Below are 70,335 nucleotides of genomic sequence, written 5' to 3' on the forward strand. Positions count from 1 at the left end.
GATAATTTATGAAAGTATTAAAATTCAACTCATTATGAAATGTTATTCCAGTTTTTGGATATCATTTTTATTTCATTATAGACACAGTCTTATTCAAAACTGTTTTTATTTCACAATGGCATTACCCCAGTGACACTTTTATTTCAGGTCAAGTTTTATTTTATAGACATTTTATTTCATGCAGTCATTTTTCATAATAATAAATTGAATTTTTAATTTTTTCATGACAGTGGTGTTGTCAGCCCTGTCACCTCTCAAACCAATCTCAAGCAAGCAAGCTCAACAACTGCTACTAAATTTAGCCAGTTAGCACCTGTTACCTAGAACAACAACAACTCCAAAGTTGTCAAGATGGCTAATGCTAACTGCCTAACTAGCTAGGCTGGCTTGTGAGCTTGGATTATTACGCAGTGTCAAAGTGAAGAGCCAGTGTTAGCAGTGGTAGCTAGCTCCTTTTGGCTTGAGCGATAACAGAATAAGGCTCCCTGTCTATTTGCTCTTCAGAGTTTAGCAGTTGTTGAGCTTGCTAGCTTAAGAGAGGCAGCGGGAAATGGATTGGCTGAAAGGTGAGAGGGTGGTGACAACACCAGTCACTGTCGTGAAATGTGGCATGAAATAAAAAGTTACAGGACAAAGTGTCATTGGGAGAAAAAAATGCCATCAACGAAGAAAAAAATCATTTTTGAAAAATGGAACTTAATAAAAAAATAAAACTAAATGTCTACTGTGAAATAAATATTAACCCTTAAGCAAAACATTGAAAATAAGTTTTAATTATTTCCTAAATTACTTCACAGATTGCAATTTCATTTATATATTTTACACAATTTATTCCTGTGATTATTTATTTCACAATTCTTTATTTATTTAACACTTTAAATCAACAGAAACACTTATTTGATCTAAGGGCCATTTAACAGTCCTGCCAAATGTTCTATATATATTTTCTAGAATTAATGAAGTTCAATAAAAGTTCAGTTAATCACGGATATGGTCCAAAGCTGCTATGCATCTCCTGCTCAGGTACTATGAATGTGTTATGAACCAGAATTCTAAATAAGGTGATACTTTATAACAACTGCACCACACTTCATATAGAAACGTAGCTTTACAATTTGAGATAAACTTCCTCTATCCTGATTACTTCTATGTAGGGCTGGGTACCGAAACGCGGTGCCAATAGGGCACCGGTTCCGACGTAAACGGTAGTAACAAGACCGAATAAGAACAAAATTTCGGTGCCTGACTTTTTTTTTTTCAGAAGCATCGCTGCTCGGGATGCTACGTTACCGTTAGCTAGTAGCTGGATTAAACAAAATGGTTAAAATGCTGACAGCTTACGTTAAGCGGTGTAAAGTGTGACTGTATTTCCCTGTAGAGGATTCCAACACCGGGACGTAACAGTCTGACTGCAGCTGCTGGAAAAACAACACACAGACGGTGCGTTTACTTGAAACTCGTTTACCAGCAATTTACTGGTGAAATAAGTCATTGTTATAAGTTATTGTTATTACATTATTAATCAAACATTTAATTTTGACCATATGGCCTTAGCAATAAACAAGCCGTTCTTTAACGTCGCCAACTGTCGTTTTGTGCTCCTTTTTTATATTTTATATTATATACATTATAAATATATTACATATATTTCGGTTCAGGCACCGGTTCCATTTTAAAAGTATCGTTTTAGCACCGGTATCGGAAAAAACCCAAACGATACCCAACCCTACTTCTATGTCATCTTAGTGATGTCAAATCTGATATCCCACCCGAGAAATAAAAAAAAAAAAAAAAAAAAAAAAAAAAACTCCTGAGGGCAGATATTGCACATGCAGCAACACTAAACATGTGCCTATCTTTGCAATCTATCCTTGCAATCAAAAACTTTATTTCCCTTATCATATCACTTTTGAAATATTTTATAAGATGAACTGCCTAATGGCATGACCTCAGTTTTGTAACAATGACGGCGGCAAGTTGTTGTGGATCTGTTAAGTGAGGATTCTTCTCCATTACTGAGTGGACTACGTAAGCAGGAAAGATGTTACAAAGGTTCCGATATGTTTGATACTGGTGGTCTGGGATGACATACCGCTCCTGGTGTTCAGCTGCAGATGGCATCTCCCATGGTGAGTTCCAGATTTGCTCCATTTTGTCTGGCATGCTGCGGACCATCACCCGCTCGCAACACGGCATCAGGCTGTTACTCAAAGGATATGAATGATAGCCATAGGACTCATTACCACATGGCAGAGGGTCCCAGCTTGCATGCTGCTCACGGCACAGTGGAGGTCGCCTCTGTCTCATTGGGTTGCTATCATATAGCCTTGAATCTGATATGCTGTCCATACGAGTCATACCAAGAGACCGTGTGGGCTGTGAGGACAAAGGTGGGAGGACATTCTGAGTGAGGGGATAGTCTCCAGGACAGCTGGACCTGGCTCCCACTGCCACATGCTGGATACGTGGTGCCAGATGAGATCCAGACTGCTTACGGGGGCCTTGCTTGGGTTCCTCAGGTCCATAACTCTGTACTCTGGTCAGTGCTTCATGACGAAACCCATGGGAGAAAGCTTGCATCCTACCCTGTGCAGAAGACTGCTGCTGCCCCTTCATGCTCTCCTCTAAGCTACTATCCATGGAGCTCGGGTACAGGTCCCCATAAGAGGAGAAGGAGTCACTGTTTGAATGGCTGAGGCAGGATTCAGGGCAGTGGCTGGGATTTCTCTGATACACACCATGCTCGTGCTCCATGCTACAGAAACTGTCGACATTATGCATGCTGCTCATGCTCATGTTTGAAAAATCACTGTGCAGTGAATAATAACCATGGTCACTAACCGAGTCATACTTTGGGAACTGTTCACCGTATGTAATCGAGGCGCCATGACTATTAGTAACTAAAATAGGAGGGTACTGTACACTAGACATGTGCTCCAGGGAACTGTGTGCAAACTGCAAAGAACCTGGCACTGGGCTGCTGGCTGATCGTGTGTTCAAGGCCCCAGCTGCGTGGCTCTTGACAGGCTGCATGGTGGGCACGCTGAGAGCAGACACAAGGGAAGGCACTGAATTTGTCTCAGACTTCCTAGCAACAGACAGTGCCTCGGGAGGTTCACAGGCCACTGAGCGAATACTGGGGTCAGATTGACGTTTTGGTGCCACATGTTTGACCTCAGAGTTGCTGTCCCCCTTTACAGTTGCTGGACCAGTACCGTATTTAGCTAAAGCCCCCTCACTCATTGTCTTCACCGCAGACAATTTGGCAAAAGCCCGTAGTTCATCAGCCACTGACCGCTGTGGCTGGTTGACACGCTCTGGATGATAGTACTTGCACTTATGTCCATATGTGCACTTTTTCCCTTGTGTAAAGAAAGAGTAGACCATGTCAAGAAAAGCACACACTTACATTATTCAAAAATGCAAAATGCAACAGACATTGATTTGAAAAGACATTTAGTTCATATGTTCCTTACCATAGGGGCATGGTTGTTTTTTGTGCTCTGGAACAACAGGACGCTTGCGGAGGAAATTTTCTAAACTTGGACCGTGTCTTCCCAATGGATCATCAGGTGGCATAAACCTATTCAAAATAGCCATTCAGAAAATGTTATTATTAAATGTCAGCTTTTTTATTTCCAGCATTAAGCCACACAACAAAATATAATAACTGGTCTCCCCATTTTTTTCCAATTAGCAAAAGGTCATAATACAATCACTAAATAGATTTTGCAAACCGTATTAGTGTATAATATCACACCTAAATAGTCTTAAAATGTATTGAATAAATAACCATTTATACTACGAACTTTGACGTAAAGTTTGTTTGTATTGTAGTGGGGGAGATATCTTATCTTTTTTTAACAATCCTCAAAATCTGACTATACTCAGGGGCTGAAAGAGTCCTAGAGTGCATTCTTACATAATTATGCTGCCGTAAGAATGAATCACGCTTTCTTACTTGTCATTGACAAATGAGTACATTAGGAGACGCTCTTCTATGAACTTCTTCCACTCCGGCTTCTCATTTTGCAAGTCCCTGTAGTTGTCATTTGACACAATAATTCCATCAGAATCATAAGACAGCTTCACTATGAAGCGATCATCATAGCACACCACTCTCCTGCCTTGAACCCTCCGAGATGGGGTGAAAACCAGGATCTTCTCTTTCTCCAGTTTGCGTAATATTTCTTGATCTGAAAGAGAAATTTCAAGGAATTGTAATGTTTGTTAACAGCTGGTCATAATTCCATCAAAAACAACCACAATCTATTATCACAATGTATTTTGGATGGCAATGTATGTATTATAGGTTATTTTATAGTATTTTATAATTAATAAAAACATGTGAAGTGTCCAAGCACCCCTTTCTTGTGGACCATGACCACACCACAAGGTCTACAACAAACTACAACTTACCAACAACTAAGTATAACTTCAAAAAGCATTACTACCTGTGATGAGGGCGTCCGGCCTCGACTGTTCCTTTCTCCAGGCTGGGACAAACACAGTGATGTCTTTGTGTCCTTTCTCCAAGAACCATTCAACAGCAAGTTGGATACCACGACAAGAGAATACCTCTTTGTTTCCATGGCTAGAAAACAAAACAATGTAGTCTAAGGGCTACTTTTACCTCTAATGAAATGGACCTCCATAAGAGGCAAATGTTTCAGGGACTAAGTACATTCTGCATGAAGCAAAGACCAATTAAATGTGAGTGTATGTTGTTTAGTGTCTTACCTCATTGCCACATTTGAGCCATCAATGACGATGGGCCTGAGGTTATCAAAGGTATCCGCAGAGTCGTCTTCCACTGACACCTCTGGACTAACCGTCTCCTTCACACAGGGGGGCCGTGATATTGATGTGGCCGTACTGATGCAGGGTTGAATTTCAGGCTCTACTTTGTTTCCAAGCCTTACTAACTCGGCAAGAAGGTCGTTAATAAGCGCAGCAGATCCAAGCTTGTTGAGCACTGTCTCCACCTGCTCTCCCGAATAGCCTAACTTCAATGCAAATTCCATCTTAGTCTGGTACTCTCTGCCACTGGCAGGCTTGATCCCTGGTCCCGCGCTGGTGACATCCTCACGACAATCTTGCGCAGTGCTACTCTGGGAAAAACTGGGCCGGTCAAGGCATGGAGAGCGACAGAGCTGTCGGTGGGGTTTTGCGACAGCCAAGGGCTCCCTCTTCTTACACCTGCTGTTGTTCACCTGAACCCTCTGGTGTTGCTGCTCTTCTGATTCGCTTTCTGAGCTGCTTCCATCCTCAGAATCATCACTGGCATGCTGGGCCTTGCTTGAGTCAATGTTCTCCTCCCTGCATGGGCGTTTTTCCATTTTGAGCTTCTCCACCATCGACCATACTGTCATCACGTTCGTCTTGACACCTCAGATTTCCACCCCATGTTTCCTCACCTCCACCGCAACCAGGGAATCATACTGAATGCTGGACTTTAGCGCTACAGGCTCTTTGCAGAGCAAAAGTAACACGTTCTCCCTTATGTAGGCAGGCAAAATCAAACTATTAAATCCTGAAAGAGAGCACAATGATAGGCTTCAATTAGTAATGTGTGTTTAACATTAACCTTAAAATTATTTTGAAAATAAATTGTTTCCCACTGTTCCAGTAAATACACTTTATTTTGTTGGCCCACTGAAAAGGATTATTTTGTAATTCCATTTCCTACATTCAAGTCTGCTTGGAAAAGCGATTGATAGTGTAGCTAGCTGTAGCTGTAGCTGCTAGATAGATAGCTTTTAAAGAAAATTATAAAGCTTTTTACACATTCACCGCCGATTTTATCATCACCGCTTGGGAATGACTGCTGATTAACATATAATGTTTATGGGCCACAATTAAACAACTATTTAATACAACAAAAAAACAGAGTAATTTGAAATGAGAACAACCAGGCTATATTGTGCATTTGATGCTAATGTATGGACGCAAATCAGCTTAATGTAGACTTAGTCTTACTGTCTTCAGCTACCTCATCTCCCCAACCTCCACCCCACTTGTGGTAGACCAATACATTCTCCAACCGTGGGAAACACTGCTATCTGGGGCAAGTGATAGCATTAGTCATATTAGTCACCTGCCCAAATAAACAAGTTACCAAAAGAACCACAGCAGCTCAGGAAAAGGATCTGAATTGGGACATATGTTCTCTGTTTCTGACAGTTCAAAAACACCAAGTTTGATCTTTTTTGGTGAAACTGGTTGGTTAAATAGTCTGCAATGTCTGCAGGCCATTCGTTTGGTCTGACTAACACTCCTCTTCTCAGTGAAATGTTATGTCTCACCTACAAACTCATTGATTCTTACAAATTGCTACAAAGTGTAAGTGTTTGTGTATTTATTGCACATTTGCCCTACAGCTATATAGTTTGTGTGTGCACCCTTAGAGTGGTTGCTTTAGAAATGAAAATGATGTGAGGGACTGGGTTTTCAGCATAGGACACTAGAGGTGTGAATCTTCACTGATCTCCCAATTCGATTACGATTATCATGTCAGAGATTCGATTCAATTCGATATCTCAATGCATCACGATGCGACAAATACATTTTTCTATTAAAGCCATACAGGATATTCAATTCATAGCTTTTCAAGCTTCAAAAATAAATTGGATACATAACAATACAGCACTGAGCACATGGCACTTCCTGAATGTGCAAAACATAACAGAATATGTAAACAGAAATGTTGTTAGGCATACATTAAATTGTAAACAGAAATTATCGATTATGGCCCGGTCGATTATTGATGGAGCATCGTCCATGTCCACGATTCGATGCATCGATTATTTGATTAATTTTAACACCTCTATAGGACACAACATCCCATCAGGTGTGTTCATCAGCCAGCTATTGGCTTCCGGCCATGCTGGGTCAAAGCCACTTGCTCTGTACTTCCTGTGCTGACTGTTAAATATGAAAAATAACTAAAACAAAAGTACATTTTTACTTGTTAGACTATTCCTCAATATTTCAGTAACTTGTATCATCGCTTACCCTTCTCTGGTTTGAGTCCCAGACTGACCCTGAACTGTCTCATCTGGTTGGCTGGTTTATTTAGAAAGCGTTAGACCGTAGTTAGTCTCGCTTTGCCAGACTCTCCTCCAAAGCGCGCTGGAGGAGAGTCTGGCTACTCCACACAGCATTTCGGGATGGGAGGAAAATGTGCTCTGGTTTATTGGCATTTCTTTAAACCAATCACAATCGTCTTGGGCGGTGCTAAGCGCTGGAGAAAAGCTGCGGTGCCGCTGCAAAATAGGCTCGGAAGGAACTTGTTTTGGTGGAACATGTGAACGTTTAAAAGTTGTTTTAGTCGTGCAACAAAAAGCTTAGTTTAGCTAGCTGTCTGGATTTACCCTGCAGAGATCTGTGAAAAGGTTAACCATAGTCCTCATGAATCGACCGGCGTTTAAAATGCCAACACTAAGGAAGCCCAAGGCAACGGATATCCGACCTAAATGCGTGAAATCCGGCGGATTTTCCGGCGGCAAGGGTGCCATCCCAGAAGTGGAATGTCAAGGATATAGACTAGACCGTAGAAGACATTGACAGTGAATTAAACTTCCCTATACTGAGTTACTGTCCTAGTCTAAATACGTTAAAATAGCCTAATTATAACCCGTCACCTCTCTCTTTCCTCCTCTGTCCCAGGCTTTTTTATTAAAGAACACTTAGCTTAATTTTAATTCTGTAAATAAAAATGTAAAGTTATTGCATAGCCTAATTTTAGCCATCAGTGACAAACAACTATTTATTTTTTAAGGGTGGTTGTCATTTGAAATGTTTCGATACTACTAGGACAGGCAGGTATGCCTTTCGTCCAGGCCCGGTCCGCCTTGAGTTAGATAGGCAGGCAAAACCCTCAAAGGTGTAAGCTGTAGCCAACTGCGCATTTAAACTATAGCAAAGCATCTACAGCAGTGATGCATTTGTGAAACGTGTCTGCCCTAGTTGTAGTAGGTATGCAGCGGGAAAGTTGTGTGGCAATAGCATCAGCATCTGAATATTACGGAAATTCACTTTGCTACTTTTGAACAATACATACAAAAAAGGAACTGTCACTGATGCCCTGCTTGTAGGTGCAATATGGAGAAAAAAAAATATAGATGAAACAGACAGCAAAGTCTCCGCCTAACTTCCCTGGTCCCTGGCTAACTGGTGTTAAACTGAAAACCACAGTCATCCTGCACAAAATGTGTTAATGTGCTGCAGAACAACCCTCGCTTCTATGTGCACAAAAGCCTTACTGGTCTAGCAAGCAACATTCGAGCCAGACACACATGGGGTGAGCACATGAGTTAACATAACCTGAGACAAAGTGTGGGCTGAACAGTGTATCCCTGCGCCTCCAACCCTCTAACAGACACATCTGAATTGAACAGAAGTCCCTAGGGAACAAAGCCGTTTTATGGTAAAGCAGAATAGGACTTCAGGGGAGCCTGAAGTATAATCATGCCACACTGTTAACAGCTCCAATTGTACATTTTTGCATATGGGTATTGGTCATCAAATAATCTTTACAACAAGTGCATTAATTAACAGAAACACTAGACTACACTTTCTCCCAGTCTTGCAGAGAGTAGAATACAGCCAGCTTCGAGCTTCAAGAGGCACAGCCCATGATGTGCGTTGCTTAGCAACACAGCCTTGTCATCAGCTAACTCCTTTTTACCAGTCACGACTAACACAAACACAGCTCATCATCTCTCTTCAGGCAGTCAGTAAACGCAGAACACAGCTACACTACAACTCTACACTAAAACTCTTGAGGCAGCATATTTTGAAATAAAAAGTGACATTACATAGCAAATACTATGTCACTGACAGCCCCATCATAAGGTAATACACAAGACTGATATTTATGGAAGACCCTGAAGGTTGATAAGATATTTTGAGGGTCAAACTATGGCTACAAATGTATACCTTTTAATGGCAGTGGTCTGTGTAGCAGCATCAGTTGTCTGTTGTCAGACACTGTCTCACTGCTGATCACAACTTGTTATGACATGGATTGATAACATACTAAGGTTTGAACTTTTTAAACAACTAGCTGAAAAAGGAGGGATGTTGAGGCACTTTTGTGGAAGTCACACATCCCACTGCCATTTACGACACGTATGACCACATCAATACATGTTTAGGGGAGCAGAGCTCTTCCAATCGTTTCCCTTCCACCTCCAGATACACAGGCTTAGACTCAGCAAGGCCTCCAGACTCTCTCTGCACATGCACAGGCTCGTGTGGTTATGTTTCATAGCAACAAGTGAAACAGGTCCCTGAAGCCATCGTTTACATTGCTGACCCTATATAGTATCCAGTATGAAGCAGTGTTATACTGCACTATAGTCAGTGTTGGATACATGCATCACTTGGTTAGACAGATATTTTGATAGCAATTATAATTAATACAAATGTAAGGTTATGTGCAGCCACCACTGTACAGAAGCCAGCATTTATTTTATGAAACTGATGGAAATGACAGAATGCAAATAAGTGTTACTGTGATAGCACAAAAATGGAAAACAAGATCAGTTTCCAGTTCTCTGCATGAAGACAGTTCTTCTGACATACTATCAAAACTACAAAACAGAGATGCTCTTGATCAGTGGCTACTGCAACACCTTATCACTGTTCTGTCATTAACGCATTTGAAGATTTTCTGAGCTTAAAAGCACAATCACACACACAAACATAATTAAGAGTGTAAGTTTCTGGTCATGAGTCACAGTAAACTCTCACCCAGGGCATGGAACCAAGAAAAACTAATATAATCTTATTCCTTATTTACATTGATCAGATGATGGCACTATGATCGCATCTCATTTTAGACTCATTCTGTCTCTCACTGTCTGTCATATCATAAATATAACTCTGGGCAACAACTTGCTTCATACTTTCCCATTCTTTAAAGTGTATTATATGTAATGTTAAATGTCTATTGATGTGAGCTTCTACTTAACCAATTTAAGGTTTTTCTTCTCCTTAATTTGTTTATATTTTTAAACATAATTTCGACTTTTGGAGACTTATCCAATTAATAATGTGTTTAAATACGTTGGAAAGTATAATTATTTTAAAGTAAAAACTATCCCTTTAGCAGGGGGGTATTAACAGTAGGCAAAAAGAAAGTGAGAATTGAACGGAATTCTCATATTCAACCAGTTTTGACTTTACAGCACACTACATGAATGTGCAACCAAACCAAATTCAAACACCGCATTGATCCCAATGACAGTGACCACACATAAAAACTCCCGAACTGGTGAATTAACCTAGGTGGACTACATTTTCGCATTCATTAGCTAACTAACCTTAGTTGACACGTCAATAGAAAAACTTAAGTGCTTGATATCATTGGCAACAGCATCGTGAGTTGAGAGGGATGCAAGGGAGGAACAATATGACAGCAAGAAAGATCTTATACTTACAATACACAGCGTTACAACATTACTACTGCACACGACGTCACCTCTGTGATTGAATTTGATTAGAGATAACTGGTTTGACATCCTTAGCTAGGCCCCGAGTTACGGTTAGCAGACGATAGCATGCTAGTTTACCGTTACTTGGCCAGCTGGAGAGTCAACATTTTAGCTAAATAAACTAACCGGCCTACTTCGGTTTATCTTGTTGGTCAATGGCCAGAGAGCGATTAGATGGCTATTATTGCAAGCTAACGCTAACTACCAAGCTTGTCAGGCAACCCGGTCTCCGTTTAGTTAGCTAACGTACAGCGGCTCCACAGGCTAACTTAAACGTCGGGTTGCTAACATTAGCTTTAGCTGCCTGGCGTGTGCAAACATTTTTGCCGGAATACTACTATAACTCGAGATAAAGTTGAAGATCATTTAACATTTTCAACAGGGGTAAAACCACAGCAACACAGCACTATAATCTATATAATCTGCACATATATCACTGCTATCGTTGACTTCAGGCGGTGCTCATTTTACCTTGTTGCTGTCATCCTCCTCGCCTGTACAGTTATGTTTTGCTGCCATTGGCGCTGTCGCAGTTTGGTCAGGGTTGCCAGATAACGCAAGGGAAACAAGTAATCTAAGCGATGAAAAGACACCGGGGTCATTCCACCGCTACAAACATGATTTCTGCCCCATGCTAACTAATCAGACGTTTCATCAAGGCAGGGCTTTTGTGATACTTTGTGGCTTTTGTAGGGACATTTACCAGAACACTGAGCATTGCAAACAAGCAAGGACAGATTTGTCTTAGATTCCAACTTGGGGTAGTTGAAATGGGAATAACTTTATCATGAACTCAAATCGGAATTTACATTCTAATAAAATGTACTACTGTTTGTTTGATTCCACAATAGCTAAACCTACTCTGTTCTAGTTTTTTTTAATGATTTTTTTTTTTTTTTAAAAGGGACAACGCACATTAATCAACATAAGCACAGAGTCCAACATGAAAATGTGCAAGATTTAGCCATGCAGGCTAATTTTCATTGGCAGTCCCTAGCAGGTTGATGGTTTGAATACAGAAGTGTGATCTAGCACAGTGGTTCTTCAATACTGCTTTCAATAACGTACCCCCTTTGAAATATGTTTTTAGCCAAGTTCCCCTTGACGAGCACAGAACAATTTTGGGAGAAAAAAAGCTTTAATAAACAGGTACATTCCAGCACTGCGCCATCAGTGTCTGATTTACTGAAGAACAACCTTGTAACTAAAAAACTCTTAAATGCTAAATGTCAAATGTTTAGAATGTATCACTAAATTAATTAATGTCGTATAATTATATTAGGAATTAGGCATTCATATGCACAAATATTTTTTAAATTTACATTTTTTTTTTTTTTTTTTTTTTTAAATCACACACCGACCTGCAGTACTCTGAAGTACACCCATTTGAGAAACACTGATCTAGCAGATCATAGTAGTCATGTATGTTTTTAAATGAATTATGTATATGGTGTACATGCATACTCAAGACAGGGGCGCTTTGGCGTACACGTTCTACTCAGGTGTTTAGGTGAACTTGAAACAAACTGCTTATAGGTGTCCACGTGAATGTGTTTGCCAATGTGTAAACAATACAAAAGATCTGCCAAGGTTTCCCTGCCTTTGGCTCCATGGATGCTGGAATAAACTTCAGCTCCTGCATGACCCTGAATATGGTCAAGTGACAGAAAATAAAAATGGAAAAATGTATGTCTTGTTGTGTTTATTTTAGTGTAAGGCAGTGTTCTACTCTGACAAAAAACAGTAACAGATTTTCAAGAAGAATCCCCTTATGTAACATGGGTGTAATTTGACAAACAAAATCCAAAATTACAAAAGAAAACTCAAACAAAAAGAATAGTGCCAATTTGCAATAACCATTCTGAATACAATGTTACAGTGTACAAATAGTTGAGAATATAAATACAAATTTGACATTTGTTCAATATTACACTATAAAAAAACTACATCATCTGACAGTTTAGCCTGACCTATCAAACACAAAACGCACAAGAAAATGATAAAGTAAAAAAGGTTTATCTTTTGACATATTTTAAAATCCAACTACATTTTCATTCCACACGCTTACAGTAATGCAATAATGGAGTGCATCATTTCAGTAAGATTTTTAAAACTTCACAGGTGGTCAAGCTGTTAGAAAATGGGAACAACAAAAAAACAGCCACAGTAAGGCCAAATCTTTGAGACCAGTAGGTACTACTAGTTTTTTTTTCTTCGATTTGTTTTTCTCCACCATTTTATATATATTTTACTCTGGCGGTTTCTTCAACATCTTATCTAAAGTACTTTCACACACAGGGTAACTGCATGTAAAATGTGCTATAGTTAAGAACAAGTAGATAGGCCTTGCATAGCTATCTACAGTATGTAAATGAAGTGGCAGCTGAAGTTAAGTTGCAAAAACTATCACTCCATCTGACATTTCGTCAGTTTATCCTGTTGCTGGGTTGAGGGGAAGAACTAGCTGATGTTTTGAGATAAAGCCAAATACAATAACAGCATAACAAGAGACAGGTTTTATATTGTGGATTGAGCAATTCCTCTCTGCGAATTGAGATATTCTGTTGTTTGTTTCCTAAACCCAATCTGACCTGAAATGAGGTAAACCCTAAAAACAGCTAAAAACAGTCAATTTGAGCATCATGACAGGCAAACATAAAGCTTACTAGAGTAAAGAGAGGCTGTGAAAAAGCATCAAACACAAACATAAGCTGGCAGTTAAAGCATAAGCCTACAAATGTTTCGGGGCAATTGGCAAGGTAAGCAAGACTTGGTAAGCCCTGCTTGGCTGTGCTATGGAGACCAGGCTAATATATACCCATTAAACAGTGTGACATTACTACTGAGACCTGGACACTGAGGCTACATATGGGTATATTCATTCTAGTGAAATGCAATAGCTTAATGAGATGAATATGTCAGCATTTGCAATGCAAATGCTATAAACTATAACTTGCTCAAACACCTTGAATAGACTGACGTGTGTGGCCTGTGTGAAACAAACAGCTGTTACTGTGCAAATGCAGAAAAATCCCTTTTTACTTCCCAATGAGACAGCCATGTACTTGACGCAGCATGTTGGCACAGACTCCACATTTCAGAATTTTAAAATTTCAATTCATGTCCTGTCTCTCACAGTGTACATCATGTTTTCAAATCAATATGTTGTGCAAGTAAAAAATTAAGCAACAATTACTCCTTTGGATGTAACATAAAAGCACTCTTTAGCACATATACATGTGATCTCAATGCCAAGAGCGTTTTAATTAAAGGTTGCATCGGGGAGTGTGTTGCAGGCCACATCCCTGGGTGTTCTTGTTTCACGGAGGATGGCCATTTTATCTTTAGACACACCTGCATTCAGGGGACTCCCAGTATGAGATATTCCTTCTCTACCTGCCACTAGTCTGCTTTTACCACACTGATTATAGGACTGCAAATTAGTGGCAGCTTTACAAAAAACATCCTCATCAACATCATCTGATTCATCATCCATCATTCCAGAATAAACAAAGGTGCTATGAGGTAAACAAGAATCAGACTGCGAAGGAAGGCGATACTGCCTGTTGTACAGCTCTGTGTCCTGTGACATTAAATCACAGGACGCTCTGTCGGACACCTCAGAGCAAAGTTGTAGTGTGCTGTTAGGACAATCACTGCTGGATGAACTAGAAAATATTTTGCGTTTTACTTGAGTTTGACTGAGACTCTGTACTTTCTCAGTGAATTGCCCATCTGTCAGAGGAAGGCTTAAAGCCATTTCTGACCTTGTTTGCCACGATAAGGCCATAATGCTGCTACTGTCTCTAACCTCCGACACAGACACGAGTACATTCTTTTTGTAATACGGTGAGGAATCTCTTTCAGAGTCCTTTTCAGTTTGAGGACAAGAAACGATAGCAGCTCTGTTCTCTCTGTATGCGTCAGGCATCTTCAACTCAAGGCTTTTTGTGTCCAGAGACCTACTTCTCCTGTCTAGAGACAACGGATTAGGCATGGACTGACTGACTCTTGTAAGGCCTAGGTGCCGCGGGAGACTAGCAATTGCCCATGTGTTACTGATCAGGTTCTGTTCATAGAGGTCTAACATTTGATAGTCACATTCAGCAAATGCATCTTTTTGTAGGTAGCTTTCTTCAAATTCCTGATAGGGCGATGAGATGTCCTCCTCCAGTTCCATGTGAATCTGCTCATCGTATTCACCCTCATTATGCATATCCACTACATCAAATGTGACTATGGTAGGTAAGGCCTGCATATTTGGAGTGAAGGCAGAGTTTGTCTCCAAATCATCCACATTGTTGTGCAGGTTACTTAGCATCTGAGAGTGTTTTGTGTAGTCCACAAGTGCTTGAGAGAAACACACAGTTTGTCCATCATCCAAGTCATTGTTATCATCTGGAGACTGAGAATTGATATTTTTGTATGGTAAAGCTATGGGCTTGTTTTCCTCGAGATGTTGCTCTTTGGGTTCACAAAATGTTTCAAAATCTGGGTCAGATGTGCTTCCGAATGACACGCTGCTGTGCCTTTTCTCAGAGTCAGCATTCAGGGATTTTGTTCTTTTTTCAGTTGAAGCAGGCGCAATTCCCTTTTTATCAAATACATCTGGTTCTATATCATTCTTGTTGACTGATGCATGGGCTTTTGAATTCAAATTACGGTTTTTATTCATACCGATTTCCTGACGACCAACCATGTTTTGTACCAACTCCGAGGACTTACTGCTGCATGTGCTCGGCATCTCTCGGCCATCGTGAACTTTATACAGTTCAGCACTTAGTTTTAACCGATTCATGTCTGGAACAAAGGCGGAATCTGTCACATCAACTGGCTCGCTTAAATACTCACACTGTTTTGAACTGGGCAGCTTTGATTTGTTTTCATAATGTGGACTGATGAGACTCTCATCAGGTGCAAAAAGCTCATAGAGGGCATCACCGCTGTAACTGTCCCTGGGTAATCTCTCTGCCCTTAGTCGGTCAGTTTTTTCTTGTCCGTCATCTGGCCCCGGGGTAGTTGAATCATAGTAGCCCTCGTCACTATTTGGAACTGATTCTTGATGCTCACTTTGAGGAGTTAACACATCAGCAATTGAAGAAACGTCCATGCCACTGGCTTGCTGTGCACTGTTGCTGTTCAGTAAGTCCATATTGTTAGAACTTGTCAGGTCAGCGGTCAAATCAGTGTGATCTTGGCTGCAAGTACAGCAAATTTCCTCTGACGCATTATTTCCCCAGAAGTCATGTAGACACTCCTCATCCAAATCTTCGGGTGAGGCCATTTCTTCACCGCCACCCTGATAAGTAAGATAACAAGAGGCCCTCTTTCCTCCATTTCTGCTCCTTTCTCCAGACACTGTGCTCTCTGTGATGCTTTCGTCTTCTTGATCTGCAATGATGTCCCCACAGCCAGTGAGTGAATCAAAGCTCTTTAATGATGCAACGTCTCCGTAAATCAGGTTTAGCTGATCCGATGAGCCAGCAGGTGTTTCGGGCTTCAATATGGGCTCAGGCATCATCTCGAGTTTCAGACAAGGCTCGCTCCGCCCTCTAGAACTCTCCTTCAATTCACTGGAAACTACGGCCATCAATTTCATTTCCTCCATTTCTTCATCACATGTCTCATCATTGAGCTCAGACTTTGGGCTGTCTTGCTCCACACTCTTCTCAGATGGCACGTCATCAGCATCAATACATTCAGGACCAATGGAAATATCACATATAACATCTGCAAAATCAGGCACATCAGGTTCAGATCCCAGGCACTCTGTGACATACTGAATGGTGTTGTCCTGGACAACAGGCACCTCTTCCTTGCAGCGAGGAGAGGACATTGCAATCATTTCAGTTTTATCCAACCCAACATTTCTATGGTTTCTGTGATACTTAAAACTTTGAAAAAGACTCCTAAAACCCCTTTTCTGCCGGGTAAGAGTCAGTGATTTCTGGTCAGTGGTGTGGTGACTACATTCATTGTGACAGCTGCTGTGGAGCTCTCCAGCAGAGTCCCTCTGGCCGTGGTACTCAAAATCTCCGGCTGAGGTGTACCCACTTCTCAGATTGTCATCATGACTAACCTTACTTAGCCCATCATGTGTTCTGCTTTTGTGGATTCCTTTCTTAGAAGACCACTTGCTCAGATTTTTACTCCTTCCTCCAAAGAAGCTAGGTAAAATACAGATACCTTTCCGAACTCCAAAAAATGTCAGGGCAGTCCTCCTAAATTTTCCAGATTTCTGGGATTTCACCGTAGCATTCATGGCATCTGGCTGAGGCTCCTCCGTGATGTCGTCGTGGCCGCGCCGGAAAGTCTGCGCTGAGACTGAAGCCAAATCCTCGGTGTCACTTGGTAGCTCGTCTACTTTACGAGAAGCCATGGTGACCACGTTTACAAAAGCAGTCCAACGGAAGGCATAGCAGCTGAATGTTCTAAATCAGCCGATAGGATCACTGCAGTGAATGTGTCCTTCATCTGGTATGAGCCCTGTATTGAGATAGTTGAGACCAAAATCAATGTTCAATTCAAATTTCTGCCACACTGATATGAAGCATTCACATTGCAGACTTTGAACATCACCTCCATTAGACGCTTAGAATTTCTAATACTCACCAGTGTCCTCTATATCACTGTGGCCATCAGCCTTTTTTTTTTTTTTTTTTTTTTTAACTTTTGCCATCTACTAGTGTATTATGACAAACCAAGATGCGAGAAGACAAGTTTTTGCCTGAGGTGTGTGCAATTGGTTTGGCCTACCGGGGATGAGTCACTTTTTTGTCAGTTAAAATTACTCAACCCTATATACAAAAAAAATTAAATCTTTACTTATACTATATTTACTTTACTATATATTTATATTATTTCCTATATTTTTTAACATGTTCTCAGATTTAGTGTGGATTTGCTTGAGCCAGAGTCTTTGCCCCTGTATTCTCTCTATGTGAACTCGACGTCTGTATGGCTCGTTCCAGTGTGTGGGTTTTGGCTTTGTATGGCCATGTGTGCCTGTCTTCCCTTCTGGTGACTTGTAATCATTTCACCTGAAGTGAACACAAACCCTGACTTTCCTGCCTGCATTTCCATTTTAATGCCTCTGTGGTTTCTTGTTTTCTTAGTTGCTTTGTTTTTAAAAAAAAGTTGTAATGCTTTGTCTTGGCACCTTCTGCATGTACACCTGATCTAGTGTATTCCCTGGTCCAGTTGTCTGTCTGCTATGGCCTATTTTGTGTCTCATATGTCCTGTGTTATTTTGCAGCTTTTTTTTCTTTTGTTGCTGACTTAGATCGAGAGGGGCCCACTCTCCATTAAGTCATTTGAGCCAATCTTTTGTCAAGAAAGCCACATAAATAAATGTAAGACTGTGTCTGCAATAGTATTGTGGCACCACTTTGGCTAGGACTTTGGTTAATGGGAAAAACAAAAATAGAAACTGCCCCAACTGCAAAACTACAGACCAGTGAAATAAGCTTAAACTCCTTTACATCATCAATGTAAGGCTTCCAGGCCTAAGGAACTTTTTTGTGGGAGAATACAACTAAACCAATAAATACAACCTTATACATCTAAACGTGCGTGCATGCCAGAGAAAGACTGACCAAGATTAAACTATTGAGTGCATTTATGTTTAGTTACACAATTAGCTATAACTGACTGAAGGTTAATCAAAGATAAAATAAAAAACGTAAGCTGGTGATTTCACTTTGGAACTAAAAGCCTAGGTGATAAAGCAGCAGGCTACAGATGCAACCATGCTGCAGCTGTAGTCACTATTTATGAAGAATAGCGGTGAAAGGTGGGTCAAAGAATCTCCAAAATGTACTTTAAATGAGAGCCGTTGCAAAGATAATACACGTGTAGCTATCGTTGAATTCAGTCCAACTAACATACCTAGTTATAACAATTGTTCATGTTTTCATGTAAAACCAAACTAAATGACATATTAGCACATTCAAGCGATAGAGCTAACTGAGTCGCAAGGTAAACAAACTTACCAACTAACGTAAAGCCAAAATCTTGCAGCAGCACGGAGCTGGTGTTGGTTTCTCGGCCAGGAGACGAAATTACACCTCAATGCATGGTTTCTGCTAACGCTTACTTTAACTTTGGGTGACTGCAGTCGACTTGGGCCCGGGGGTCGCTTTCACCAGATACGGTTTCATTTGTTTGCAGCCATCGTTAGCTAACGCTAGCACTGGGGTGCTTGCTAACAGCGTTAATCCCACTCACCAGTGTGTCCTGCAGTTTGTAGCTGTAATGTGAGTCCGACAGTGGGTAACGTTAAACCACATCGCAGCAAAACAGTGTAATATAAAAACGCAGACCAACTACACAGGTATTGGATTAATGTGTCTAGTTTAGCCACGCACGGGACGCCGATTTTACTTGAGATGATCAGCGTTTAAATGCTGGATGATGACCGACTTCTCAGGTAATTTACCCAAAACTCCTTTCGTGACCCTCCTGGGCGCATGCTAGTGACGCAACATGTGTGTAGGTGTTATTTTATTGTTAGGAAAATTCCACATTCACACAGAATATACTTATCACGAACTTCATCAATATTGCAACAGTAAGAGACCTTAAAAATTAGAAGTCAATAAAGACTTATTTTGTGTTGATACATTTCGCATGGACTGATAATACATTATTTTAAATTTGTATTACGTTTTCTATTATTCTTGTTATTATTTTATATATTATATTTTCTTTGTATAGGCCTATCGCCCCTCTGGTATGGGCAGTTTTTGTGTACGTAGCTACATACTGTTGATGTACGTGTGTTCTTTAAATTAAATTAAAAAAAATATATATATATATACTAAAACTAATAATAAAGTATTTAATCTGGAAAAACGTATAATTGCATATTTCCAAAATATTCATACCTGTATATGATCTGCTATCATTCTATCTATATCAATTATTTGGTCCATGGTACACATGTTCCTGTGTAGTTAAGGGAACCTTGATGAGGTGGGATATTTTCATTTTCTAACCCTTAGGACAGGTTTAATGAAAAAATGCTGGTGTGTCATTTGTGAATTAAAGAAATCACCGTTAGAAAGTTTTAAAAAATATATAAACTTTATTTATAGTTACATATTTATCGGAGCATAAAAATTAGAAAATGCTGGTGGGGGAAGACAGGTGCATGAGACAAAATACATAATATAATTAAATAAATAAACAAAACACAATAAATAAAAAAAAAAAAAGATGTTAAAAAAAAAAAAAAAAAGATTTAGCTTCTATTGAATGTTTAGTCCTGGATGTGATATTTAGCTAGAAGCAAAATAAGGTTTGTCACACATATAATAATATATGAAGAAGATAACATTTTCAAACCTCAAGGGGGGTTATGTGGATGTACAGGAAACAATTTCTATGACATGTTTGTAGAATCTCTTAGAGTAGTCACAGTACCAAAACAAGTGAAAACATCTTCAATATGAAGGTCACAGAAGGAGCAGGAGAATAATCAGGTGGGATCATTTTGGTCTTTGATACATAATTAGGGAAAGAAATATATAAAAACATTATAATGTTTAATGTTTAATATGTTTAGCCATTATTATCATTAAAATAGTTGTCTTATTTACAATCACAATTACTACATACATTTACAGCAAATCTCATGCGGTTTTTACAATGAAACAATATTATGCCCTTTTCAAAATTTGGTAAAACATTATGCTACGGTAAAGATCGTTGTGATACAGTGCACGATGTGGTATTATTTTTACAAAATTGATCTACTGAGAGTGAAAGTTTTACAGTGCAGTTTTGTGTTTCCACTGGGCAAACAACCTTCTAAATGCTTATTTACTGTTGTACTTTTATTTTAATACTGTTTTTTCAAAGTGCTTTTAAATTGTTTTTGGTCCTCTTCTGTCCTCCTCGCTGGTGTTATTTCTTGAAACCAAGTGATTTGTTTTTCAGCAGGTATGTTCCATTTATGTTTTTGACTGCCTGACATCTGTCCACTCCATTTTGGTGTTTTGCAGCGCCTGAGTCTTTTTCTCATCCACCTGCACGTAATCCACTCTGTGATCATCAGACAGAAAGGACTTCTGCTGGACATAAAGCGGGAGAGATGAGGAGACAGTGAGTGATATATTTCCAAAATGAACATGGTTCTGCTTTACTTGTAACAAACAATCATGTTGCACGTGTTGTATTTGAACTAGTGATGTTCCTGAGTGTGCTGAACTCTTAAAGTAGAAATCTCTTGGATCATGCATTTCTCATTGCATGTGTACAACATCAAATTCATGAGTACTATAATAGTAGCAGTTTTGCGTCAACTGTTTCAACATATCACAAGTAACAAGTCTTCAAAGACGCAGGTTTTTTTTGTCACTGCTTACAGACAAGTTGTTGGTGTTTTTTTACCTGTGCAGTGAGCACTGATTGGTCATTTAAATAGTAACACAGGTCATAATAATAATAATAATAATAATAATAATAATAATAACAATAATAATAATAATGCTGAGTGTGTGTTTCAAGTTTAAGAAAATAAATTTTGCAATGTAAAAAATCATTCATGTGTGGTGTTAGCTGTTCTCTCTCCACTTCAGTGACTTCATTTGTTTCCCAGAATGCCTCACCAACACCCAAAGCTTGTAGCATATAGGTAGTGAAGGTAGGAAGGGTGACAGAAAAAGTAATAGCAATAGCAAAGTAACATCATCACTGTCAGAGTCTTGGCCAGTCCATGTCTGTTTCTGTCTACAGAGGCTACAGTTGCACAATGGTAGAGAGCTTAGATATGTATCTGATCTATCCATTTATCTGATCATAACATACCTTCTGCACAGGAGAGGGGGACGCAGAATTGAAATCCAGTGACAAATAGTCAAGGTTTGATCTTCTCGCCCAGGGTTGAACCGCTCCATCAAAGTTGAGACAGAAATGTTGCCTTGACTCCTGTCAGAGAAAGAAAGAAATTAAGACCTTGCTGAATCATCACTGTTCTAATAATGTTAGGCCGTTTAACTAAGGAAAATTGAATCCATTTTCTAGCCAGGAAAGCCAAATCGGGTCACATTACTCAGTATCTTATTGGTGCATGAAAAGAATCATAGAAATGCACAGTCAAAGTCTCTATTTGAGTCTCTGATATGGTGATAGCATTAATTGCATCGAGTCAGTCTATACACTACATATGTATTGTTTAAAATGTGTTTTCACGACTGTAAGTAGTTACCATTGCAGTGCAGTGTCCGTCTTCATCTCTTGGATTGTCCACGTTTTCAAGTCTTCTATCAAGAGGTAAACAGTTCACTGCAAAGCTGCAGTTACACAATAAAAACAAAAAAATAGGAAGAATTATATCAGATTAGCAACCAACGGAGAAGCAGGACATTAGCTTTAAAGGTCCCATGACATGGTGCTCTTTGGATGCTTTTATATAGACCTTAGTGGTCCCCTAATACTGTATCTGAAGTCTCTTTCCTGAAATTCAGCCTTGGTGCAGAATTACAGCCACTAGAGCCAGTCCCACAATGAGCTTTATTTGGGATGTGCCATTTCTGTGTCTGTAGCTATTGAGGAGGAGAGAGAGAGGGGGGGGAACCTAAGGAGCAAGATTCCAGATCGGCCCATCTGAGCTTGGCTGGGCAGCCTGGGGGAACTCATATTAATGTTAAAAAACCTCATAAAGTTAAATTTTCATGCCATGGGACCTTTAAGCTGGGTGAGCCTATTTAGAACCAAGGTAATGAGATTTAACCTGTCGAAATTTAAAGATATAATGAGATCTAGTTGTAAACAAAATGGCAGTCCCATAACCAAAACACATGACTGGAACCTCCTATTACACTTTGTGGATAAAGACTTTTTTCCCTCACCATGATTCAGTCATTGCTCTGCTCAAAGGAAGATGAGTGGGACATTCTGTGATTGTAGAGAGGCCTCTCAAGTCAAGAGGTGGAGGTCGAGCTGTGAACCCAGAAAGGGCAAAGTTATTGGAGTGATTGTAATTCTCTAGTGTGCCACAGAAGGGCCAGCTTTCAAACGGTGACAAGTAGTAAAGCTCATTGTGTGGAAAAATCTGTGTATCTGATATCTGCATGAATCCTGTCATTTACGTTACATTTGTAAACCCTGTTTAAAGTATAACAAAGACTACATACTCAAAAACATCATGAAGACCCCCAGCCACGGAGTTGATTAGCTGAGTAGAAATACAAGCTCAGTTGTCTACACAATGTCAAAAAATGTCACATGAACCAATCTAGACTGTTATGACTCTCACCTCTCCTCAGGCGAGGCTTGAGATGCCGGTGGATTGGAGGCGGCGCAACATCTCCAGGTTGATGCATTGGTGTGCTGAGAGTCGTGGAGGACTCAAAGTTGCAGTTTGTATTGTGGAAACTGAATGTCCCGGGGCTCATGGGGATGTAGCCATCACATTCAATGGTGGTAACAGAGGGAGACGGGGAAGCCATGGGGACATATGACTCATCCTGGTAGCTTTGAACTTGTGTGGTATTTAAACAAGGCTGCTGAACGACAAAGCATCAGGAGGTCAGACAAGTGCACTTTATTGTCATTTTGGTACACGTTTGTTAAAGACTTTGTGCTTATTGCATCTTTTAAATTATTCTGACGACATGTGTTTTTATTTCTTAGATAAATTATATTACCCCTCGGGTGCTAAAGTTGTACATTTTCCAATCCTACAGTTCTTTTTTTTTTTTAAAGAATAGTTTGGCATTTTGATGAGTTAAATGAGAAGATTGATACCACTCTCATGTCTGGTATGTACGGTGGCCGACAGGGGCAAACGCACTGCAACTTAAGAAAACACATGCAAATAGACAAACACAAGCAAATTAAGAAAACATCTTCAATAATTCAACACGCTGCAAATACAGAAACGATGCAAAATGAAAAGCACACAAACCCCGAAAACAAATGCAACAGAAAAACGCTGCATCCAGTTTACACAACGGAAGGTGAGGTTATGTCAGAGAGAGTGGATATTTTGTTTTCCTAATTTATTTATTAGATTTTTAATAACTGTTCTACTTTTCAGTAACATATATGAGCTTTTAACTAGTGTTAGCTTGCAAGCTCTTGTAGAAGTCAGTCTCTAACACGGTAGCTGCGTAAACCTGTTTTATAATACTCTAAAAGACTAGGGCCAAACGTAAAAATGAATATGCACCTTTTTCATGTCGCCTCTTTACTACACTATTCTTCCCGTTCTTCTCATCTTCTCTCTCTCTCTCTCTCTCTCTCTCTCTCTCTCTCTCTCTCTCTCTCTCTCTCTCTCTCTCTCTCTCTCCGTAGGGTCGAAACTCAAGCTGTTCCACTTACTGCTTCCCCTAGAGGCCTGGAGAACTTCTGTTATGTAAACTGGATGCAGCGTTTTTTCTATTGCATTGGTTTTAGGGGTTTGTGTGCTGTTCATTTTGCATCGTTTCTGTATTTGCAGCTAAATTCTGTGCATGTGTTGTCAAATTAATAAAGATGTTTTCTTAACCCTTGTGTTGTCTTCCTGTCAACCATGCAACTCTTTTGTTTATCTGGGTCAGAATTTAAAAATTTAAACTTTTTTCCGACATATTGGCCGTTACTTTTGTCGCTTTTCCCGATGTCTTTGTCACTTTTTTTGACGATTTAGTCGATTTGTTTTGGCACTTTGTCCGACATTTTTGTCACTTTTTTAACATTCTTTTATCAATTATTCTTCAAATGCTATAACATTTTAATAATACACCCAAATTCAATGAAACTAGTGAACTGATCATTTATTTTACTTGTGAAGAGTGTTGTACGAAACCATCCACAATATTTTTTTTTGACAATTTGGTTGAAAGAAACCCAAAATTCTGATATAGAAACTTTTAAAAAATGGGTCAAATTTGACCCGAGGACAACAGGAGGGTTAATTTGCTTGTGTTTTGTTTATTTGCATGTGTGTTGTTTTTTTTTGTTGCAGTGCGTTTGCCCCTGTCAGCCACCGTAGTTATGAAATATGAATATGATGCAGCCTGTTAGCTCAGCTTAGCACAAAGACTGGAAACAGGGGGAAACAGCTAACCAGGCTCTGTCTAACGGTAACAAAATCCATCTACCAGAACCTCTAAAGCTCACTAATTAACATGTTAAATATTTTTGTTTAATCCATACAAAAACCAAAGCTTAAAAAAATTCCCGTAGTCACTGTGAGGTTGCCTTGGCAATCAGCGAAAACCCCAGGTATGGTAGGCTAAGCTAACCATATCCCAGCTGTAGCGTTAGCTGTGGGAGAAACTCCAGGCAGTTAATGTTACAGATTAAACAAATGAGATATATACTGTTCCCAGTCTTTGTGCTACACTAAACTAACTGTCTCCTGGCAGTAGCGTCATATTTAACGGACATGAGAGTGCTATATCCTTTCATCTAACTTGCGTAAAGCATATTTCCCAAAATGTCAAGCTATTTTGTTAAGCATGCAGGGTTTTATCAGCAAGATCTCATGAGAAATGTTTTTCTGCTGTTAATGATTCTCTTACCAGATTAAGACTCTGCCTCCTGTTCCTCATAAATCTGCTATCAGCATCTCCTAAAAAAAGAGGTAAAATTAGTTTACGATCTCATCCCTTACAATCAGATATTGTCGACATGAATCTGTATGCTGCCACGCCAGGATTATGAATCATTTTGTTGCACCCAGCTTGCTCAGTTTTTGCATTCTGCATACTGTGAGACTCCTTCCTAATGAGGACATACCTGTTCTAAAATGGTCCAGGCTTGACAAAGAGGTCCTCCGGAGACATAATGCAGCATGGTTTGCCCTTGGCCTGCGAGCCAAATCATCACTCAGCTGCTCTGACAGGAGATTAGACTTGGGTGGCAGCGGAGGAGGTGTTTGTCTGTCACTCGTTGCCTCAAACGATGCAGACGAATAAGGTTTGTCAAACTGGAAGACATTTGTGGCACAGTGGCGTTGTGGAGAGGAAGAGGACGACGGTAGCGCCATGGAGGTGCATGGAGCGCTGAAAGGAGGGTTAGTCAACCTCCCATGGAGGAAAAAAGATGGACTGGGGCTGGCATGAAAGAAGGAGGAGGAAGAGGAATCGGTGTAAAGAGGTGAGGGGACAATGTCCCTGACAGCATCGTCTGATGACTTCTGCTCCAGAGAGATCTCAGAGTTTGAAAAGCTGTCATGTCTACATATATGGGGGGGAAAGCATTGTATTTGTTAAACATGAACTGCTGCCATCATTTTGTCTTGTGTCAAAGGATTGCAGATTGTACATACCTACTAGTGCTTACACTCCCCGTCTCACACTGTGAGAGAAACAGGTAGTCCAGTGGGTGACTGGAATCTGGTTGGCTTGATACAGACACTCGGTCAGAGCTGTCAGGGGACGGATGAAGGGAGGTGGGGGTGTGAGGAAAGCCTTCTTCTGAACTCTCTGTTGAGAACAAGCAGATACAGAGAGCATGTAGTTTCCGAAACGTTACAACCACTAAGAAGTGACAAGGAAACTGCCATCGCAAACCATACACAAACACACACACATGCAGGTTTCTCCCATGCAGCCTGTATTCAAATGAACAATATACTGTAAATGGAGCACGTGAATTTGAAAAGAGAAATCAAATTTTTTGCAGGCACCTTAAAAGTAGACACATGTGAGCCCTGTTCCCTCTTTTGTTTATATATCCTCCAATCTTTTAGTCAGATTGGCTCTCGTTCAGAAATTTGTTTCATTCCATTTCACTCAAGGCCGCTAAGTCAAGGCTCTCCCTGCAGAACCATGTGGGCGAAAACATCCAAAAGTCTTTGCATGTTCTCATGAAACATTTGCTACCCTTAATAGACGTTTGCATTCTCTTGTGGGTGCAGAACAACCTTTTATATTCCTTTGCAAAACTTATGAGGTGCCATCGCACAGAAGTCTTTTGAGATCCAGGCAGTCCTATTTTCTAAAAAAAAAACCCGTAATTTAAGCAACATAACATTCTAAAATTCTACAAAAACTACAGTAACAATCTGTATCACAGTGTTTAGTGTGGGATATAAGTTTGCATTATAATTGAGTGTGTGTGTGTGTGTGTGTGTGTGTGTGTGTGTGTGTGTGTTTTCTAAGAGCATATGAGATTTAGGGTAATATGCAGGACGGCATATCAGCAACATTGCTCTATCTTCTTCACACAGATGGCAGTATTCTAACAGACATGTCTCCACATCTCCTCACAAAATACTGGAAGCAACAGTAAAGCAAGGGTCAAAACAGCCTCACTCTCGCAATACGTTGTAGAGAGTGATCATATGTTAGCAGAAGAAGTGTAAATATAGAAATAAAAGTCAGCACCATAAGAATACAGTAGTCACAGGTCAATTAAAGGCAATGAAAGCAGCACTTAGTGATGCATAAAAAGAAAATCACCCCACAAAAGATGATATTTCATTCTGTGCAGCTCCAAAGCACGTTCACGGAAGTGATGGGAAAATCTCATTATTTATCTGTTAGTTTGAATGGGACCTCAGCTCCCTGTTGATCTGCTGTTATCGCCTCTAAAACATCTTCTGTACACAGACAACTGTCAGATGTATGACAAAATATGCGGCCACGTGTTATCTTCGAGTCATTAAACCATGTACTTTTCTTGACTTGAGCACTCATCTGAATTAATTTCCATTCCAGAAAGACATTTTTTTTTCTATATTTCTAACGTTAAATTACTTAAAAAAAATAATGCAACATTTACTTGTTGTTGCTGCTACTGATGTAGAAAGAAGACCACATATGATTTGAATCAAAGGGTTTTAACCACAATGTGATGATGTGACACTGTGTGTGGGTTTAGGAGCTGCATTTATTGAGAAATGTATCTGAAAAGACCACAGCTAGGAGCAAGTTTTAGACTTTTCAGCTGATTGAATGTTTTTCAAGTCTGTCACTCCAATGGATGGGAAATTATCTCTTCAAATCTTTATTTTTCCCTTGTGTTTTTAAATGTAGATAAAAACACTATACCACTTTGTGAAAATAATGCAAAATACTAGGACATCATGGAAATATTCCAGATGTTTTTTGCATCATTTTTTTTTAAATGTTGCCTGACACTTGAATCTTTGTGAATTCCATTAGAATTAAAAATGAAGTACTTTAGATTTGACAAAGTGTGCACAACATGAGTTTGTAGTAATTAACACACCCGTAAGTACGGCACATTCTCAGTTAAAGCTGCACTTTGGATGTTTTGCAGCAAGACATAACAAATTTAAATTTGAGTTTTAATGCTGAAGAATGATGTTGTCATAAACTGCACCCTTATGTTTGAACAATCACTGGTCTGTGAGCTACACAGCCCCAAATAAACAGTTTGACCTTGTTCTAAAGTTTTATTTTCAGTTCATCACTTCCTGTGTGGGGTCAAGTGACACCAATTTCTTCCGGACCAGCAGGGTGAATGTACTGCATCTAGTGAATGGGATGATCTTCTGTTTTACACCATTACTATGTGACTTTCAATGAGACAGGCACATTTTAAAGTGCAGCTTTAACATGACCACATAGTGTGTATTTACCTGCATCCTCCAGGCTCCCAAACTGGCAGATTTGACTGATGCTACTGATCCAGCTGTTCATCTCTTCCTCAGTTTTGGCCACCAGGTAGAAAACACGAGATGAGGTCTTTACTACAAACAGGTGCTTTCCATGGAAGTCTCGCTTTATCCTGAGCTGCCCATTCAGCATTTCGACCTCACACTCTTTCAAGTCGATGGTGCGGATTGGCTTTTTGGAGTTCTTACTTTGATAGTATTCCAGCACATCAGGATTGCCGCTCATGCGACCTCTTCGAAGCACAAACCAGCGTTTCCTCCACGCCTGCAAGAGAAAGGGAGCAAAAAGTTCATCATGGAGTTACTTTTTTAAGTTTTAACTTTATCCTTACTGCGTAATGGTATTCACAGTACTGCATAATTCTAAGAGTAACCTCTCCCTTTCCCCCACCACCACCATTTTATTAGTCATGACCAGTCATGACCAGTCATGGGTATTAGATCACAGCTCCTGCTCACAACAGCTAACTTAGCAACTTTAAACTCTTTTTTTTGTGTGCTTTTGATATGGTCAGTAAGCGGAACCTTAACTCAGATTTCCCAGAAGTACAGAGAAGAGGAAGTTCACTGTATTTAGCAGGAAATGTCAAACATAACGAAAGAGGTATTTATACAGTACTTGGTCTACTGAGGACTTACTGAAATAATATAATACTGAAACAGGTATTTATAGCTCCATAGATCTACTTGTAATATGTAACGCCTGAGCCCTCGCTGCATACAGGGTGCCAGTTGTCATCCCAGCCATGTGGGGGTGTCAGATTTTATATTTAGAAATAGTAATGATTAAAAGAAATGATAAGAATAGTAATGCTAGATGTATAGGAAATCTCTTTCACACTTGGTTTTGTGGCTTTGTGTGCCTTATAGGAATGGAACCTCGTCCGATATTGTTGTGGTGTGAAAACCTTTTGTTCTGCATGTGGCTACTCAGCTCCTGCACAAGTCAGTTGGTAATGTGTTTGTACCAGGAAATGGTTAGACACGCCACACTGATGCCGATAACACTACCAAATTGAGAGGAAACCATAACTAGACAGATGGCTTGGTCCTATAGATGTGTTAAATATGGAAAGTTTGAACTCAGAACTTAAGTTGTTTTGCATATTTTTAAGTGAAGACAGAGTACTTCATGAGATTTTACTGTTCAGTTTTTAACCAGATCCCATGGTCTTCCTCAGCAGATGGAGTTTGTGACCAAAGTATGGAACACAGGTGTTCAGTGATGGTGGCAACTGAGTAAACATAATCCGCTGAGGAAGACTGTGTGATGTGCTTGAAAGCTCTGGCAAATGATGGTAACTGGACTTTGACATTTGCTGTTTTGTGGGAAAAATTTAAAGGGCAAAAATGAAAATGAACGCTCAAGCTACAGTTTATATTTACAAAACTCAAAAACATTTTTGTCTCTTCATAGTAGGAAAAACACAGACGCTACTCATAACATTAACGATGGCTTCTTTTTTTATTTTAAGATTTTTTGGGGGGGCTTTTCCCTTTATTGTGACAGTGGATAGACATGAAAGTGGGAGAAAGATGGGGGATGACACGCAGCAAAGGGCAGCAGGTCAGATTTGAACCCGCGCCACTGCAGGACTTCGCCAACATGGGGCGAACGCTCTTACTGGGTGAGCTAGAGGCCGCCCCGGCTGCATTCTATTCAAGTGTTCCAGTAAGACAGTGTGACAGTGTGACAGTGAGCCAGAATGACCAATACCAGGACCCTGAAACTGAAGCAGCTAAATGGAATTTAGCCATCATTGATTTTATTATTTACACCTGTGCCTTTGCTACTGTGACATGTCAAAATGTGTCGAATGAAAAGGCTTATGCAGGTTAAAGTGTTGCCAATATTATATATAATATTATATACATTCTAAAAAATCTTAAAATTCTAGTATTGATAATGCTTAGCATGGGATATTAAATGTTTATATACAGTATCTTATTAATGACATTTGCAATAGCTTCTCTTTCAATATTTTCTTTTCATGATCTCGAGGAGTGGAAATTAGTCATTTTATGTAATTCTAGTTAAGAGAAACAATTACAAAGGGCTTTTATAATACAATATATGTCGTCAAAGGTAGTAATCAAGGGATATTACAATAATGTATATGTCTTGATACAAGCAATACAAGCTCTTGTGAGTAAGGGCCAACTTCACCACACACTGTGGTGAACTGGACGCAGCCGACAACCGTTAAATGCTGTTTGCTGAGTGTTGATACTTCTGTTTCTGTACAAGGTGACGAAGTAAACTCAAAAAGCTGCAACTAAACAAACACCACACAGCACTCTACATTGAAGTTTTCTTAAAGCATGCTTTCATTTTTTTATTTCATTTGAGAACACCATCGTGCAAGATAAATTTGACCACGGAAAATTTAAATTTTCATAACAGCATGTGCTTGACATTTGAATACTGAGTCAGATAGTGTGCCTGCCCTAACAACAGTCTGAAAAACATATATTTACTTTGTTCTCTGGTATCAACAGGATTTGCATAGTGTGCCAAAATAAGTTTCTATTTCCCTCTCGAACCCCATCAATGCACACCTCCACCCACCCTTTCCCTGCACTGGTGTTGACAAATGGCCCTCCTCCTCTTGCATTCGTACAGAGGAAGTGCAAACAGCCGTCATTAAAGCTGGACTATTTCTGCTTGTCACTTAAGTCTGTCTGTCATTACTTCCCATGTTTCGCAATGCACAAGCTCATCACATAAACACATATACACAGAGCATTATCACATGACCCTAACAACCACAAAACAGTGCTGTCCATGGCTGTCAAGTGCATCTGCAGTTTGTGACATATTGTTATTGTCATGATTCATTGTTGGTATAATTATATTGCATCCACAAGCCAAAACAAAAGAAAGAAAAGAAGAAGAAACAATTACATCTCAGTTTAACAGAAGCATACAAACCCACAGTGTTTCTAAATCATCATTCCACAACGTAACACACACACACACACACACACACACACACACACACACACACACACACACACACACACACACACAGGCTCAGCAGCACAACCTGGCAGTCCTACTGGCAGAGGACATACTGTATACAAGTGTCCGGTGTGTACTACTACTCACAAATCTCTTTAATTTCTTCTCAGGGGGGGATTTAATGAGCCAGCCGGTGCAGACCACATCCCCAGCACTCATCTTTACTGCAGAGCGAGTCGTCCTCACGGTTGCTGCTGCTGCTGCTGCTGCTGTAAAAACTGAGAGCACTGCGAAGCATATCCTGTGTTCTGGTATTCAGCCTAGCCACTCCAAAAGGAGGAAGTCGAAAAAATTGATCACACTGACATAGAGAGAGAGAGAGAGAGAGAGAGAGAGAGAGAGAGAGAGAGAGAGAGAGAGAGAGAGTGAGCGCAGGGGAGAGGGTGAGCATTATGTGTTTATTTCTCATGTGCTCGGGGTAAGTGGATTGAACTGTATGGCTAAATACTACACATAATGAGGTTTGACAGGTTTGAGGATTAAGTTGTATTGATTCTTGAACGTGCAGGAGCTGAGTCACATGCTTTTAAAAGATCTTATCTTAAGGTTCAACGTTTTCAAAAAGCATGTTGATTCCACATTGCTGTTATTATTTTGTTTATTATTTATGTTGTTATATTTATTTATTATTGTTTGTTTGTCTAATGTGGTTTCTGAGCTCTTCAGAAAGCAGTTTTAACAGTGGGTAACTGATTCAAACATCGACCTCCTGCACCTCTTTGATGCTAAATGATAAACTAATGAGCGCTAATTTCCATATGAGCTTTCAGAAAGGTCTTGGTGCAGATATAATATTAATAGTAGTAGTTTGCTCTTCTTCCAGTGCTCAGCCTTTGTCAAAAGTTAATAAGGTGAATTTAATGATTAACCACTTTAGAAAGTATGTGATCTTATGTTAGATTCCCACTTTACTTTTTGACAAACATGGTAACATAAGTTGCAAAAGCAAACTTACATAAGTTATACTCTTTGGAGGCTGTTTACCATTTTATGCTGCAAATAGTTTTATGCATTCCATGATCTTTTCACATTTAAGCTATTTTGTAACTTCTTAGTCACAAGCAGCTTCTACAACAATCGAGCCTTTTAAGATCATAAACTACCATGCAATTAAAATTTGCATAGGAAGCCGATAAGATTGCAGCACTGCCATATTTGTGAAAAAAGTTATTATATTTATTATAATAAACATATCCATTAATGCCTATAAATAAACAGGCTTCTAAGATGCTGACATATTGGTACCTCTCAGGGTTTCTGACTCAGTAACTTCAGGGTGCATCTATGTGGAGCTGTAAGGTGGCCTTTCCTAAATCCTCCACCTCTGCCTCTGATCAATATGTGGAATTCATTATGGATCATAATTGTATCCTCATGTTGAAACAGCTTTTAAAGAGGAATCAGTCACGTAGTCAATAATGATGACGCTTGTCATCGAGTTTTATGGTAATTTTGTTTTATCATTGTTGTGTTTTGTGCTGTTTTACTGTAAAATATTTAGTTGCATTACTTTCACAGCAAGTTACTGTCAGATTTTGATAGTAAATTCAATTGAATTTACAGTCACAGTCAGTCGTTGATCAGATTACTGTGATGTAGAAATATATATATATATATATATATATATATATATATATATATATATATATACCCACACACACACACAGTGGCACTCATAAGTTTATGAACCCATGCTAAAGTTGACTAAAAAGAGGCATAAAAAAATATCAAAAAATCATCTCTCAATGCAAATCAAACCAGATATTAGGTTAACTGAAATAAAACCGTGCCAATCTCTAGGTATGGTGAAGGGTATGTGATGATGTGGGGCTATTTTAATTCCAAAGGCCAAGGGAACTTTATCAGGATGCATAGTATCCTGGATCCATGAAATAACTGGCCTTTAAAAATAAAAAGCTGCCTGCCTCTATGGGAATTTAACATAGGGGTGTACTTACTTATGCCCCCTGTATTTTAAGGAAGAACATTTATACGATACGATAAATGCAATACATTATTCATTCACAAAGAAAATTGGTGTCCTTAAAGGTTGGATTATACCTCATTTTTTTAATTAAGGCATTAAGATCAATTTCCAAAAGATGATTTTTTTATTCCTCTTTTTAGTCAACTTTAGCATGGGTTCATAAACTTATGAGTGCCACTGCATATATACACTGTTGTAGAAATACAGGAAAAACTTTATATTAATGCAACTCAGTAGCCATTATATTTGTTTAACAGTATTCATCTATTTACCCATCACAAACCTAAAACCTTAGGGGGGAAAAGGAACTCAAAATATTAAAAATTCAACTACACTGATGACTGTTTACTATGAATCAGCAGTCAACATAGTTAGAGCAGAGTGAGATCAAACTGTAAAAAGTCATTCAAATGAATTGCATTAAAAGCTGGAAAAGTGTCCCTCTAACAGATACTGGTATATATCAATATACCATATGAACTGTATGTGATTTGTGCTGCCCCCAAGTGGCCAAAGAATGAATTTGTGCAAGTTTCAGATCTGTTGAGTCTACAACCTTTTAGTATGCGTTAAGGCATTAGCAGTATGAACATTGTTTGAATTACTAATTACTATACTATCTGACAGAATGGCAGTCTTATTATTAAAAAAAAAAAAATTTCATTTGTCAGCCATGAGGTTCACTGTGTCAAAAGTGACACAACTGCCACATTTAAATTAAAGGTTGATTCTTACCATTACTGACATCTCAAAGTGTTGTTAGAATGTATAAAGTCCTTTATTTATTGATTAAACATGTCAGTTATAAAACAGTGTAAGTGCAATGCATCTCTAATTTTGCCTATTTTCATGCTTGACTGATAACAGATTTAAAAGGCTGCAGGATTTAACGGTATTTTGACCCTCTGTGCATTTTCTACACATAGGTGAGTTGATAGATTGATAGAGTCCGATTATTTGGAGTAAAGGGACCGTCCTCGAGATGTTTCCTGAACTCTATCAAACATCTCATGACTTCACAAAAAAAAAAATAATTCTGTGATGTCAGCAGGATTATTACGAGCAGTCCATGCACTTTATGCATCATATAGAATAAGCAGCCAGACTACACACATTAAAAAAAAAAAAAAAATAAAAGACTCATGTTTGTACAACATTGTAGCCCACAGACATAATTGTCCACTACAAAATGTGCACACTGCATGCACTGACAGGAATCTGTCTCCTGAAACAGAAACTCAGATCTGCCTTGGAAAACATAATTGGACTGCTGTGAAATACATGTGTTGCTGTATACTAATATTTAGGGGAGAGTATATTTTGTCCTTGGAAGAACTACTGAGAATGTAGTCGAGTCACATTGTTGTTTATATTTTTAAATTGACATCAAATTAATTTTGTTTTGGGGAGTAGTATTATCTCTGTCAGTTTGAAGTGGATCAGTGTTGGATCCTGTCCTGACCAGTAGGGGGCAGTAAGCCTTTACCCACGGACTGCTGGCTTCTCGTCATGCTGCAGAGAGCGACCTCATCAAACGCTTCTGTCTCATCTTTTCCAAGGGGGTAAGCTTCTCCTCACAACCATAGATGTATTAAGCATAGACTGTATATAGAATGGACCAACAGATCCCGTTGCTCTGGACGGAGACCAGTGAACATAGACAGTGAAGGATATTAGAAGCACTTTTCCGGTGAGCACTGAGCGTTACTGCGCAGCCTCCAACTGAGAGAGACGACGTAAATGTGACGTGAGCAACCTGTCTGAAAGTTGTAAGTCTTCTGGTAGCTGTGCCAAGAGAAATCTCAATCATTCCCAATCTTGCAGAGATGGAGAGCGTAGGTATATGTAAGGAGAAACATAGGCACAGGCTAATTATTGCTAACTAAAATGCTAGTTAACATTAGTAATTAAACTTAAACAGTAATAAACTGTTAAACAGTAATAAACAATAAGTAATTTAAGTTGTTTTTTAAATATAACTTGTGCAATGCATTTTTGTGTATTTTGTAATGCATACGAGTGACAATAAAAAGGTATGAATATACACTGAATAACATTGAATACTGTATACACTGAATAACACTTAAACATGGATTTACCAGCGCTACTGTGTTGTTGATTTAACACTGAATATAGATTTATTGTAGCAATTAAATTCACTTTATTCTACTGTCTATGTCTATTTGATGTTACTGCTCCTCCAGCTGTCATCAAGAACACCTGCTGTAATATTTTGAAAGGTATATTAATAAACAAAAACACAAACATTTGAGTTTTGCATGTAGTAGTTTGCATTTACTAAACATTTGCATATAATAGTTACATTACAGAATACTAGATGTTGAAGAACATAAAAGTATTAATTCCATAATGAAAAAAAATATCATCCATTAAAAGTAGTCCTGCATTTCAAATGTTTCATCTGTAAAAGTGCAGCAGTATTAAAGTAAAATGTAGGTCATTGTGAAAAGTAAAAGTAGTCGTGAAGAATGTATCTTCTCAGTGTGGGGGTGAGGTGTTTACGTGGTGGGTGGCAGCAGAGTGCCAAGGAGTCTGACAGCTTGGGGAATGAAGCTGTTGCAGAACCTCGCAGAGCTGGTCCTGATGATGTGAAATCATCTGCTTAATTGCAGAGGGGCAAACAGTCTGTGGAGGAGTCATTCAGGATGGAAGTACGAAGAGCCTCTGCATGCACATCGCCTCTGGACGATGTCCTGGATGAAGAGAGAGAAATGCATGTTAGGGAAATGTGGGAGAATGGGGTTTGTATGTTGGCCTGAGGGTGACACTAAAGGAAAGGTAACAATCACACAATGTATTCCCTGGGAAGCATGATATGCTCAGCAAATTACTTGGTAATTCACCCATCACATTTAGTGAGAAGAAATGTAATAGGGACACCACAATCAAGAGGAATCTGCGTTTGGGGAGGGAGCATGAATGCTTTTAACACATATCCTAAAAAAAATACTAATTCCATTTTGTGATATCCTGTTTGAAAAGTTGACATTTTATGACAGTCTATGTCTTATTATACATCATGAATATATGATTATACCAAATATTCTCTATAACTAAACCGTCTCTGATTATACCGGATTATTATGCATGGCCCGATCAGACAATCTTTTTTTAAATTTAAATTTACAATCCACTCGCCCACTCGTCGCGTTAATGACGTCAGCTCCAGCTCAGCGCGACATTTTAAAATAGGAGTTTCCTGTTTACATTATCCCATAGACATACCGTTTATGCATTAACCGGATAGTTTTTAGGTCAGACTAAAGTATAAGGCAAGGTAACGCTAGGCGTATGAATCAAGTATGTTAACTTGCGCACTTTTTGGTGTATAGTGACGCAATCAAACAGCACCCGCGTTGTTGTTTGTAGCGTCAACCAGTGGTAACGTTAAAGTCGAGAAGTACTAAATGTTAGTAAGTCTTGTATATTAATCCAGCTGTATTAAGATAAGTCTACTCATTCACATACCACTAGTTTATCTGCGCAGCGTTAAGTTTAAACCTAAACGCGTGTAACGTTATGACATTGCTGCTAATACTGGCAGGAAGAAGTTAGCTAATAAGCTAACATGAGATCAGTTGATGACTGCAGCGACATACCGTTAACGTTACCGGCTATCTGACAGGTTAACAGTTAACTAGTTGACGTACGGTTATCTGTCCATAATGGAGGATAACTCGTCCTGTTCTTCGGTGGTCACTGGTCTTTCTCAAGCGTCTTTCCTCCAGAGGACGTTGGAACGGTTATCCTCCATACAGTGTCTGAAAGTAAACACTGAGGAGGAGGAGGCGGCTCCTGTTGCTGTAATTGCACTTCAGCGGTACTTATCTGAGCAAACCGAGGGGCAGCAGCTCTACAGCTACGACGTTACCGTCACTGACGGAGTCTGGCGAGCCAAATGCTTTGTTCACCCTAGTTTAAATCACCTGGTGCACACAAACACCCTGAGGACTGGGACTGACATCACCATCACGCAGTGCTCTTTTGTTTACAACGAGAGGAGACTGGGACACGGTTACATTTGCATTGAAAAGCTCAGATGTGGCGTAGAGAGGTCTGCTTTCCTGCCCCGTATAAAGGATGTCAGTTTACTGCCCATGCTGGTCAAACATGGCATGGAGAGGAGTGTGGTGCTTCAAAGTGATGTTCCCCTTCAGGTGAGCCGCAAACATTACCTGTCTCTGTGGAACAACGAAGACCCAGAGGGAGACATCTGGACCTCGGGGTTTCCCTCGTCTGACACAGTACTGGACGGTGAGATACTCTGATGATCCCCCTGTCACACACTGATCTATTTACATCCAATCCAAATTTATTTATAAAGCACATTTTAAAAACAACAGTTGACCAAAGTGCTGTACAATCAGAAAAAAAAACAATAATATAGAAAGGCATCTATTCTAGTGTGTTAAAAGCCTCCGAATAAAAACGTTTTTAAAACAGGCAGTGTTGGGGCCAGCCTAATATATAGAGGCAACCTATTCCATGGCTTACATTTACACCACAGGTGGACTTTACTACTTGGCTGACTGCACAGCCAGCACCTTGTTACCATATGTTTGATAGGTGCTTGATAAGTAAAGTTTACTTACTTGGCTGTTCAGCTGCATGGCTGGATGAAACCGATCACGCCAAATAGCACAATATTGACCCAATAGGCTACCTATAATATTGTGGCAACTGGGACAATCAGAATATTAGTCCAGTTTACCCACAAGACAATTTAGTGAATTTTATAAGGTGGATATAATGCATAGCTGCAACTAACAATTATTTTCATAAATTTCTTGGATCATTTTTTTCCACTTATCTCCTGGGTAACAAGACTTAGCCTCACAAAATAGTGAAAAATACCCATCACAGTTTCTCAGAACACATTCCGGGTGATGTCTTCAAACTGCTTGCTTTGTCCGATCAACAGTCGCAAAAACTCAATACATTTATATAATGATGTAAAACATGTTTTTTTGCTGGATAAGTGACTTCATTGTTGCCTGTTGTCATTTTCTGTCGATGGACCACTTGACTAATCATTTCAGCACAATTCTGATGACCAAGCAAGCCAGAGACATTATTGTTCACTTCACTCAGCTATAACAATCGAATATGTTTAGAAAATAATTTAAACTAATGTAGGTATTAAGTTTTAAGCTGTATTTTCTAGACATGTTTTGCATCAGAAACCCCATATGGTAATATTCATATACATATTTATCTTCCACATGGACTATTTGTATGTGCATAACAGTCTAAACTGTACATGAACACAGTTGTTGACTTGAATATATGTGCTATCCAGTTGCATGACCTTTGGCCACTAAATTGCAGAGAAAATCCTAAAGATATGTTGTCTGCAATGTCTTTTTTTTCAACAGTGTCCAAGATTACTCTTCTTTGTAGTCTGGAGTCATGCTTTAGAAAGACATGGACACCTCTCCCTCTCCTAGTGAGGATACTACACAAATCCAGATTACGGTATTATGGGAAGTTTGGGCTTAAGATTGATTACCCCTACCAGGTGAGTTTGAACTTCCCAAGAATTTGGAGACTCGGTAACAAGATCTCACATTCATGTGTTGTGACAGAGTGTAGTCTTCTTGTTTTTCACCTCATGTTTTTGTCATATTTCAGGCATACTTTGAAGTTGCTGACCAGAGTGGGACAATGTCCCTTGTGCTTTGGAACGAACTTTGTCCAGAGTTTTACCAGAGATTGAACGTAGGCACCGTGTTGTATATCCAAAATTACACCTTGAAGCAGAGTTATTCAAACCGCTCACACCCGCAAATGGACCATCACAGAATGAAGAGCTTTAACTCTGTAGGTATGTAAAGACTTATATTTGGGTTGCCTGAAAGTGCTGGGGAACCACAGTATACCCTTAGCTTAAGTGTAATATCTTCATTATGTATTTTTCAAAGAAATCTGCCTGAACCCTCGCAACCCTACTTCAGTCGTCACTGTGGTTTCACCAAAGAGTGTACTGCCTCAGTGGGGATTGCCTGAGGTTTCCTACCAGTTCACCACCAGGTAATGAATTGGCATCCAAAGTTTCACATTTGCCTATCTCCATCTAGTTCTTGAGGTGGGCGCGCTATGCTATTAGTTACTGCTTTGGTTTCTACAAATACAAAACACATACTAACCGATTTCAGTTTTGTTAAAAGAAACTGCTTTGTTATGTGTGTATCTAACAGCTCAGAGTTGGAAAATGTATCCAACAACTCTGCATGTGATGTCATTGGTTTGGTGACATTTGTTGGTCGTATTGAAAGAGTCAAGAGTAAAGGGAACACGGGTAAGAAATGTTCATATTCTGTAAACTGGAGTAAAAAAATGTTTTAACTAAAGTAAAGCTGCTGAATTTCCTTGTAAAATTGAATTCAGTTATTTGTGATATGTTCGCCTTTTAGGTCCAGAAAAATACTGGACGTATCGCTGGATCCACGCGGTGGATGGAACATCTGACCGTCCTTTTATCCTGGAGGTTTTTTCCTCTTCCCAACCAGAAGTCTTCAGTCGTATATGCCCAAGTAAGTCAACTGTCCTATCTGATGGCTCCGCTGCCACACTTGTAAGCATTTTTCACTTAGTTTGTCAGTCACTTAGTTTTGTTCCTCATCCTCTCTTCCACAGTGACCTACCTGGTGTGCACTCAGATGAGAGTTTGTCAAGTGGAAGGCTCGTTGCCCTACCTCACAAGCAGCTGCGAGACAGAGACGTTCATCACAGGTCAGCACAGCTGTAACAATGAGTACCTGATGAAGTACATACAGTACATGTGGTGACGGTATTGGTCACTGTATTATCTTGTCTCCACATTAGGCTACCACAAAGGTCAGCCGTATGTGAGTGACCCCAGAGTGAAGAGCTTCATCCAGTGGACCAAAACTCTGAAGGACAACGTTGTCCTCCAAAAGACAGCTGTTGGTGGTTATTATTGCTACCCTCCTCCCCCACAGACATTTACCCAGTCAATGGCAGATGCCTCAGGTGAAGGGAAAAACACAAAATGGTTTTATTTATTTTTTAAAGTTCTAGTTTTTAGAACATGCTTTGGGTTTTTTGGCCTCCCAGTGTTTTTTTTCAGAATGCACTGATTAGCCTCAGAATAAAATTAAATTAAATTTGAATAATTTCAGGGCCGGAAATTATGAACTTCAGTACTGAACTTGATCCTCTTGTGGGTGGCAGGAATCAAATAAAATCTGGGTCAGCATTTAGAGCGCAGGGTATGGTCCAGATAAATCATTTTCACTGTACACCTGCTCTATCTGTGTCGTAATGCTAGGTTTCAGGGAGTTAATCTTTATACATGTTATTTGAATTTTCAAAAGCTATTTTTTTCAAGCTGCCCACAAGAAGGCAATTTATATATCAGTATAAGAAGAAGAGTACAGTATACCCTTCATCTAAAATCTTGCATCCCACAGACTATTCTTATTTTAAAACCTTTCTATCCGATCTTTAGCTCAAGCTCCTCTGGTTGCTGCGGCTGACTTGAAGAAGGAGTTTGAGACCCTGCAATATAGGGAACACAAAAAAGTTGCAATTCAAGGACAGATCACGGCAGTGCGGTACATGAAAGAGCCAAAGACCACCGAGTCTCGAGGAACACAAGAGAAAGAGGTAATAGACCTTATTTCAAAGCATCTTCCCAAGAGTAGTGACCATTAAAACAAAATAAGTCAACTGATTTTCCTGCAGCTTCCAGATGTTTCTACTGATGCGTGTAAACAAGCTGTACCAGACGCACACAATCATCCGTCAACAGCTGAGCAGACTTTGGCGGCCAGTTTAACATCTGCTTCTGCCGAGAAAATCTCAGCAAGCGGAAGGAAAAGAAGAATTCAATCGAGGTACCGATTTGTGAGCTTTGTAGTGAATCAATAACATTGTACGTTTTTTAGCTAGGAAGGAGCACATATACAGGAGAGTTTTAATCCAGTAATGAAATGAAAAATATCTACATTTTCCAGAATAGCCATGGAGTCCTCCTTGAATCTTGGTAGCGTGTCAGCAAAAAGGTACTGAAGATCGAGTTGGTAGTATTCATCAGTAATCCACTTCAATCGTTCTGAGCTCATCTGTTTCTGCTCCTACAGGAGACATAACGATGCAGAGGAAGGACAAGAGCAGGAAGAAGAAGAGAGTGACTCTGGATCTGAGGCGGCTCAGGATGCGGAATGCCGCCGACAACTGCAAAATCTAAATCAAGGTGCGTTACTTGAGCTACAGCTTCACTGTGGTGCCCCTTATCCCACTAATGTGTTTGTTTCTACCAGACTCTGATGTAATATCTTGGGAAAGCAGCAGTTGGCTGAAGCAACAGCAAGAAGTGTCTGAACATCTGCGCCAAGGCGGTCTGTACCCGGACAGCGTGTCTCGGAGGTTCACTTTTGACGAAAAGAACGTCCTCTTGCAGCAGAGTAACCTTCAGCCAACGCGATGGACACCAGAGCAAAGCGCCGACACCATCCCTCCTGTGGTTTGTCCAGGATACTACCAAGTAACAATATTAGGTAAAGTTGTATTGTAAGAATTACTCTGATCTGTGATGCACAAGTTAATTCCAGCATTTCAGCCTCTGTTGTCCATCCTGTGGGCAGTGTGAACATCCTCTTGTTCCTTAAATAAGCTGTCTGAATTATTCAGGGGATGTAGGCCTTGGTTTCCTCTTTCTTTATGAATAGCTCTCTCAAATGGACAAAAAATGCTGTCTAATTCGGTTGGTCCTGAATAGGTGTAGACCTGGCTAACTGACCTTTATGTTTTTACTGTTTACATCATCAATGAGTCCCTTTGAGGTTGAGACCTGATTTCAGTGGAAGTTGCACACTCAGAGGTCTGAGTCACATTTAAAAAACACCAAAATTCATAGAACTATGTATTATTAAGGTGGATCTACTTCATTACACTTTTTTTCTGTCTTCTATTCAGTTTTCACCAAGTTGTGTAGTTAAACATGGCATTGTCTTCGTACAGCAGCATTTACAAACGTAACACTTTTGTCTGTTACCTTCTGAATATAGCACTACATTCCTGTGGTCTGCCTTCAGACTAACTAACTAACTAACTGCCTGCAGTTAGGGCTGAAAACCAACATCCTAAAAGATGACCAAAATGACCTAAAAACAAAAATCATCTTTTAAATATGATTTATGTTTTTGTGCTGCAAAGATTGATGACGACCTTCAAAATCAGTTTGCCAATCTTCTTTGTTTTGTCTTTCTGACAGGCATAAACAAGCAGATAGCCGTTGATGCTGCATATTTGCCTGTCGTGAGCTCAGATGAGCCCAGGGCTGTGGGCCTTCCTCAGGATCCCCATGGCAACACGATGCTGTCCTGCCTTTCGTCAGGCTTCCTCTGTCCGCTCAGTGACACCGCCAGCCACAGCGAATCAACACTTCCCGAGCCAGGTAGCCACTACACTGGTGGAGGGGAGGACCCCATTCAGTTTGGCCTTGACACATGCTTTTCCAACAGACCTGGGAGGTCTTTAATCATTAATCCATAGCATCAAATAAAAAATCACTGTGACAGCGGAAATGTTTGTCTTGCAGAGGAGGTCTTGGTGACTGCCAGTGAGCTGGAGGACACACATGTCGTGTGCATCTTGGACCTTTGCCATCTGGGTGGAGACGAGATGGAAGTCGTGATCAGCAAGGTGTACAGAGTGACAGAGGTTTCTCTCGGCTAGGAGGTACAGAAGAGCAAGTGTTCAGCTCTGTGAGAATATCCTGTAATTATTATCAGCATACATTAATCATGTCATTCCAGAGTTATTTTGGATAGTAAGAGCGAAGGTTTTAGACCTAAGCTCAATTTGATACTTGTAAATTCTCTGATAACCTGTTACACATGTACAGTAAATGTCACATAGTTCTTTAAATAATTGCTTTCAAAGAGAGGAAAATGTTAATGCAATCGATTTTAAAATACTGAAATACAGAAGATTGCAAATTTGTATCACCATCAGAATTCAACTGTGTATTTACTGTGACTGACAGATGCTGCTGCTTTGGCTGCAAATAAGATGTCTGCTTACTACACACTGCAAGTTTGAACTCCTAACCAGGAAATCATCACTGTAGAATTTTGAGAAACAAATTGGTATTTTGGATCTCATCTGGGCTTCCCTCTGCCTGGCTTTCGGACGTGAAAATCAGCTTTTTGCATTAAGAACACACAGTCTGGTACATAAATCATTTTTGCTCAGAGCTTGTTCAGAATAATAATACATAAGTTTAAAAATATTTATTTTCAAATATTTCACAATATCCAGGTTGATTTATAAATAATTCAATATAACATAATTAATAAAGATATTTTAGCATGTAAACTTAATTAGTTAATTTCTTTTAAAACAATATCAATGATATTTTTTAAAGCTTATTTTGATGGTAAATACAGAAGAAAACAAGCCATACAAGTGACTGTGCAACACCAAAGTCAAACGCAAACAAAAGCCTTACCTCCTCTAATAAGACACTTCATTATGTTACAAAATAACTTTAATTTTAAAATCATGTAACATACATATGTAATCTATTAGACATATAAAATAAACTATATATATATATATATATATAGTCTAAACCTTTTTTTTTTTTTTACATTCTATATTATACAATATATTCAATATTTGTTTCTGCACTGAAATTGCAGAAATGGCTGTGCACCAGGTTTGTTTTGTTCATGTCCAGGCAAATCGTATACAGAAAGCATTGATCTGACTGCCCATGCTTACATTTAAGGTGTCAGTCACTATTTTACAAATCAGAAAGTTAAATGTGATTAAAATCACATGCCATCAAAAACAATGACACTCAATGAAAAACCCCATGAAGAAGAAAAGCACTGTGTTAAAGAATTAAAAAAAAGTGTGGGGAGAATACGAAGAAAAAAACAGTACCAACAGAGCAGATGGATTATTTAGAATAACGTCTGTGAAGCAATACACACCTAAAAAATAAATAAAAATCATCTTGCATCCAAACGTGTGGTGGAGACTGGGTGATTTGTCCAAAGCAAAATAATTTAGGGCTTTAAACCATATCTGGAGCACAATGCATTATATCAACATGATTCATTAAGAGTTGTAGACAAAAATGGAGTGAAATCTTCTCTGAATGATGAAAAACAACCTCAAGGGGAAATTTCACTGGGATTGACTGAAGGGTTCATAATTATTTGTTTTAAAAAAAAAATCTTTTAGATTTCTTTCTGTAATCGAAATAAAATTGAGGAATTAAGGAAAGTAAAAAATCTGGTCATCTATGGCCGCTCTGAGTTCCTGGCTGAGCTGACCTTTTATGGGCGGTTACTTTACTGCTGCTGTACCACATGTAGATGTATAGGAATACATAAAGGGAGACTGAGATTTCCCTCAGCTGTCTGAAACACAGGTTTGGATGATATACAATTGCACTTTTAAAAGCTAAACTGAAACGTATTGAACTGAAAAAAAAAGGAAAATGACTTTTCGTAGGTTAACTTCAGTAATTTTTGGCTGAACTACGCTTTAAAGACCACACAGCTGGACAGCTGTTCCTGCACCCTGATGTGAACTCTTAAAGTGTCTGACATTCTGCTTGATGAGAACATAAGGATTCCAATTCTTCATTTAAACTTTTTTCATGATCACGGTGAACATGTGACCCTTTCCTCCACAGTTTCTGTGTTTTGTTATCATGTTTGGGAAAAACTACCACTCTGCACCACATTCCCACTGGACACATCTAAAACTTAAAAAAAAAAAAAAAGATACTGCTGATATCAACGGTTGGAGGAATGTTTGGACATTTTCTTTAAAAAAATACTTCCATATAATTTACATGGTACAATGGCTTATTATACACCTCTATATACATTGCACATCTGTTGTGAAACATTTAAAACAGTATAAATTAACATTCTTTTTTTAAATTGACATTGCACATAGGAAAGTGTAAATCGGCACTGAATGTACATGTTAAGAGTGATCTGACAGTTGAGTCCTATGTCCACTATGAACAGCACCAGTCTTGAAAGGGACTATGACACAGCTAACTTCAATGTGAGCTGAGACTCAACTGTCATATTGAGCATAAAAGATTATTATTAATCTTTATATTATTATAAAGTGTAGCACAGGAAACACTGAGTCACCAGAAACTTATTTCTCTTGCTGAGCTGAAAACAAATATGTAATCCAGGAACACATTAAATGATAAAGTCAGTTCCTGTTCCGTATACTGTGACAAGCTCTCAGATTGTCATTAACCAAAGAAAGATGCATTCATGTTCTTTAGTGCGGTTTCTTCCTGGACGTCGTTCGACTGCAAATCGGGGTTTCACCAGCACACTCCAAACCTCTTTTTGTTACAACTGTTATCTAACCATTATCGCAGCGCTGCAATCTGACAACACTGTTTTTGAAGACCGCAGAATAAAGCATTACAACTTGAGCCAATAAATATGTTAACATCCGCTTACCTTTTATATTCAAAATGACTGTCTGAGATAGGAGTGCAGTTATGCATATCGCAGCAAGATTTCCTTTACCAAAGAGTCTCTCAAAGCGTAATGGACTCAAGACATTGTCATACAAAAAGAACAGTATAAAATCTTGAAATACTGACAGGACTGACTCTGCAAGCAACTTTCAGACGTATGAAGAATCGACGTTGAAATAATGTCAAATGTAGCGTTTTTGTTTTCGGTTGTATGATATTCTACACAATAATGCATCGGAGGTTTCTATATTTTCAGGGGAAAGTATATCTGCTGGCAGTATTTTTTTTGTCTTTGGATGAGATCACATTCATAGTAGGAAGCAATAAATGAGCTCATTTGATCATTAGAGTGTACATTTAGTGACTGGTGGTCAGGGTAACCAAATGAAACGAATGACAAGAATAAACAGGAATGCAGAATAAACAGGGTAATATTGTTCACAAATATCCAGATAGCAGTCAAAAGCACCCAAATCATTTCTCAGTTTTTCCAAGTTATTTAAATCACCAAGCCTATATCTCTGTAGCACTTTGTTGTATTGTGGTATGGAAAACTGCTATGAGCCACGTGCACGTCAGTGGACTGCTCTTGCATTAACCCAGGTGGGGTAAGACATTAAGACCAGCCTTGACCTTTCAATGTCTAAATGAACATATCAACAACAACAAAAATCAGTTACAACCTTTGTGTATAAAACTAGTTTCTTAATCCAATATATTCTTTTCATATATATATATATATATACACGTAGTAAATAAACATGAAGTGATTTAGGGTTTTAGTAAATAGTTAAATCTTATTGGCTACTATCATTATAGAAAGCGTTCAAAAAGAGGTTGGACTTGCTGATGTAAAGGTTGCCAAAAGCAATCATACATTTGTAAAACACCCTTTAAAAATCTAGACGTCATTTGTTTGTATCTGATGTTGAAAATAATGAATTATGACCTATGAAAATATCACTTTGTAATCCAAATGGACCTGAGCTGGATTTTTAAAGCCGTAATCAGACACAACCATCAAACCGCACCGTGGACGCACCATGGTTAAAAGGCACACATTCCTCTCCCCCCCCCCCCTGGTAGCTCGTTTAAGGACTCGTGCTGCAGAGCTCGTCCAAAGCACCCGAAATCAGGGCTTCAGAGCTTCTTCAGTCCCAGATTGAGGCTTTAAAAATCTAGATAGACCTTTCTAGTAATTGGAGAATATTCACCCGCAGCATCCCAGTGTAGCGTGTTACATCTAAATGGTTACCGAACCTGACTTTAGATATGACGGTGACCCTACCGCTGCATGTTTCCCAGTAAAGCCTTGCCTTGAACAATCTCACAAGTAAGTCGTTGTTCTGGGGACAAAATGGGAGCGACTTCTGATGTCTACCAACTGAAATACACTTCCCATGTACAAAAATCTCTTCATGAGATGAACCATTTACTATTGGAGCTGAGAATCTGATTGTGTGTGATCATTGTCACTGGGGAGGGAAAATAGAATATTAATTTATAGGCAAAAATAAATATTTTACTTTTGGGTAGGGGGGCAAACAGACACTTTGAGGAAAACTCTCTTAGATGAAAAACTTCCACATGTAAACATGTGGTGTCTTCCTGATAGCTTTGATAATCCATTTGTTGCAGTTTGACTGTTGCCTGAGTGTGACGTGGGCTGGCGATGAGGGCCCACTGCCCAGCACCTCCGACCCTCCTCAGATCCTGCAGTTGACGTTGGGTCAGTGCAGCCTCTCTTCTTGGTTTTCACTCCAGTGATGTACAGGCTGGCTTCTTCTGAACGTGCTGCTTCACATCAAGAGTTAGGTCACTAGAAGCAATTTTCCACATTCAGGCATTTCCGCAGCAGAACTCGACGTCAAGTTTGACTTCCAAATGCCACAACGTGCCGCCGTCTACACAGCGACAGCACAGACGGAGATCTCAGCGCTCTAACAGTCCACAGCGCTACCGAGTCAGCATATTTTGAAAGTCTGAAACACTGCCAGTCTGGTTTTGGGAATGTTGGTATTGCCTTTGTTGCTGTTGCTGTTGCGCTTGCGGCAGTTGCTGCGTTTGCTGCTGGATGTAGCCCACAGTGCTTTGCTGTGGGACATTAGTGGTGTGTAAGAATGCTGGAGTAGATCCACCGTGCACAAGTCCTTGAGCCATCTGTGGACACAAGAGAATATGAATCTTTCTTGAACTGTTGCCAATCTAATCCTTGACTGAGATACATAACTAATAGTGTATACACGACTGGCACTTTCTCTGAATATTATGATGTACTCTGCAGTAGCTAAAGAGGGAGGTAAGCATGTGAGTAAGTTTGGCCTTTAGTATTACTAAATATAGCGTGTTTTTTAACACAAAACATTAAGGCCGGCTACACACTGGCTGCGTCGCGTGAGCGTGTCAGCTGTGTGGCGTGCCCATTTATATTTCGGCTCCCATGTTGACAGGTTACACACTGCCTGCGTGACACGGCGAAAACGCGCGCATGCTAGAAATAGAACCAACACCTATTTTTCACGCAACACGCAAGCGTGTTGGAAGCATTTCCAGGCAAAATAGAATAGGAAAAGATGTTTATATGTCATTTTGACACAAATACATATTAATAAATGACATGTTGATGTTTGAAAGTCTCTAGGTTTTGATATAAATGCAGATAATAATGTAATTAAAAAAAAAAAAAAACGATTTTCTAATATTGCACCTGCTGCACGCTCATGCCACGCAGGCAGTGTGTAGCTGGCCTAATACAGCTATTACTTCCTGGTGAGAAATGATCTGCAGTCCAAAACGAGCATAGTGTGTAATAAAGTCAGTGTGCAGTATACATTACGTTTTTTTTTTTTTTCTTTTTACTTTTCTGCCATTCTTACAATGTGAGGACTGTGTTTTTGTGTTAAGAAACGTAAGGGTGTTTACCTTATGGACTATAAAAAAAGTTTTATAATGATTTCCAGCCCTGATTTGATGGAACAATCATTTTTACAGTGCCCAAATTGTACGTTACGAGTTGAATTAGCAATCTCCAAAATGATGGCAAACATAATAAACAGTGAGTGGGTCCTGTTTACCCAGCATTCCAGTTGCTCTCCAAAAGCTACTAAATGAACAGTTCTTACCACAGGCAGCAGCTCTGTGGCTGCTTAAGGACCTCAGCACCATTATATTTTCATTTCACCCATTAGTAGAACAGGCTGGGTCGTGCTAAAGATGCATTATATTATAGGTTGACTCAATATGACATTTAACTTTACTGTAGTTCTTTTATAATGCAAATAAAATATCCACATCTACTGCTCTACTGGTTTTCATTTGTTTTGCATGTTTACGCTTATGTAAAGCTCTCTGAATCGCCTTTGTGTCTGAAATGTGCTCTATAAATAAACCTGCCTTGCCTAGAAAATAAAGCCTTGACACAGAAATGTGATTGTTGTCGGCGGCACACACAATAAATGTTTCTGATGTTACCATTCAATCTATGATTTACAGTAAATCTCACAAGTAAATGATGAAATAAAATACACATCTGAGGTATGGAGAAACTCAAGACCCTTCCTAAAGGTTTCAGGCAAAAACATACCTCAAATCATTTTTGTACAGTCTCTTATGCCTCTGTGATTTAAACAATATTTAATAAAAGTAAAAGGGATCATGTCAGAGACTAAAGCATCTGTGATCTCAGATGTGACTCCACAGTGTGACTCTCTAAATAAACTGATGCAATATTCTCTTCGGTGTGTAGAAGGATTTAGGTAAGCTACTTTTGAACTGTGTTTTTCCAGTAGACTAACATTATTTATCTATTGTAGATTTTTTTTTTTAAACGGCTAGTGACTGATGCTGTCCCTTCTGGACAAAGATGATAAACAAGTCTGCAGAAATACTTTATCTGACCTAATGAATTTTAGATTGCATCCCAGCTTTGCCACAAAGCCGAGGTTTTAGAATGATTGCAAATAACACGGATCTCAAACAGCCTGTGAGAATTACACAGTAGCTTGTTGCTGTGGTAACTAGGGATTCAGATGCAGTGTAATGCCTATAATTATCATAAATTAGTAAATATAAAGCTTTGGGTAATTACACTGAACAGCATTATGCAAAAAGCCATGACATATTACTTGTAGTCCAGAAACCAATTTACACACAGTGATTTAAACTGAAGCATCTCAACACGTGCAGATGGGCGTGGTACCTGAAAGAACTGCTGGGGCTGCTGTAGCTGCAGAGAGTGCTGAGAAGCCTGAGGCTGAGTGTGGTAGGCTGACTGGGACTGGTTGGTGATGAAACTGTTGTGTGGGATCACAATGGGAGACGTGAAGGAGGGCACCAGGACGGCGTTGCAGTTGACCTGTTGCATGGAGAATGAAGGGCCGATGATCTGCTGCTCCAAGGTGTATCTGTTTGGAGGGCACAACGAAGAACTTAGGCACAATATGAAATGGCACCCCGCAAACAGACAGGGGTGTGTGTGTGTGTGTGTGTGTGTGTGTGTGTGTGTGTGTGTGTGTGTGTGTGTGTGTGTGTGTGTGTGCGTGTGTGTGTGTGTGTGTGTGTGTGTGTGTGCGTGTGTGTGCGTGTGTGCAGTGTAATTGAACAGTTCTCACATGGTTTGGGAGATGCCCATGTTGCACTGGGAAGGCTGCGTGGTGACACTGCTAGTGGGAACCAGCGTCTGCATTGGCTGGTTGAGGAGCATGCTGCAGGAAATAAAATCTGTTACTGGAAGAGCTCAGTTTGTACCAGGCCTCCAGGAAGTGCGCCGGGCTTTGAAGCCAATTTGACATAGGGGCCAAACAGTGAAATTACAACTTCCATGTCTGGCCCAACAAGACTTTTTCTCATAGACTTTCGAGCGTCACAACCCCCCCGAAACAACTCCTTTCACTATCAGAATTTGATCCATTCCGTCCGATAACGCTTCGAAAGTCTAGAAGAGCCGCACGATTAAATATTTGTATCTCCATTTAAATTAGCGGAGTGCTAAACCGGAAGTAGCCAGCTCGGCCAGGGGAGGTCTCCAGTGCGTCTGCTCTATAATGGGCCCCATAGTGCAGAAGCAGCGCCGATCAGCCGGGTAATTTAATACGAGGAAGTTTAACTTATTTTGCTTCGGTACAAACCGGCTCTGCCTCGAACGCTGTATCCAGTTTGTTTTTTATACATCCATGATTTGTACTGTGAAAAAAGGACTGTGTGCTATTCATAAAATTGACTGCATATTAGTAACTTTCCATAGTGTCTGCCATACTGCCAATGTCGCCTGTGTTTTTGAGTGGCTGAATTTCATGATTTCGTGACATGAAACATATTTGTCTCTCACCGTAGTTGTCCCTCTTGGTTGAACTCGCTGTCTGTCTGGCTTTGGTTTGCATCCTGCAGAGACCTCGTGTTGGTCTGAGAGAACATCATGGGGTTGCTGTAGAAGGGCATCGTCACACTCGTGTTCGTCTGCATAGGCACGCTCACCGACTGTGCCTGCCCGCTCCGTGCAATTCTCTGCTGGACCTAAGATGAAACGAAGGAAACACACACACAGCATGTAAAAACTATAGAACCCTGCCACTTGTTGTTTTGATGTTTATATCTTTCAATAATTGACGGAATCCATAACATGCCTCCTGTTGTGTTGTGAGCACTGACGTACGCTACGAGTCGTTAGTTGCTAATGACTGGAGGTAATTTGACTATTTGAATATTATCCTCTTAACATGATTAGAGGATAGGTTTCCAAACAGCTGTGTTTGGACAGTTTTCTGACAGTTGTTTCAGATTTGAATTTTCCACTTGTGCAGCTCTGTACCTGCGTCGAGGGTGAGCTGTTCTCTGTCAGGAGTGAGTGAGGGGATGAACTGTGGGCCCCGCAGGACGGTGGTTTAGGGTGGCCTGAGAGCTGCCTGATCACCCCTGACTGGCTCTGTGGGGCCGGCCTGCCCGAGCCCTGCTGCTGCTGCTGCTGCTGCTGCTGCTGCTGCTGCTGCTGCTGCTGCTGCTGCTGCTGGGCCTGGCCAAAGTCATTGTGGACAGGCTGCTGTAACAACATCTTACACACACATAAACAGGAAATATTTAACTATCCTTCATTTACTTGAAAAAAAAACGGTAACACTTTACTTGAAGGTAGCTACATAAGAGTGACATGACAGTGTCATGAACACATGACACTGTCATGACACATGACACTGTCATGACACATGAACCCTAACTCTAACCCTAACTCTAACTCTAACTCTAACTCTAACCCTAACCATAACTTGTCATGACAAAAACCAAATGACACTTAATGACAGATGCGTTATTTCATGAATGTTTATGACTTGTTAATAATGTTTATGACATGTTCATGACAGTGTCATGTCACTCTTATGTAGTGGCTCAAATGCTATTCTGCATATCTTCATTTATTCTATTCAGTGTTTATTCTGTTAAATCACAGCAGTATGTCTGTAAATCATTAGATGTATTCATATGTATGTGAGGTAACAATGGCAAAAAGGGACGGCCAGTCAGTTCCGGTTTACTTTAACTGTTAATCTGTTGCACGGAAATGTGTGTTCTGGTCATGAAGGTCATAAAGTACTTGTGGCTGAACTGGTTTGTGCTGGCCTCTTGGTGGGGCCCTTCCACCATTACTGTGAGGGGTTAGGGAATGTAAACTTGCAATATGATGTTGACTTTCCTTAACAGCGGATACGTAAATGCTTAATAATTTATGTCTGGATTGAAGTCTGCGGCTATCTATTTATTTATTTTTTTTAGCCAAATTTGGTGCTGCATGCCATGGGTAGTTTTTGTTGTTGTTGCTGCTTCTTTAATCTTTGTGGGAGTGTTACCTGGAAATTAGCGAGTTGAAGCTTCTCCTTGATGTCGTGCAGCTCCTGCTGCTGCGTCTTAATGTCAGCTTGCAGAATGCGCGTCCTCTCCTCCAGCTGTTCCTTAAGCTGGCTCATTACACAGAGCTGCGGCTGCTGCAGAGGATACATGGGCAACGACGGCTGCTGCTGCTGTGTTTGCTGTTGCTGCAAAGACATGATCCAAAAGAGCAGTTTGGATGAGACATGAGAAAAGCCTGGCAGTGTTTTTTTTCTTCTTTTTTTTCAGTAAACGTAGGATATAAGGAGATAATCAGTTAGCATGAGTCACATAATTGTGATTCCTCCCACTTTTTCCATGAAATTGTTTTGTTTGTTTGGGCATTTTTAGGCTTTCATTGACAGGACAGCTTAAGACAGGAATAGGGGGAGAGAGGGGGAACGACATGCAGCAAAGGGGCCGCAGTTGGAGTCGAACCTGCGGCCGCTGCAGTAAGGACTGAGCCGTCGTACAACGGGGCGCACGCTTAACCAGGTGAGCTACCCAGGCACCCCCCCGTGAAATTGGTTTTACATGTCAGAAAATTGATATGGATGAGTGATTTCTTTAAGAAAAAAAACAATATGTGGAAAGCTACAATAAAAAAACACAAAAATATTTCACATTTCTTATATCTTTCTTTTTGTAACTGTCTTTCTCACTTGGTTTTTATAACACAATCTTATAACTGGGCCTGGAAGCACTGGAGGCACACACAAAGCAAGATGATATAAACACAAACTGTACAGTCGTGGCCAAAAGCAAAGAAACGCGTGCAGCCATCATTGCATTGCATAAAAATGGCTTCACAGGCAAGGATATTGTGGCTACTAAGATTGCACCTAAATCAACAATTTATAGGAGTATCAAGAACTTCAAGGAAAGAGGTTCAATTCTTGTTAAGAAGGCTTCAGGGCGTCCAAGAAAGTCCAGCAAGCGCCAGGATCGTCTCCTAAAGAGGATTCAGCTGCGGGATCGGAGTGCCACCAGTGCAGAGTTTGCTCAGGAATGGCAGCAGGCAGGTGTGAGCACATCTGCACGCACAGTGAGGCGAAGACTTTTGGAAGATGGCCTGGTGTCAAGAAGGGCAGCAAAGAAACCACTTCTCTTCAAAAAAAACATCAGGGACAGATTGATCTTCTGCAGAAAGTATGGTGAATGGACTGCTGAGGACTGGGGCAAAGTCATATTCTCCGATGAAGCCTGTTTCCGATTGTTTGGGGCATCTGGAAAAAGGCTTGTCCGGAGAAGAAAAGGTGAGCGCTACCATCAGTCCTGTGTCATGCCAACAGTAAAGCATCCTGAGACCATTCATGTGTGGGGTTGCTTCTCATCCAAGGGAGTGGGCTCACTTACAATTTTGCCCAAAAACACAGCCATGAATAAAGAATGGTACCAAAACACCCTCCAACAGCAACTTCTTCCAACAATCCAACAACAGTTTGGTGAAGAACAATGCATTTTCCAGCACGATGGAGCACCGTGCCATAAGGCAAAAGTGATAACTAAGTGGCTCGAGGACCAAAATGTTGAAATTTTGGGTCCATGGCCTGGAAACTCCCCAGATCTTAATCCCATTGAGAACTTGTGGTCAATCCTCAAGAGGCGGGTGGACAAACAAAAACCCACTAATTCTGACAAACTCCAAGAAGTGATTATGAAAGAATGGGTTGCTATCAGTCAGGATTTGGCCCAGAAGTTGATTGAGAGCATGCCAAGTCGAATTGCAGAGGTCCTGAAAAAGAAGGGCCAACACTGCAAATACTGACTCTTTGCATAAATGTCATGTAATTGTCAATAAAAGCCTTTGAAACGTATAAAGTGCTTGTAATTATATTTCAGTACATCACAGAAACTGAAAAAAAGATCTAAAAGTAGTTTAGCAGCAAACTTTGTGAAAACTAATATTTGTGTCATTCTCAAAACTTTTGGCCACGACTGTACATCAGTAACAATCAAAACAATAAGATATTGTACACAAACAGAGGAGAGGAAGGCAACAGGCAGGAGGAGAAGTCTAAACACTAACCATTGCAGAGTGCTTGCTGCAGGTAGGAGAAAGGGGGAGGCTCAGTTGGGGAACGAGGTCAAGCAAACTTTGTGAAAACTAATATTTGTGTCATTCTCAAAACTTTTGGCCACGACTGTACATCAGTAACAATCAAAACAATAAGATATTGTACACAAACAGAGGAGAGGAAGGCAACAGGCAGGAGGAGAAGTCTAAACACTAACCATTGCAGAGTGCTTGCTGCAGGTAGGAGAAAGGGGGAGGCTCAGTTGGGGAACGAGGTCAAAGGAATTTTGTCTTTGTGCCGAATTCTACAGGGAAAATGACAAAGTTTTACAACTAGGCACAATCTGTGGCATGATATTGTGTCAACTTTGTGCAGTTGTTTCCCACTGACCATGTTACACGTAAGGTTGGAAACTGACCTTTGAACTTCTAGGTTGGAGTCTGGCAGATGTCTTCTCTGTCCCAATGGAAGCAGACTGCCATGACGGTGTGCAGGCCTCTGTGTAGGAGTTAGCTGCTGCAAGAGAGACAGGTCACTTCTAAACACACACTTCAATAATAGTAGATTGTTCAGTGAGGTCATTATCACGTTTTTTTCTGTCAAATGACAGCTGATAATCGCAACAAAGTTGTGATACATTCAAAATCTTGATGTTCTGCTCATTTTATGAGTGGAATACAATTTCTTTAACATGCTTTAATCTGTCAATCATTCCCCCATCAGTGCTGTGCTGTTCGGTCATTCGATCTACATTTTGTTTGTATTCAATTATCTCAAAGATAACATAACACAGGACAGTACTGTACTGTATTGTCGTGATGATACACATACATTATTTATCAAAACGGATGAGGTCTCTATTGACGAAACCAAATAATCAAATACAGTAAGTAGTACAGTAATTGCCATTAGTGTATTAATAATACCTCAATGAAAATAGCGTTTTTGTTTCACATATTACATGTCCTCTTTAAAAGGGGGATTGTAAATTCTTCCAACAACAACTTATGTCATGCATTTCCTCTTTATAACAAAACTGCTGATTCACTAGCCATTGATTGCCACCTCATTCAGCCTCTGACTTAAACCCACAAACAGTGATGCATTCGGGGGAAGCCTTTTTTTTATTTTTTTAATCGTAGCCGACGTAGAAGAAAAGAAAAAACATCTACTGGCTATTTTTCTGACAGATACAGTTTTATGAATGTGTCGTTGGAAATAGTGAAAGTGTATAATATATGTGGGAAGACAGCAGCAGCAGCAGTTATGTTTATGAGCAGCAACTGTAATTGAGTCTGCCATTGCCACTGTGTATTGTTCATAAACATGCAGATGGAAGTGAAGTGTTGTAATAGTTTAGACGGTGGGTGGAAGAGCAGCTAAAGTCAGAGAGACCGGAGGCTCAAACAAACTAAGCTAAAGTAAGCCTCGGAAACATTTCATCACAGATGCATTGTCACCCACATAGATTAAGGTAGGTGTTTTATTGACTTCTGGTCTGCGTAGTTACAGCAGTTTTTACCTCCGATCACATAGTCTTAACAGATCAGCTGTAGGATTTGTCAGGTTTGAATCTAGTCGAATGATTTTATTCAAAAAAACATTTTAAAAGGACGCACTGCTACTTGGGTGAAGTGATATTACTCCAACTCTGAGCGAACTCCAGGCGAACTCTCTGCTCCAAGGGGCTTCTCAGGTGCTGCGAGCAAATCACTCCGCCCAAGTAGCAGAAGTAGCAGTGCTTCGTCTTCTGAGAATAGTTCCCAGTATGTATACGGTTAGAAGATGGCTGTGTCTCATGTGACCTTGTTATTTGTACACCCTGTGACTATACAAATCACAACATGTAAATAGGAAAATGCTGGCGTTATTTTGTCACTTATTGGGAGCAGTAGGCTAGATGGAGCCGGTTACCTCCAGGATCTGTGCTAAGCTAGGCTAGCCGTGGGTGCGTCAGACAGAGTTACAACACGCACAGAGATGAGAAGTGTATGTATGGACTTATCTAACTCTGGGGGTTACGGTGATAAGCTAAAGTCCCAATAAGTCGGCGTGTTCCTTTAAACTGCTGTTGAGTGAGTTAGCACTTCAGGGAGCAGAGGATGACTCACATGCAGAGTCTGACATCGCTGTGTGGGAGGACTTTCGCGAGCTGTGGGAGGATACCGAACGTGCACCACTGTCTCTGTCCCGTGGAGGGTCCAGTGTGGAGCAGATGTCCAAGTACAGCTCCTGAGCCTGGAACACAGTGATGTTCAACACCGAGGATCAGATCTACGCTGAAATAAAGACTGCCCTTGTAATCGCCACATACCGTATGTAAAAGGGCACTTACCTTCACTGAGGAGGGAGCTATCTCAGGTGGAGACAGTTCTTCAAAGCTAAACGCTCTCCTCCTTTCAGCTCGCACTTCAGCATAACTGAAAAACAACACAGAAACAGTATGTTTGACAAGCGTATATCTAATTTAACCTTAATCTTAACACATTGGGGTTTTTTTTATTTAATTTTACATCCCCAAGGAGTACCCCAAGGTGCAACAATCAGGCTTACCTGACAACAGTGTGAGTACAGACAATGAACTCTGGTTTGGAGTTCCACTGGTGGTACGTGATGTAGTAGTGAGTCTGCAACCAAATCCACTGCTGACCTTTGGTCAGGAAGCGATAGTAGCAGGATTTACCCTTTCCAAACTGCATTACTGAAGAGAGAAAAAAAAATGTAAACCTATTTTTCCTGGATCTGATGGTGGGGAAGGTGGCTGATAAGAGAGAAGCAACAGTTACTTACGCTGCTTATGACACTGAGCTATAAGCTCCAAGTCATCCACATGATAGTAATCATAGCCAGAGGTTCCAAGAACCTCAAAGGGTAAATATCCTATGATTGGTGAAGCCCTGGAACCAAAAAAGAAGATTATTAAAACTTAAGAAATACATATTCTTGATAAAAAAAAAAAAAAAAAAGCTACACTGCTGATTGATACGAGAAGGAAGCATTCAAACTTTTACCTTTGATCTAAAAACAGGAACTTCCACTCAAGGCTGTGTCTGGATGTGAATTCATCACAAGGATCTTCCACATTACACAGATCCTAAGCAAAAATAATAGTGAGAAAGTCACTATTGGGATTTCACAGCAACATAGGGAATTACAATTCTTATATTTTATTTTTGCCTAGGTAATCCACAAAATTCAGCTACTGTAATGTTAAGTTGTGCCTCACGTTTGGTTTTGTTTTTAAAATCGCCAACTTTGTCCGTACATAACAGCCAAACTGATATCTCAGAAATGTACAGTATGTTTTGCTACTCTAACGTCAAGCATTTGCCAATAGTGCCTGACAATATAGTTGACATGTAATCATATTTGTTTGCATCACGGTTAAACAGTTTGCATGTTCTGAACTGAGCTGGGTCATTAAACATTCAAGTATATTGTAAACTGAAAGAAGTCTGTGGGAGAAGTTGAAGAGACATATGTCAAGTGCAGGGTTCCAAAAAAACTGATTAAAACCACTATTTGCAGTGGATTTGTCTTGTCTGAGAATCTGAGGGGAAAAAATATTCCATGTGTCATACGGTCCAGACTTTAATGTTACAGTCATTCCATCTGGCAAATCAGACGGGGGAGAGAGAGAGGGGGGAGAGTTGATGCCTGTCCAATATATCTGGTTCTTCTGGCACTTTTGCTCTCTGAGCTCCAGCACATTTAAAGGCCGAAAAAAGCAATAATAAAGAAGACCATTTCTTGGACCCTTAGCTTCATCTCACTTTCCTTTTACGTTTGGAAACGGTAAAGGTTAAGTATAAAACTGTTACTGTGATCTGAGTTGATCTCAACATTACAATATCCTAGAGAGGTTACCAGACTTTACTTCAACAACTTGCCAAGTGTCCAGATTTGAACTCAGAGAGCACCTTTGGGATCTGATGCATGATGTAATCAGTTGGAAGGTACACAGTGTGCAAAAAAACAACTCCAGAGAGTCCGTGACACGATGGGAGTTTGCATGGATCAAAATGTGAGATCCCTCAAACAAAGCCCCCCCTGGTGCCATACACCATAGCTCATTATGATTATGATTGGCTTCAGCAGCATCTGTTTTATTACTTTTGAGAGTAATGACGCCACACACATGCAACACGAACTGAGAAAGAAAGGCAAAAGATTTAAGATCCGGGCTGGTCTTACCTTTAGAAACTGTGGAGTGACTAATCGTACAGTAGCAATGAGGCAGACCTGCTCCTCCAGCGATGACTGCAGGCTTCTTGGTAACGTCAGATCCAGCCCGTTACAAGATGTAGGCACTATATGACAGAAGACAGGGTACATGGGGGGGGGGATACAGTGGGTTGTGACATCTATCTTAATTTTATTCCATGACAATTACTTTTTTCCCCATTCAGTTCGTTAAATTTATGCGAAATAAAGAGGATTTATGGACCTTAACTGCATTTAAGTTACACACATTTTACTGAATCTTAAGTCTTTAAAGCTATAGTGCGTAGCTTCTGTCTCCTCCATGAGGAATTCTAATTAATGACAACAAAACTGTCGGCGCGTCCACATGATACAAGCCTTCCGTGATCGCGCACGCGCCCCCACCCCTCTTCCACGCAGTTGCTAGTAGCCATGGAGAACACAGAGGATTAAAAAAACATGATGGAATCTTCAGAAGAGGTCTATTAATCTATATCTATCTATATAATCTTCGCCGAACGACACAATCTTCTGAATATAGCCATGCTGAGAAATACAGAGAGAGTTGTGTGTAGCTGATAGTCTTAATTAGCTTTGTAGCAACTCATTTGGCAATGGCTTGAATGTACCGGACGTTCATTAATATCAAACAGTTACGCACTAAAGCTATAAAACAAAGAGAAAATAAAAATCCTTACCACTGTTATGAAACTTGAAATCTCCGACAAACTTGACATACTCATATACAGGCGGCTCCTTTGGGTCAATATTACCTCTGGCTAGATGACAGCAAAATTCAATATGTGCATCACCTGAAAAACAGTATTTTCAAGGTTAACAACCTATTCATAATACAGCATCTTTATAACAAATTGTCTGTTAATGAGGTGCTTCTTGATCATGTCTGTGTTTTTTTGTATGACACGAATAGCACAGTAGTTAAAGATCTGCACTGTGGAAAGAAAGATCTAATGTGTAATTTCTATGCTACTGAAAAGAGTACAAAGTAAAATGTATTCATCATACTTCAATAGATCTGACAATAGATGATGTTCGCTATTAAAAGAGGGTTCACATCAACTAAAGGGCTATGGCATAATGCTTATGTAATATTTTAATACAGTCATTAATGCATTTGTACATCTATTGGGAGAGTCAACAAAGCAGATTTATGGTTTGACAGCATACATAACAAATGCACTTTAAGCTTTGGTCGCTCTCTAATGGAGAAACTTACTAATGGAACACTTTGACCTCGACAAGGATTTGAATTTCCTGCGAATGTACGATTCATATACCTCTCATTATTTATTACTTAACTGTATTTATTCATGTTGTTTCTGTTGTACTGCTGCAACAACAGAATTTCCCCGCTGAGGATCAATAAAGGTGTATCTTATCTTATCTCATTTTCCGATGGCTCCAGACATGGCTCTGTGACAGTTTGCTATTTAGGCTTCTAATGGCGTTTTTCCATTACATGGTACCTGCTCGACTCACCTCGACTCTACTCGCCTTTTTTGGTTTTCCATTACAAAAAAAAGGTACCTGGTACCTGCTAACAGCTACTTTTTTTAGTACTACCTCAGTCGAGGTTCCAAGCGAGCTGAACCGATACCAAAAGGTGACGTGAAAGCGACAGAGTGGGGTGTCCTGAACAAACCCACCATTTTTAAATAGTTTAGGCAGCTTTGGGTTTTTTTTGCTGCCTCCAGCTTAATTTGAAAATGAAAAAGGCGGTACTAAAATCTGCAATGGAAAACGGACGCACAGTGCGTTGAGTTGAGGCGAGTAGAGTCGAGGCGAGTCGAGCAGGTACCATGTAATGGAAAAAACGCCATAAGTACAGAGCGAGACACTAGCTCCTCACCATCTCCCTTTCTGAGTAAAGCCCAATAGTAACACAGGATTAAGGTCAGTGTCTTGAGCCCCAGATACTACATTGTTTTGGATTACTGTGCTAACATAACAGTGATTTAAAGTCTTTCTTAACTATGATACTAAGCTAGCTCCTATTATTAGCAAAAAAGGCTAATCATAGATCCACTAATCAGCAATCCAATAAACTTTAGACCCCAATTCAGCAACTTGCTCTATATTTAAAGAGTTTTAAAAAGAACTCGGCAAGACTGATGTCAAGGTATTTGTACGATGGAAGTGTGCATAATCTGCTAGCAGCTACAGGCAGGTGATTATTCCACAGAAGCTCAAAAATCAAAAGTTTTTTTTAAGTAGAGCTGTCAGCATTAATGCGTTAATCGCGATGCGATTAAGGGTAGAGCATAACGCGTTCATTTTTTTTTTTTTTTAAATCGCATTAATTGCATGCCGCCATTTATTAATTTATTTTACACTTCACTCGGCTTCGCGTCGTGTCTAACAACGCCCCTTAGCTGTTCTAAAATCACTAGAATCTACAGCCTCTTGGGGCTAGGCTACTATTTTGACACTTTGCCGCACCTTTACTTATCATCAAGCTGCCATACTTCCTCGTAACACATCCTACTGCTGCAGGCATGATGGAGAAAGACAGCAGCAACACAATTCTGAATGCCGCTTTTTATTTTCCAAAACTCCCAGACGGCTCAGTAGACAAGTCGAAAGCCATATGCACATTGTGTAAAGCCAAATTAAAATATCACCGAAGCACGTCAAGCTTGAGCTACCACCTACGAGCTAAGCATAGTAGTACAGTTAACGTGACTCAGGTTGATGCTAGTGGGCTCAGGAAAGCACTATTTTGGAGAGTGCTAGTTGCCGACCTGTGGATGAAACCAAATCCAAAAAAATTACTACAGCTCTTGCGAAATGGGTGAAATAATAAAGAAATACAAATCTTTAAGTCAAGTTCATAAAGTCACTTTCTTTGCATTCATTTGATTCCCAATCAAGACACACTGGTAAGAATTGCTTTCCATTGTTAATATGTACTTAGAAACAGTTCTGAAATGCAAAATAATAGAATTTTAATCATGTGATAAAACATGCGATTAATCGTGACTAACTATAGAAATTCAGCAATTAATCGCGATTAAGAAAAAATTAATCGTTTGACAGCCCTAGTTTTAAGTGAACAGGCCAAGGTAGTTTTGGGCACCATTTGAAGATGTCTTTAATGTAAATTCAGTCAATGGATAAAAAAAATCATTTAAAAATCCACACCTTGTGTACCATGATTCAGCATACGTTTCACAGCGAATCAGCAATGATTTTGCTTGAAAGCCAGGCAATCCTTCTCATGCAAGAAAGACAAAAGACAGATGTCTAACCCTTTGAAATGTGCCAAAGAGATGATTGACTGTACAACAGCAGTGGGAACCACAGACTATAACAAGGCACACAGCCATTTCTCAACAGTGTCTGGTCCATCCGAACCACTCACCTCTCCCTCTCTATTGTCTCTCAGCTGGACTGCTGGACTGATTATTATATAGTACCATTACTTAACCATATCATATATTAGTCTGGTGTACACTGTTTGCATAGACCTGTTGACTCCTGCTATTATATGTAATTTGCAATATGTAATTTGTCTCCAAATACTCGTGTATATTTTCTAGGGGGGTTGAAATTAATCATTGCATCACAATGCAGACCTGGACGATTCTGCATTGATGCAGAGACAAACCATAATCGATTATAGCCTACTGATGTTGCTTGTTGATATTCTGGTTGCTACTTTTGTCTGTTGTCTGCTGTGTTCAGACTCCGCTCCATTTAGGAAGATTCTTTTTTTAAGAGCTGGTACAATAAGAAGGGGAGTTCATACATATCTGACTGCTTGGATTTGTTAATGAACCATGTGTAGTAATATATAATAATATTAGGGAGGTGACGCATTGTGATGCATCGTGATATCGAATCGATTCGAATCATTGACAGGATAATTGTAATTAAATTGAATCGTGAGATCAGTGAAGATTCACATGCCAAATAGTTTCTATTTCTTTATTCTGTTGTAGTTCAGTTCATATACCTCTCATTATTTATTTCTGTTACTTTCTATACTTAACTGTATTTATTCATGTTGTTTCTGTTGTACTGCTGCAACAACCGAATTTCCCCGCTGGTGATCAATAAAGGTGTATCTTTTTTTTTTTAAGATTATTTTTTGGGGCATTTTTAGGCCTTTATTTCCACAGGACCGATGAAGACATGGAAGTGGAGAGGGAGGGGGAATGACATTCAGCAAAGAGCCGCAGGTCGGAGTCGAACCCGCGTCCGCTGCGTCCAGGAGTAAACCTCTATATATGTGTGCCTGCTCTACCAACTGAGATAACTCGGCCACAAGGTGTAGCTTATCTATCTCATCTTCCGATGGCTCCAGACATGGCTCTGTGACAGTTTGCTATTTAGGTTTCTAAGTACAGAGCGAGACACTAGCTCCTCACCATCTCCCTTTCTGAGTAAAGCCCAATAGTAACACAGGATTAAGGTCAGTGTCTTGAGGCTCAGATACTACATTGCTTTGGATTACTGTGCTAACATAACAGTGATTTAAAGTCTTAACTATGATACTAAGCTAGCTCCTATTATTAGCGAAAAAGGCTAATCATAGATCCACTAATCAGCAATCCAATAAACTTTAGACCCCAATTCAGCAACTTGCTCTATATTTAAAGAGTTTTAAAAAGAACTCGGCAAGACTGATGTCGAGGTATTTTTTTGTATGACATACAGAAAAATGACAGCACTGACTATAATGTCCACAGTATTTCTCCCACTTACCAAACTTTTGACCTCCTGACATGAGAGACAAGCAGATGCAACATAGTGTTGGAAAGTGACAGGAGCTCAGATGCGTGCAGAGACACTGTCAAGTAGGATACTCACTGTCAAGGAAGTCAGCAGCAATGGGGTCAGTCATCAGCATGTGGGATGATAGCAGCTTATACACCTCCCCGTGTTCTCGCTCCGGGAGGAAATTCAAGATATTTTGGTCCACCATATCTGACTGGTGCAAAAGGATAGATGTGTGATGGTCAGTCATATGCAACAATGTAGCAGTACAGGTGACATAATCATGACACACTGGAGGGTATCTTGATTTCTGACCTTTAAGCATTTTTTTGTTTTCATTCATAACCATAAACGAAGTAAGAGCCATAAATGGAAATCGCTATGTATTCAAACTATCACTTGAAAATGTGTTTTGGGAACAAAAATGAAATAAATATCAAAGCAAACAAAAATGTCTAAATGTCCCGGACCAGATCAGGTGAATTGCAGATATCAATTTCTCAGTGCAAGTCAAATATTGGCCAATTAATATCTGTAATATATGTAATTGGTCTGTTTCTAATCAAGCAGCAGCCATTTATACTTGTATATATATATATAAAAAAGACAACAACAAAATGCAGTGTTAGCGAGAGAAAAATGTTCAGCTTCCTCACTTACCGGTAAATGGCCAATGAGTGAAGACACACTGTCAGATACATATATGATGTTGCCATCTGTAGTTAATGCAACCAAGAAACCATCTAGGGCCTGTGAGAAAAGGGAGAAATTAGGCACTTTTGACAATGAGGTTATAAGGTGTGAAGGTGTAAATGACAAAATTGCACCCATACATTGTCACATGTCATCATCCGTGGTAGTTACATGCATTACGTTTGTTGTGCCCTATTTGCCTCTAAGTGCCTCCTCTATTCCTCCTACACTTATGGATTTTTTTACATTTCCATCACTGCTTTTAGATAACCACTATGAGAAGGTGTAAACTTTAACAGCGGTGAAAATATAATTCAGCTGGAAATTCAATTCTCATCATGTCATCATGCCGAGCTCTCCATGGGCATTTTAAGGAAAGTGTTTCCTTCTTTTTTTTTCTTCTTTTTTTTTTTATTAACAATAATGTCGGAGCTTAATCGACTTGGGCCATTCCACAAACACATCCTCCTGAGCTTTACCTCCAGCATTAGCTGAGTAAACTCCTCATTACTGAGGAACGAAGGCTTCCAGTCCTGCCTCACATCACAAGTTTCGTTCTTTGCAGTGATGTCTGAAAAAGACAAGAAGAAGTGTATTAAGTATATATATATATATATCCATCCATCCATCTTCTTCCGCTTATCCGGTCACGGGTCGCGGGGGTAGCAGCTCCAGCAGGGGACCCCAAACTTCCCTTTCCCGAGCCACATTAACCAGCTCCGACTGGGGGATCCCGAGGCGTTCCCAGGCCAGGTTGGAGATATAATCCCTCCACCTAGTCCTGGGTCTTCCCCGAGGCCTCCTCCCAGCTGGACGTGCCTGGAAAACCTCCCTAGGGAGGCGCCCAGGGGGCATCCTTACCAGATGCCCGAACCACCTCAACTGGCTCCTTTCGACGCGAAGGAGCAGCGGCTCTACTCCGAGCTCCTCACGGATGACTGAGCTTCTCACCCTATCTCTAAGGGAGACGCCAGCCACCCTCCTGAGGAAACCCATTTCGGCCGCTTGTACCCTGGATCTCGTTCTTTCGGTCATGACCCAGCCTTCATGACCATAGGTGAGGGTAGGAACGAAAACTGACAGGTAGATTGAGAGCTTTGCCTTCTGGCTCAGCTCTCATCTGAATATATATCTGAATCTCAAACAATATGAAGAATACATGCTTGTATATAGAATACGTTCCATTTCCCTACCTTTCTGTTTCTGCAGGAAGTCAATAGTTCTCTGCAGTATGGTGGACTTGTCCATCTTGCGCGGATGGCCTTGACTCTGCAGCATGGTGCACAGCTCCTTGATGAGCACATTGAATTGGTCTCTTCTTTTCTTTTCCGATTTGTTACGAGATGCCCTACATCAGTCAACACAGGACAACAAGTGTAGTGATGAACCCACAGAGGATTTATTAACCAACTCTGCAGTTTGACAGAGCAGTTTAGCTTCTTTAAGCTCACTGCTTTGGATACACGACCCACACATTTACTGATGGCACTCATTGATACCGTTTTCAGCAAACATGCTGATAAAGCCACTGTGCGCTACCTGCTGCACACCAAACAGCAGACAGACAATGTAAGCGAGCTTTAGGTGTAGGTAAGCAACTCTTTGCTATCACGTTAGCCTTAACAACTTAAAGCTGTGTGTCAGTCAGCTTGCTTTGGATTTCCTCTGTGCCCAAAAGAGATTAATGCAGCATAATAAAAGAAAGGATTAAGTTTGTGATTTGAGATGGCTCTTTTAATATCGAGGCTTTCAGTGGATTCAAGGAAATATTAAGGTCAGCAATCATACAAAAGATGGCATTTTTAATTTTTTTATGTATGAAAAAAAAAACGTTTCCATAGACAGACACCAGTGACAAATATACTGTATGTATAGAGCATGGAAGTTACAACTATATTAAATGAATTTGTACTTTCTCTCTCTGCCCTCTCAGTGATGGGGATGGAAAACAAAACATGCATCCTTGGTGGTAGTTCATAATTTTCAAAGAACCTTAAAGCTTTAGTGTCACATTATTGTTCCATGAAAATGAAAGTCTATTTGGCCATAACTTTAGATTAAAAGATGAAAAATGCATCCACAAGTGATGATTACTTTTTTGTCTCTTGCTCTTGCTCCTGCTTCCTTTCAGCAAATATGAAAACTGAGAAATAAGTTGTACATTTTTTTTTATGTTTTTCAGCTGTCATCCTATAAATATAGTTGTTTTTTAACTGCTAATGTTTCACACATTTTAAGAGTTAAATTCTTACTCAAACGAAAAGCTCCAGGTGTAATACATATATATACACAACATAATATGTTCAGATACAAGTCCAAACTGAAAGACATATAAACATATACGAAAAGACTGACCTTTTTGCCCTGTCTTTCTCATCTTCGTCCATTAAATCGTCCATGCAGCTGTTGGTGCTGGAAAACAGAGGGGTACAAGGTAAATGTAGTTTCTGTGATGATTTAACAGAGTCATCAGGCATTACCATGGCATAGTTACATTTTGTCATGATATGTTGTTGACCCTTTTACAATAGGCCTTTTTTCAGAGCAGACGTTTTGACTGGTCATAGTAGGAAAACTACATGTTACTAATAACATTAGCGATGACTTTATTCTGTTCAAGTGTCCCAGTAAGCCATGACAGTGTAACAAGGAGCCAGCATGCACAATACCAGGACCCTGAAACGGAAGCAGCTTTGCGGTGTCAAAATGCCTTCTGCGAGTCAGACCAATTCAGGAGGTTAACATCCACTGTGGCTACATCTATGTTGACTTTACTGTTAACGCCATGATTCTGTTCGAATAACCCAGTAACCCAGCTGAAGTGCCTTGTTTTCCCCCTGTATTTAACAGGTCACCGTGGCATGTAAACGTCCTCCTCTATTTTTGGTTCATGCTGTCTACGCACACTCAGGCTCACACAGTTCGATAATAACAAGAAACATGGCGGCAAGTTTAACATGTGGAATCACATTTTATGTATGATGGCTTCTGCTCTGTCAAAGAGCAGAGACAGGGCTAAGCCAGCAGCCAGTGTTATCATAGCAGATATTTACTATCTGAGGCCAGATTGGCACGTGTGGACTTTAATATACTGTAACAAGTTCGTCAAGGGAATTAGACATAATCATAGAGTCATAAAGCATAGAGGTATATATAAACAGCCTCATCCAAATAAGACTTCAACCTGACTGCCAGTAACAAGTTACTCTGTGCATGTTACTACAGCCACAGATAAGCAATTTCAAGGAGTGCCATCAGACTTCTGCTTCCTGAACCTGACACTTTGTTCTGTTGGGTTTGAGACAGGTTCAGAGTGTTTTGTTATGTAAAGCTTCAGGCTGGGGTTGGGTTTGGTAATTTTCTAATTTTATCTATTAAGACATCTCTCTCTTTTTCTCTCTTAAATGTGCCAGTTGTCTGCATTAATGCATACCATGTGTTGCAAGTAAACAAGAAGAATGCAATAGAAAGAGTGTAGCATTAGCCTGGCCTGCTAACCATCAGTAATGGTTTAAAAAAAAGAGAGCCAAAATATAACTTCTTGTTCAGGTTTTAGTTTCAGTTTCCTGCATAGAACTCTGTACATATTGCATTTACAGATTGCAATGATGCAGGTTTTTATTTATTAATTGCAATTAGACAATACTAACATAGTAGTAGTGGCTAGAGATACTAGGTGCTAAGTTACTGTCCAGCAGTCGCAGCCCCCTCACTCTGACATCTCTCCATTTGTGCATGTGCATTTCAGGCCTGTGTGTAGTGTGTTCTAACAAAAAATTTTAATTTCCCCCCTGGGGATCAATAAAGTATAAATTATAATTATACTGAGGTTTGGTTCATTTTTTTCCCCATTAAAGGGTTCTTTGGGTGGGTGTTTGGGCGGGTGTTGGGCATTGAATGCTGTACAGATTGTTAAACCTCCTGAGGCAAATTTATGATTTATGATTTTGGGCTACATGAATACAATCGAATTGAAAAAATATGCGTCCTTAATGAGGTATGATCCTTTATTTCATTTTTACATGCCCACAGTGATGTGGGCTATTGGTGTGGCCAGAGCATGAAACAGGCAGGCAATGCTAGGCTCATAAAGGATTTGTACTGTGAGAACTGGAGAACTATTTGCACAATATAGAATGTATATATAATGTGCTGTAGATGCAGTAAAAATACAATGAAGATCACAAAGTGAGTTGACTAGTTTTGATACTCACTCCCATTCCCTGCAGGTGGATGGACAGGTGCCCCCAAAGTCGGAAAGGTTGTCCATACTCACTCCTTTTCCCAACCAGGCCTTTCCTGAAGTCCCATCCGTGCTGACCTCGTCTGAACACTCTTTTGGAAAGAAAACTACTGCGGACCAGTTACCCACCACCTCATCGAGTCCACCAAAGAAACACCAAATCCTGTGGAAACAGACAAAACTGATTACAGCATCCTGTAAGTGGCCATTTTGTTGAGGATGAAAATTGTGTAATGTAATAAAGTATTTTCTTTGGGATCTGCATTAAGGAAAATACAGAAAGATCCTCTATTCATCCTTAAAAAAAATCTGTTCTTTTTTACTATGAGGACTTAATGTGTTTTGCTGATTAACCATTCATAATACAATGTAAAGTGCATGAGCAATCTTCAAGTACTACATGGGTACAGTACTTATCACTAAAAAAGTGTTTTTGCACAGTAGGTGCTCCCCTGACCTAGAAAAATGTCTGAGGCAGAAACCTTTTTTGATAACCCAGCATAAAAAAGAGAGAGAGTGTAACAGCCACCTCCTTCACATCCTCTGTATAACATGGAGCGGACACCTCTATTATAAACCAAACTAAGAACTCACACACTAGAGCCTAGGTCAGCTGCAATGAAACGACATAAGTATCTCGAAATATTTGACATTATATATCAATTATAGCCAGGTTATTATTACAGTTGGTGGCTAATGGGAATTCAGTGATGTACACAAGAAGCCTCAGTGACTACCATTATTGCATTTTCCATACTTTCAAATCAAAATGAGACCCATTGTCAGAGGAGGAACACTTAGTTAAGATTGATGTGGTGCAACCATGAATAATTAACTACTCAAAACAAAACACGTCTTTGTGCAAAGAAAAAATGAATCGTGCACTTTAGAGTGCAGAGTCTTATGCCCTTTTGTAATGGAAAAAGAGTACTAAAATTGAGGTATTATCTGAGGTTGTAATATTCTTCTCTACTCCCATAGCATGTATGAACATACAACTGTATGCAGCAAATGTAAATGTGTGAATGTAAGCGGGAACGGTTGTCTGTCTCTCTCTATATGTGACAGCACTGTGATCCTCCCCTCCCGCAACCCTCAAACGGATAAGCAGGTATAGCTAATGGATGAAAGGATATGCAGACTTATTGAAGAAAAAGATGCATTTCATGTGAAAAAGCAGGACTCAAACAGCCAGCTGATTTTAGAACCTCAGTGGTCAGTTTACTACTGGCAAAGTGATTTAAATCAGCACAGGGATTTCTTTCCCTTTGTAACTGCTGATCAAAAAAGACATGGAAATCTCACGTTTTACAATATGGGACTTTTAAACCCTGGCCCTGCTGTTCACAGTTTTGTTATGCACATACAGTATGTTCCTTGTTCTCACTTTTGATTCAACAGATAGTAGCATCACTGTTTTCGGAGTTGCTTCCCTTTTTTCACATCACAAACCCTCTACTTCCCCCGCTAAATGTACTGTAAACGCTTCACAATAAAATCCTTCCAGGATCCTGTTCAGCAGGCACATTTAATTATTTTTGCTACAATTTCTTTTTGGTTGCTTCATTTCTCTGTAATTTGAGCGTATATGTTAATTCAGATGTTCTCTGTTACACACCAGAATCAAATGGGTCAGATACAGCTACGAATCTAAAGAAATCAAAAGTAGACGACGTTGAGGTTTTTTAGCGTGCAAGCAGCAAGCATGGACTTCTTCAATAGATTCTCTTCATATACAGCTAATAGCAAAATGGGATTTACTTTTGACTGACAGCATTTAGTTCCAATGCAGGAAGTGACGTGGCTGGGCATACAAAGTGTCTGACTTAAAACACAGGAGGCCCAGTTTCCCATCCCGTCTCCTACTTCAAGTCAGCAATCTTGAACCATGGACACAGTCTTTACCTAAACATGTTCAAGTGTTTCATATTGTCTAACCTTAACCATACTTTAAATGTTCTGTAGTTATCATATCCCTGC

At 39.9% G+C, this 70,335-nt stretch overlaps 5 protein-coding genes across 21 annotated transcripts in view; 1 reads left to right on the top strand and 4 right to left on the bottom strand.

Annotated features, from left to right (window-relative positions):
- Nucleotides 1–1,673: 1,673 nt before the first annotated feature.
- Nucleotides 1,674–11,232, bottom strand: zc3h12b (zinc finger CCCH-type containing 12B). Its single transcript, XM_031320453.2, has 6 exons — nucleotides 10,971–11,232; nucleotides 4,741–5,533; nucleotides 4,455–4,594; nucleotides 3,962–4,196; nucleotides 3,477–3,583; nucleotides 1,674–3,362 (listed from the first exon to the last, which is right to left on the bottom strand). The coding sequence occupies exons 2-6, from the start codon at nucleotides 5,370–5,372 to the stop codon at nucleotides 1,936–1,938; spliced, it is 2,541 nt and encodes an 846-aa protein (XP_031176313.1). The 5' UTR covers nucleotides 5,373–5,533; nucleotides 10,971–11,232; the 3' UTR covers nucleotides 1,674–1,935.
- A 954-nt stretch (nucleotides 11,233–12,186) lies between these two features.
- Nucleotides 12,187–18,968, bottom strand: LOC116064904 (APC membrane recruitment protein 1-like). 3 transcript variants are annotated; one of them, XM_036009053.1, is made up of 3 exons: nucleotides 18,491–18,968; nucleotides 13,757–16,985; nucleotides 12,187–13,713 (listed from the first exon to the last, which is right to left on the bottom strand). In XM_036009053.1, exon 2 carries the CDS (start codon nucleotides 16,876–16,878, stop codon nucleotides 13,762–13,764), a length of 3,117 nt encoding a protein of 1,038 aa, XP_035864946.1. In that variant the 5' UTR covers nucleotides 16,879–16,985; nucleotides 18,491–18,968; the 3' UTR covers nucleotides 12,187–13,713; nucleotides 13,757–13,761. The 3 variants fall into 3 exon arrangements, with proteins under 3 accessions (XP_035864946.1, XP_035864947.1, XP_031176140.2); XM_036009054.1 differs by having other exon boundaries at nucleotides 12,187–16,985; nucleotides 18,726–18,968; XM_031320280.2 differs by having other exon boundaries at nucleotides 12,187–16,985.
- A 1,075-nt stretch (nucleotides 18,969–20,043) lies between these two features.
- gab3 (GRB2 associated binding protein 3) lies at nucleotides 20,044–31,379 on the bottom strand. Of its 4 annotated transcripts, none has more exons than XM_031319921.2 (10): nucleotides 31,184–31,379; nucleotides 28,039–28,339; nucleotides 25,759–25,915; nucleotides 25,227–25,666; nucleotides 25,010–25,059; nucleotides 22,759–23,008; nucleotides 22,352–22,442; nucleotides 21,709–21,793; nucleotides 21,309–21,428; nucleotides 20,044–20,572 (listed from the first exon to the last, which is right to left on the bottom strand). In XM_031319921.2, exons 1-10 carry the CDS (start codon nucleotides 31,253–31,255, stop codon nucleotides 20,453–20,455), a joined length of 1,686 nt encoding a protein of 561 aa, XP_031175781.1. In that variant the 5' UTR covers nucleotides 31,256–31,379; the 3' UTR covers nucleotides 20,044–20,452. The 4 variants fall into 4 exon arrangements, with proteins under 4 accessions (XP_031175781.1, XP_035846832.1, XP_031175780.1 ...); XM_035990939.1 differs by having other exon boundaries at nucleotides 20,044–20,569; nucleotides 22,759–23,005; nucleotides 31,184–31,321; XM_031319920.2 differs by having other exon boundaries at nucleotides 22,759–23,005; nucleotides 31,184–31,321.
- A 4,022-nt stretch (nucleotides 31,380–35,401) lies between these two features.
- On the top strand, nucleotides 35,402–43,081 carry radx (RPA1 related single stranded DNA binding protein). Its single transcript, XM_031319918.2, has 17 exons — nucleotides 35,402–35,521; nucleotides 35,658–35,818; nucleotides 36,761–37,358; nucleotides 38,480–38,622; nucleotides 38,736–38,928; nucleotides 39,026–39,134; nucleotides 39,302–39,402; nucleotides 39,518–39,637; nucleotides 39,741–39,836; nucleotides 39,930–40,097; nucleotides 40,576–40,733; nucleotides 40,812–40,963; nucleotides 41,084–41,131; nucleotides 41,210–41,322; nucleotides 41,390–41,626; nucleotides 42,343–42,525; nucleotides 42,670–43,081. Exons 2-17 carry the CDS (start codon nucleotides 35,750–35,752, stop codon nucleotides 42,804–42,806), a joined length of 2,625 nt encoding a protein of 874 aa, XP_031175778.2. The 5' UTR covers nucleotides 35,402–35,521; nucleotides 35,658–35,749; the 3' UTR covers nucleotides 42,807–43,081.
- A 4,259-nt stretch (nucleotides 43,082–47,340) lies between these two features.
- Nucleotides 47,341–70,335, bottom strand: part of npas2 (neuronal PAS domain protein 2) — a 41,997-nt gene continuing 19,002 nt past the window's right edge. For 2 of the 12 annotated variants that reach the window (XM_031319913.2, XM_031319912.2), the window contains exons 2-22: nucleotides 68,327–68,518; nucleotides 66,468–66,524; nucleotides 65,306–65,460; nucleotides 64,592–64,683; nucleotides 64,080–64,169; nucleotides 63,513–63,633; nucleotides 59,378–59,491; nucleotides 58,671–58,786; nucleotides 57,488–57,570; nucleotides 57,267–57,373; nucleotides 57,030–57,177; nucleotides 56,812–56,896; nucleotides 56,588–56,714; nucleotides 54,895–54,992; nucleotides 54,694–54,780; nucleotides 52,440–52,625; nucleotides 51,410–51,649; nucleotides 50,930–51,114; nucleotides 50,214–50,306; nucleotides 49,802–50,006; nucleotides 47,341–47,763 (exon numbers count right to left, since the gene is read on the bottom strand). In XM_031319913.2, the coding sequence (XP_031175773.2) occupies nucleotides 47,560–47,763; nucleotides 49,802–50,006; nucleotides 50,214–50,306; nucleotides 50,930–51,114; nucleotides 51,410–51,649; nucleotides 52,440–52,625; nucleotides 54,694–54,780; nucleotides 54,895–54,992; nucleotides 56,588–56,714; nucleotides 56,812–56,896; nucleotides 57,030–57,177; nucleotides 57,267–57,373; nucleotides 57,488–57,570; nucleotides 58,671–58,786; nucleotides 59,378–59,491; nucleotides 63,513–63,633; nucleotides 64,080–64,169; nucleotides 64,592–64,683; nucleotides 65,306–65,460; nucleotides 66,468–66,524; nucleotides 68,327–68,382 (2,649 nt within the window). In that variant the 5' untranslated portion in view covers nucleotides 68,383–68,518 and the 3' untranslated portion in view covers nucleotides 47,341–47,559. The remainder of the gene's footprint in view (nucleotides 47,764–49,801; nucleotides 50,007–50,213; nucleotides 50,307–50,929; nucleotides 51,115–51,409; nucleotides 51,650–52,439; nucleotides 52,626–54,693; nucleotides 54,781–54,894; nucleotides 54,993–56,587; nucleotides 56,715–56,811; nucleotides 56,897–57,029; nucleotides 57,178–57,266; nucleotides 57,374–57,487; nucleotides 57,571–58,670; nucleotides 58,787–59,377; nucleotides 59,492–63,512; nucleotides 63,634–64,079; nucleotides 64,170–64,591; nucleotides 64,684–65,305; nucleotides 65,461–66,467; nucleotides 66,525–68,326; nucleotides 68,519–70,335) is intronic. The other 10 variants (XM_036008809.1, XM_031319914.2, XM_036008808.1 and 7 more) reach the window with 10 other exon arrangements.

This window comes from Sander lucioperca, chromosome 13 (assembly GCF_008315115.2).
Source record: "Sander lucioperca isolate FBNREF2018 chromosome 13, SLUC_FBN_1.2, whole genome shotgun sequence".
In the NCBI taxonomy this organism is placed as follows: Eukaryota; Metazoa; Chordata; class Actinopteri; order Perciformes; family Percidae; genus Sander; species Sander lucioperca.

Bases quoted from the DNA above. Each gene is read 5' to 3' on its own strand.
- zc3h12b (XM_031320453.2), bottom strand. From the start codon at position 5,372: ATGACAGTATGGTCGATGGTGGAGAAGCTCAAAATGGAAAAACGCCCA. The intron at 4,595-4,740 runs GTAAGACACTAA...TTTGTTTTCTAG, and splicing joins GGCTCAAATGTGGCAATGAG to CCATGGAAACAAAGAGGTAT. The intron at 3,584-3,961 runs GTAAGAAAGCGT...TATTTTGAATAG, and splicing joins TACTCATTTGTCAATGACAA to GTTTATGCCACCTGATGATC.
- LOC116064904 (XM_036009054.1), bottom strand. From the start codon at position 16,878: ATGGCTTCTCGTAAAGTAGACGAGCTACCAAGTGACACCGAGGATTTG.
- gab3 (XM_031319921.2), bottom strand. From the start codon at position 31,255: ATGAGTGCTGGGGATGTGGTCTGCACCGGCTGGCTCATTAAATCCCCC. The intron at 25,667-25,758 runs GTATGTACAATC...CCATATATGTAG, and splicing joins GGGAGTGTAAGCACTAGTAG to ACATGACAGCTTTTCAAACT. The intron at 21,794-22,351 runs GTGAGGGAAAAA...GTGTAACTGCAG, and splicing joins AGAGCAATGACTGAATCATG to CTTTGCAGTGAACTGTTTAC.
- radx (XM_031319918.2), top strand. From the start codon at position 35,750: ATGGAAGTACGAAGAGCCTCTGCATGCACATCGCCTCTGGACGATGTC. The intron at 38,929-39,025 runs GTATGTAAAGAC...TATTTTTCAAAG, and splicing joins GAAGAGCTTTAACTCTGTAG to AAATCTGCCTGAACCCTCGC. The intron at 41,627-42,342 runs GTAAAGTTGTAT...TCTTTCTGACAG, and splicing joins CTACCAAGTAACAATATTAG to GCATAAACAAGCAGATAGCC.